This window comes from Taudactylus pleione, unplaced genomic scaffold (genome assembly GCF_031769625.1).
Source record: "Taudactylus pleione unplaced genomic scaffold, aTauple2 ptg000007l, whole genome shotgun sequence".
NCBI lineage: Eukaryota > Metazoa > Chordata > Amphibia > Anura > Myobatrachidae > Taudactylus > Taudactylus pleione.
In genome coordinates this window covers 24,724,373-24,796,461 of record NW_028284410.1, presented here as the reverse complement: position 1 = coordinate 24,796,461, position 72,089 = coordinate 24,724,373, and the positions used below count along the sequence as shown (strand labels likewise).

At 45.6% G+C, this 72,089-nt stretch overlaps 1 pseudogene; it reads left to right on the top strand.

Annotated features, from left to right (window-relative positions):
- The first annotated feature begins 22,352 nt into the window (after positions 1–22,352).
- On the top strand, positions 22,353–40,626 carry LOC148542989 (protein kinase C delta type-like; annotated as a pseudogene).
- The last annotated feature ends 31,463 nt before the right edge of the window (positions 40,627–72,089 follow it).

Here is a 72,089-nt window from a genome sequence, read left to right as displayed (position 1 = left end):
GAAATTTTCCTGGAATAAATTGTAGGACCCCCCTAAAGCTGTAAAACATGGGGGATCACTATGGGTACCCCCGTTTTAGCCTGCAAATGAAAGTTGGGGTTTTAAATAGCGGCTGCAGGTGTTTTTCTACTTCAGGGTCCATAGGGTATCCACAGGATACCTTGGGGTATAGGTGATGACGTCAGGCATCGGGCACCATAGAGTTAAGTTTTCAGCCTCCCAGGATGCACTAGGGTCCCCCTCCTATACCCCGGGCCCCGAGCCAAGGCATCTTAGTTTAGTTTGGTGCCCGGCCGGAGTCGGATGCACCTGTTAGAGGGGAGCCAAGAAGAGCCCCTGAAGTTTTCTTCTATGCAGCTGTGGCTGCACATCTGGAAGTACAGCATGGACAGTCAGTCCTGACGTCCATGCTGTCTTCCCTACACCCCCGCTGGTACCAGAACGCCGGTACCGATCCGGGGATGCTGGTAGGCATCTGGGGTCACTGCTAGCGGTGACCCCAGATGTTCAGGACCATGGCGGGATCTAAGGGGGACAGCAGGTAAGCAGCGGGGTCCCGCGTTGGGTCCCCGCTGAAACATGGTCCAGAGTCCCCAAGCAGGGGGCTCCCTGGGGACTGGCTGCAGCGTGGAGCCAGGTACTAACCTGCGCTTCCACTACCTCCCTGGGACAGCGGACCGCGGCAGAGCGGTAGCGCTGCGGTGTCCCAGGGGTTAAATGCATGTCAGGGGAGCCTTCCCTGTCTCACAGCCGGCGCCTCCCCCACTGCACACAGCCCTCTCTGCATGTGCTGACTGGCCTTGTGGCAGCGCTCCTCCCCTAGGCCGACCTCCTCTATGCTCCTCGGTGGCCATCTTTACAAGCGCATGGTGAACGCTGCTGGAAGCTTGGAAGCGGTGGCATTGCGGTCTGGGTTCCCCCGGCATACCTCTCCTCCGTCTGGTTCAGGTCTGTGTATGCAGCGCTGTGTCCTACCAGGCTCTGTGTCTGTGTAGTTGATTATCAGCGCTGGTAGTGCAGGAATTGAATTTCTTTGCATTGTATGTGACTTCTGCTAGCGCTGCTGCCTGTACTTTCATTTCTACTGTCAGCTTTTTCACTGTCCCTGATCCTTTTCTACTAAAGCCCTTGCGGTGCGGTGATTGCAGGGTGGTCTCACACTATACTACGAGTATCAGTGAGAGGGGTCACATACTTACCACACACTTACCATCATGTCTGAAAGTGATTTTCCTCTCCAGCTTTTATGTACTACATGCAAGGTACCTATAGCGGAGGGGGACGGTAGCGGGGAGGGGCTATCTCGGTAGTGTTATTTATTGACGCGGCGGATTACTGTCACGGCTCTGGTACAGGAACCGCCCTGGGCCTGTTTCGCCAAAGCGCTTACAACCCTCGTGGGCCAGTTAGCTCCGCAGCCTGCCTTCCCTCAGATGGGATTGTCCCAGAAGTCAGTGGTGTCGTCACCCATGCAGGGTTTCCCAAGACAATTGGGGGTACCCCACAGTCCCTCTTTCCCCTCCTCAGGTCTCTCATGAGCCTGCGTGGGTTAATTCGTTAACAAGCTCTGTACAGCATTTGTCAGACGTGTTGCAAGGGGAGTCTGTGTTGCGGCCTCACAAACGGCCGGTGGCGTCTCTGTCTGCTCTTTATGAGGATGACAACGGGACGTCCGATGATGGGGAGATTCTGGATCTTTCTGACCAGGAACCTCCCCATGCTAAAGAGTCTGACGCTAAGTCTAAGGTGTATATACCTGGCCTTATTCGTGCAGTCCGTACTGCTTTAGTTATTGAGGATGAGGAGCCTCTGGTTTCAAAATCCAAATACGCCTTTTTCAAGGATGTTAAGGGCGTTGCCACAGTGTTTCCTCTTTCGGGGCAATTAGTGGACCATCTAGAGGAAGCGTGGAAACATCCAGGCAAACGGTATCAGCCTCAAAGGCGTTTAGCAGTGGCGTATCCGTTTGCGGACAATTATTTTGCTAAGTGGGAATCTCCGCCACAGGTGGATTCCCATGTAACACGCCTGGTCCGAGGTGCCACGTTGCCCATGCCCTCCATGTCCTCCTTAAAGGATGCCACTGACCGTAAGGTGGAAAGCTGCCTAAAGTCCGTTTATTCCCTTGCGGGGGGGGGCAGCTAGGCCGCTATGGCCATTTGTTGGGTAGCCAGAGCTATGGAGCACTGGGCAGATACTTTAGAGGCGTCCTTTGATTCCGACTGTTCGGCTGAACAGACCAAGTTGATAGGCAATCTCAGAGATTCAGCCACTTACATTAATGAAGCGGCTTTGGATATCAGTACCCCGACCTCACGGATTTCTTCGGCTGCTGTGGCGGCTCGTCGTACGTTATGGTTGCGATCTTGGAAGGGTGGACGCTGATTCCAAAAAGGGCCTGGAAGCCTTGCCCTTTAACGGAGAAGTCCTATTTGGTCCGGATCTGGACAAAATTGTGGCCACACTGGCGGCAGCCAAATCGGCATGTCTCCCGTCTGCTGCAGTTCCGTCCAGCTCAGGTGCGTCGTCCTTTCGGCCTTACAGGGCCCAGGGTAGGCCTAAAGCACAATCTTTTCCCCGACAGGCTGGCCCCAAATAATCAGCCAAGCCCCGGAAGCAGGCCTGGAGTACCAGGCGTCCGGCTCCTAAGCCAGATGACAAGCCTGCGGCCTGACGGTCCGGGCCTCCCTTTGGGGGATCCCAAAGTGGGAGGCCGCCTGCTGCAGTTTGCCCGGTGTTGGTCAGTCTCCACGACAGACACTTGGGTTCTCGAGGTGGTTTCTCACGGGTACGCCCTCTCCTTCCGGCACAGACCCCCGGCTCGATTCTTCACCACGGGTCTGCCATCAGACCGGAACAAAGCCTTGGAACTGCGGAAAGTTTTGCACACTATGCTCCGGGCTGGAGTTATAGTGCCTGTTCCATTCTCCCAGAGGGGCCAGGGTTTCTATTCCAATCTTTTTTTGGTGCAGAAACCCAATGGGTCGTATCGTCCAATACTCAACCTCAAAGCTCTCAACAAGTCTTTGCGGGTGCCGAAGTTTCGGATGGAGACCCTGCGGTCCATCATTCTGGCGCTGGAACCTGGGGACTATATGGTGTCGTGGGGACATACAGGACGCTTACCTGCATGTCCCTATTCTTTTGCGCCATCAGCAGTTCCTCAGGTTTGCAATCCGCAACGACCACTTTCAGTTCCGGGCGTTGCCTTTTGGCCTGGCGACAGCACCACGTGTTTTCACCAAGGTGATGGCGGTCATGGCGACTTCCCTGCAGCTGCAGGGAGTCCGCATGTTACCGTACTTGGACGACCTTCTCTTGGTGGCAGGATCTCCAGAGCTCCTTCTGCGCCACTTGGACCTGACCATTGTGGTACTGCAACGGCACAGCTGGTTGATAAACTGGCAGAAGTCCACACTGATCCCGTCTCAGCGGATTCTGCACCTCGGAGCCTTATTGGACTCCGGACAGCAGAGGATCTTTGTGACGGGGAAAAGATCTCTGCCTTGCAGTCGAGGGTGCGCAGTTGTCTGCAGAGCCGCCGGGTGTCTCTGCACTCGGCGATGAGGTTACTGGGCTCCATGGTGTCGGTATTCGACATGGTGGAATATGCCCAGTTTCACTCCAGACCTCTGCAACACCTGATTCTGTCCAAATGGGATGGACTGCCTCAGTCTCTAAAATCCCAGATGATGGTGCTCACTCCGGAGGTTCGCCTGTCCCTAGCCTGGTGGTTGCAGACGACCCATCTCAACAAGGGTCATCCATTCTGGGTGGCGAATTGGGTCCTGTTGACAACGGACGCCAGTCTTCGGGGCTGGGGAGCAGTTTCGGGTCCACACTTGTTCCAGGGCAGGAGGACTCCGCGCGGTGTTCAATGCTCTCCAGCAGGCACATCTGGTTCTCCGAGGTCACCCAGTGCAGGTCCAGTCGGACAACGCTACCACCGTGGCCTACATAAATCGGCAAGGAGGAACCCGACGTCGGGCGGCTCTCGTAGAGGTGTCCCGAATCCTGGTATGTGGGCGGAACGCAATCTTCCGGCCATATCAGCAGTCTTCATCCCGGGAGTGCTAAACTGGGAGGCGGACTTTCTCAGTCGCCAGAACGTTCATCCGGGGGAATGGTCCCTGCACCCGGACGTTTCTCAACTGCTGGTGGACAGGTGGGGTCTTCCAGAGATCGACCTCATGGCGTCCCGGCACAACAACAAGTTGCCGTTGTACGGGTCTCGCACAAGAGACGAAGAGGCGTCTCTGGTGGATGCTCTGTCCGTCCGGTGGACGTTCCGGTTTGCTTATCTGTTTCCTCCGTTTTCCCTTCTTCCGCGGGTAATCCGGAAATTCAAACAGGAAGGAGGGACGCTCCTGTTGATAGCTCCTGCATGGCCCAGACGGCACTGGTTCTCAGACCTTCAGGGTCTGTCCGTGGACAGTCCTCTGCGGTTACCGCTATGACCGGATCTTCTGTCACAGGGTCCTTGTCTTCACCCGGACCTGACTCGGCTGTCCTTGACGGCGTGGCTGTTGAGACGGCCATGTTGAGGTCCAGGGGGTTTTCCAGCTCTGTAGTGCGAACCATGCTAAGAGCTCGGAAACCGTCTTCTGCGAGAATATACCATCGCGTGTGGCATACGTTCTTCCAGTGGTGTCGACCGAGAGGTTATGCACCGCGGGAGTTTCGTCTGTCTAGAGTGCTAGCTTTCCTCCAAGTGGGACTAGACCATGGGCTTCGCCTTGCTTCTTTGAAGGTGCAGGTTTCTGCCCTGTCTGTCTGGTTTCATTGTAGGATTGCTACAATCCCTGATGTGCGCACCTTTATGCAAGGCGTTCTGCAAATTCAGCCGCCATTTGTTCCACCTGTGGCGCCTTGGGACTTGGCTGTGGTCCTGAGGGCTCTCCAAGGACCGCCGTTTGAACCACTGGGCTCAGTGGATCTTAAATGGCTAACAGCTAAGACTGTTTTCCTTCTGGCCATAGCTTCGGCCAGACGTGTTTCTGATTTAGGGGCTCTCTCTTGTAAACCCCCTTTCTTGAGTTTTCATGGGAACAGGGCAGTGCTACGCACTCGCCCTGAATTTCTTCACAAAGTTGTTTCCCAGTTTCATGTTAACGAGGAAATAGTTGTACCGGCTTTTAACTCACCTGGTCTTTCAGTGGGTGAGGCCACTTTGTATGTTGTGCGGGCCTTAAGGACTTATGTTGACCGCACTTCTTTGTTTAGGAAGTCGGACGCCTTGTTTGTCCTCTATGGCTTCCGTAAAAAGGGTTGGCCTGCTTCAAAGCAAGCTTTGGCAGCCTGGATCCGTATGGCGATTTCAGAAGCTTATCTTCATGAAGGCCTGCCGGTTCCTCCTTCTGTGAAGGCTCATTCCACTAGGTCTGTGGGTCCTTCGTGAGCAGCTCGACGTGGTGCCTCTGCAGTCCAGATCTGCAAGGCGGCCACGTGGTCCTCTGTCCATACCTTTGTGAGGTATTACACGTTTGACACCTTTGCCTCTCAGGATGCTTCCTTCGGGCGGCGGATTCTCCTTTCAGCACAGGAGCGTCCCCACCGTTGAAGGATACTGCTTTGGGACGTCCCCAAGGTATCCTGTGGATACCCTATGGACCCTGAAGTAGAAAATATGAGATATGGTAAGAACTTACCCTTGTTATCTCTATTTCTACGAAGTCCATAGGGTTCCACAGGACTCCTGCCCTGTCGCACCTGTGCTGCAGATGGGCTTTACTCTGGTCACCGGTTTTTCCGTCTCCCTCTGGTGAGAATGTGATTGTTGTGTGTGTCCAGATCTTTTTTCTCTCTCTTCCTTCTCCTCCTCCGGCCTATGGCTTGGTACGTAACTGAGATGCCTTGGCTCGGGGGCGGGGTATAGGAGGGGGACCCTAGTGCATCCTGGGAAGCTGAAAACTTAACTCTATGGTGTCCGATGCCTGACGTCATCACCTATACCCCAAGGTATCCTGTGGAACCTTATGGACTTCGTAGAAATAGAGATAACAAGGGTAAGTTCTTACCATATCTCATATTTTTTCCCAACATTGAAGAAGTGTTGCAGAAGAGCACTTAGGTTATTTTTTTCGTTTTTTTTTAGTGGTACATGAAAATGGGTACTAGCATATTTTTAAGTCCCTAAAGTCTTTTTTTTTTAATTCTGCAAATATGCACCTGCCGCTAATAACCTTTTCTCGAAAACACCTGCCGCATATTTGCAGAATAGCCCTGAACCTATTTCCCTATTTTTAAACACTTTTTTCCCTTTTTTTTTTTTCACCCCAAATTTAAAATCATTTTTTTGGGGTGTCCCTATTTTTATTCTTTACTTTTTTTGACACAGTTTATTTTAAAATGACATTCCCAGGGATGCAGGCTATTTTTTTTAAGCCTGCACCCCTAAACCCCAATTCTGCACTTTTTTTCGCCACCTATTCAGTGGTGAAAATTTATCCTCGTTTTTTTTTAAGACTTTTCGAACCTGCGAAAAGTCTTTGAAATTGAATACGGTGTAAAACCAAAACCAGCGAAAATGACGTCATCGGTGCGAAATGATCACAAAAACTGACTTTTCGCTCCAAATTTCAATGCCCTGAAAGTGTCGAGTGACGGGTTGGTCACTTGTCTTGCCCTCAATAGCTAACCTAATAGCTGACCTATGTTGAGCAGCTGTCTCTCTCAAAGTACAAACAGTTTTTCCCACATATGCAACCCCACAAGGGCACTTAATCACATAAATTACGCATTTACTGGTACAAGTCAAAACGTGTTTAATCAGGATTTTGGAACCAGAATGTGGATGCGTGATGTAAGTACCCACATCTAAATGGCGACAGGTTACACAACCTGTACATCTATAACAATCCAAGGGTCTAGACAAGAAATGTTTTGATTGTAAGGCCCCATTGCCCGTGACATCATTCTTGACGAGCCAGTCTTTAAAATTTCTGCCTCGTTTGTGACAATTAATAATGTGAGTACTATTAAGTGAGGGCATATTATTGTCAGTGCTAATCAGTGGCCAAAACCTTCCAGAGGATTTGCTGACCACTGAACTTGCTGGAGAGAAAGTGTTAACAAATGGAAAGATGGCTAGTGCTGAGTCTGTTTTCTTCTTATTCAGACATACATCACGAGGAATAGAAAAAACTCTACATTTATCAGCCTCTAGATCACATCTAGAATATCCTCTGTTCAAAAATGTCTCAAGCATAACTTTAATATCTGCCTTGGCCTTGCTCTCCTCATGAGTAATCCTCCATACCCTAAGGAACTGTGGAAAAGGTAAACCCTTTTTCAGGGCCAAGGGGTAATAACTGCGAGCCTGCAACAGCGTATTCATATCTGTAGGTTTAGAAAACAAGCAAGTGCTCAACCAAGAATCTGACGTAGAGATTTTCACATCAAGATAATTTACTGACGCAACGTCACAATTAAACGTAAATTTGATTGTGTTGTCCATGGTGTTGATGGCATTCATAATGGCAACAAAATCATCTCTCTGTCTTGCCCACAAAGCAAGGATATCATCTATATATTGAATATAGAAAATTAACCTTTCTAAAAATGCCTGATTGGTCAAAAACAGCTTTCATTCAACCGCATACATGTAGGCATTGGCAAACGCAGGGGCCATATTCGACCCCATAGCGCATCCCTGCCTCTGCAAAAAATAACCACTATTGAAATAAAAATAGTTCATGGTGAGTGTTTTCTCCAATAATTCCAGAAAAAAAGAAATCTCTGGACTCTTATATAACGGATTATTTTCAAGAAGCAATCAAACAGCCTCTAAGCCTAAAACATGTGGTATACTCGTGTATAAGCTAACTACGTCTATAGAACATAGTAGAAACTTTTCCGGTAAGTTAGGCAAACCTTGCACTTTCAAGAGTAAATCGGAAGTGTCCCTTAAATAAGTTGATTCCGCTTGAATAACAGGCTGTACAAAAAGTCCAAATACTTAGAGATGATGGAGAAAAGTGAATCACGTGCGGCAATAATTGTCCGTCCAGGCGAGTCGACGAGACTTTTATGAATCTTGGGCAATGAGTAAATGAGTGGTACTTTAGGATAATCAACACAAAGTGCCTTCATAGTGATGATGTCAATGATGGACCATTCATAGGCAGATGTTAATATGGAGTCAATTTCCTTTTTAAAGGACAAGGTTGGATCTCTTGGCAATTTTGTATATACACCAACATCAAGGAGTTGCCTGTAAATCTCCTTTTTATATAACCTTGTGTCTTGTAACACAATCGCACTGCCTTTGTCGGCGCTCCTTATTGTGATCGCATCATTAGCGCTTAATTCTTTTAAAGCAAGGAACTCCTCCTTAGAGAGGTTGGAATGTTTAGACAAATCCTTCTTAACAAAATTCGTCACTGCCGTGTCAAGGACACGAACATAATTTTTGATGGCAGTGTTCTGTGAAGTTGGTTCAAATGTAGATCTGGCTCTAAATGGATGCGAAGGGGGAGTGCTGTCATTGGTGATAGGATTGTTGTCAAAGTAATCTCTCAATTGAGATTGTGTTGATGCTTGTGCAACTCAATTTTCCAGGTTAATTCATTAAATTTAGACACTGGAACAAAGGATAATCCCTTATTTAAAAGTGACTTTCCAAATCTGTCAGGATGTGAGATGACAGATTCACAACTAGGTTAGTTGTTTGTATGCCCGTCTCCCTCTGCCTGTTCCTCTGCCTCTGACCGCCATGGCGCATTCGGGTTCTAATTCTCCCGCACCTTTGGCGCAGGTACACACTCCTAAAGGGGGTTTCAAAGTAGATGGCGTACTGTTGGTATCACTTTCGCTCTGTAACATACTGTCTCCAGTAGAGGAATCAAATTCTTTAGGAGTGGCCCTAGGTCTTCTATGTCTCATGTTACATGGCTTATTTAAAGGTTGCTTGCCTGTTGCCCAAGCATACACCATGTGCTCCTGGTAATCTCGATTCACAGTTTTTAATTTGTTTTTCTTAAAGGCAATAAGATCTTTTTTGTAGGCATCAACTTTGCTGTTCAATTTTTCAATCCAATTGATGGATGTATCATTGAGCAAGACTTGTTTAGAGGAGGCTTCCAAATCTGCTATTTTCTTTCTAATCTCCACTAATTCCCTTGTAGATTCCTCATCCACTAATAAAATTAAATCAAAAGAACATTTGTTGAGAATCGCCACCCAACAGCAGCAAAACTCAACACTGGTCCTCCCAATTGTGGGGATATTTCTGATCCGAAAGCCCCTTGGGATCTTACGGTCCCTATAGTAGTTGGAAAGAATAATTCTATGGAGATAATAATCCATCTCTCTCTTCCTAAGTTTAAGGAATGAGTGAAAATTCTCCTCTGAAGTATCAACACCTGCTGCGTCTTTCAGGGTGTTTTTAATCAGAACTGTATCTGCGTCAGAATCTGAAAGACTGAATACATCGCCTAGTGGTAATACAATAGGAACAAAACCACTTGCTGCATTTATTTCTGCCATGAGTAACTTTATATGCAAAAATAAGATTATTTTTAACAGCAATATGGAGGAGATTGATGCAAAAAAGTGGCCACTATACACTGTAACGATAATGCAAACACTATTCTTAAAACATGAGGGTACCATGCAAGATGCAGATGTTTGAAAAATGCCACACACACAACAATGCTAAGGTGCAGAGAAGATGGATGAACTAACACTACATACAGTAATTGTCCAGATCAGATGTAGTCAAAGTGCCATAGTGCTTTGCTGTAAAGTGTCCATAGTGCAAATATGTGCAAATTGCGCAAAAAAGTGCAACAAGTAATCCATAAAAAGTGCAAAGTGATGTTAAAATCAGAAAACAATGTCCGCCATGATGTTTAAGTATAAACAGGAAACATAATGGTTGCCATATCTTGTGTACTACTAGAGCCACTCCATACATACAGTTAGATGAGATCGGCACTCTATATAATCAGACCAACAACTGGGGTGCAAATTCCAAGAGTCAGACTTACAGCCAGGACCCCATAGACAATGTAGATAAAGGCAGCACTAACACGGATTAATGACACGAGAGAACGAGCTTCACATGCAACATTTCAGATGATTTATTTAATCTTTCATCAAGGTATAAACAGTATAATAACTATCTTATCTTTATACCCCTGTGTCAACTCACACCAAGCAGACAAACCTGTGCCACCGGGAGGCGCACGCCACGACTTCACGCAGCGACGTGCCTGATGACATCACACATCAGCACACGCGACAGCGTAACCCACACCCACCCGGAGGCAAACAACCAATGGTAACAGTGCAACACTAGTTACCTAAGTTACATGTAAACAAAACAAACGTGCGTGATCCAAATCTCAGTGGTCACAACGCTAGACTAAGAATGTGCAGCAGCGTAATTACACTAATATATCATTAACTGGACTTAAAACATAGCCAGACAGGGAAGTGGAGAAGCTCTGGAATCAGAAATGCACATGCCTGGATCACATTAAGAAAGGTAAAGGGACCCTGTGTGGTTTAAATGTCATTATGTGCTGCAGTGTGCATATGGGGCTATGTGTGATATGCTGCATTAAGATGCTGTGCTACACAAGGGGTGGGCTCACTGATGAACTGCAACGTTTAAGCAAGATACAGTGAACAATGAAAAAGTTTACTCACATATACCCGGCACCACACCACCCAGCATCCGGGTCCAACCATGGAACGCCCACTGATGATGTCACAGACGTAACCCGTTGCCATGACACCAACAGTGAATCTAAAACAAACACAATCTACATGGAGGCATGTAAATACTAATACAAACATTGACAAATATAGTCAATAAATACCAGTGATGACTCTGCCTAGTATACTTAATTAAAAGGACACAAATTTTTCAGATAGCATCCGTGGTGTGGTATCGGGTATATGTGAGTAAACTTTTTCATTGTTCATTGTATCTTGAGGACGATGCATTAAAGCATCGAAACGTTGACTTTATTCCTGCTTTAGCCTTTTATTTACCAGAGTGCCGCCGATTCGGTGTCTACATTTGGAGGCTTATCTGGCTGTCCACGGAGGGCACCCGGGCTTGTTCATCTGTGACATGGGAGTGCCATCCACACTGTCTGTATGTATTTAGGAGAACTGGCTGCAGGACCCAGTACTCTTTGGAAATAGGCACCCATAACTTTGTATTTACCCTTTTTGCTGCACCTGTCGTTTTCTTGATTACATTGCTGAGGGAGGCCTGGACATCATGGATGACATGTATGATGCTATTAATATAGTTATACAGACCCAAGGTCAGATTTTATCCTTTTCAGAATCAAAAGCAGAGTGTATTTTGTTTAAGGAACCCTTTGATGATACAGGCACCAAATCTACTGAACAGCTATACCATGACTTGTTGAAACTAAAGCAAAGGGAACTTGATTACTATTACCACGGCATCACACTTAGTGACTATTACAAAGAGAAACGCATACCTCGCGGTTTCCATATCCGCAATTGTCCCACCATTGGTCGACATAGTGCATCATTTTGCAAAAGGTGGATTTCTGTTTTAAATAAATGCAGTTATGATTTGATGCTCCTAGTTTTTGAGGAAGCGACACGAGAGTTAAACTCCACTAAAGAAAAAATCAGCACTTTTGAAATTGAGCACAAGGACACTCTGTCTGCAGATCCACAAGTTGATTGGCTAGAAAAACTAAATTCACCACTTGCAATGTACAAAAGGGACTTAGGGCCTGATTCAGAGCCGTTCGCTATTTGCGCTCGCTCGTTCAAAAACAAGGGGTGGCTATTCAAATGATCAGTTCGCAAATTGCAGTCTGTTCCCACCTCTAAGTTTGAATGAGCGAGCAAAACATACGCTCGTTTATTTGTTAAAAACGCCCCCTGGCCGCACGCACCATACGTCATGTCCGCTATTTATTAGATTAATCGAGTACATCGACCAGCGTATGAACTGCTCGCTATTCTTGTGGTTGGTTTTTGCTACCACAATTTTGCGAGCAGTTCTGGCTAGAAAATAACCCAGTGACGTGGTCAATGATGCTGCTGTATTAATTATGCACACCCATAAAACGCCCGTTTTGACCTTAAGCACGCCTGCGTTCGGATCTCCACTCCCCATTTTCAAGCACCTTCCCCTGTTACCACCCACATACGCCTCATTCTGTCACTCAAAATAGCAGGCATTCGCTATTTTGCGAGCACATGAATTTCGGCCACACTGACTGGTTCGCGCATGCGTATAACGATCCGTACGCATGCGCAGATGTGCGAACATCGCTCGGAACGAGCGTACTGCCGCTAGCGAGTGGCTCTGAATGAGGGCCTTAATCCAATTTAAAAAACTGAAACTCGCGAAAGTAACCAGTGATTACGACTACAACAGATTGTATAGGTGGATCAGTGGTGGTCAATCAGATCAGTATAAACCGCAGCGCAAAGGCTTCCGCAGGCCCTATGGTGATTTGGATGTTATTACCACAAGTGACTCCGACAATTGTGATAATACCCAAAGTGCTTTTCTCAGGTCCCTTAAGGGACACGCACCCGGAGATGAGCCGCAGGACAAGGAGACGGTACACTAGGTGTGGAGGGCAGGAAGACCACCACTGCCCAGGAGACGCTAGTATTCAACTTGTCAAAAAGGACCCTGATGAAATTGGAGTCACGGGTACTGTCTAAAGGGTTATCTTTTGTACCCTCTGTCGCTTTTGATGGTATGAGCTGGGAGATCGAAAAATATAAATTAAATAGATAGCTCAAGTTACACTAAATGTTTAATGGTACTAAGGCTAAACCAGTGGCCCCCCAAAAAGTTATGAATGTTCCTCCTTCATTATCAAAATTGACTGCCAAATCCTATTTTGATCCTGTATCGAATAATCATTCCATCAAGACTTTTATTAATATGCTGGACAGGGATGTATATGACATCCAGAAAAACACCTCTATGGGTAGTAATAATTCAACAAGAGATGAATTTGATGAATTATGATCACAGTCGACCTATTCTGATATTGTTATATGACCCGCAGAAGGGCGGGTCAATTGTTGTGCAAGACCTTATTGAGTATAAATCTGAGATAATGAGACAACTCAGTGATGCTAATGTTTATATGCCTCTGAAGTATGATCCCACTTTACACTTTAATGAGGAATTATAGGAGTGTTTGGAGGGCGCAGTGATGGACGACATGATCTCTCAAGATTTATGTGATGCATTGGTACCTCGCCATCCCATCAATCCTGTTCTATATACGCTCCCCAAAATACACAAGGGGCTGGACAACCCCCTGGGACGTCCGATAATTTTGGTGAGGGGGTCGTTGTTCCAGCCTCTGGCTGTGTATCTTGACTCTTTGTTACAACCATGCGTAGTTGGGCATGCAGATTATTTAATGGATACTACATCTTTTTTTAACAAACTTATTGAGTTGGGTAATATTCCCCCTGATAGCCTCCTATGCAGTGTCGATGTTTCTAATCTTTACACTATTATCCCAAACCTTGATGGCATAGGGGCTGTATGTAGTCTGATTAAAGATAATCCTTTGTACAATGGTCCAGATGTAATGCTTGTGGCTAGGTTACTTCGTATGATCCTTATGCATCATTTCTTTCTATTTGATGGGAAATTGTACCTACAGTGCAGCGGATGTGCGATGGGGTCCAATGTGGCCCCATCGTACGCCAACGCGTACATGTTTCAAGCAGAAAAGGAAATTTTCTTTCAAAACTCTGATGTGTCGGGATGTATACGATTTTACACCCAATACATAGATGACATTTTCATCATTTGGTCTGGAACTAGAGATAAATTTGCGAACATGATTGATAAACATAATTTGTCTGATAGCCCCATCAAATTTACCTACACGATAGATGACACTAGTGTGACATTCTTGGATATTGAGATCCGGAAAAATAGTGGTAAACTTAGCACCTTGTTGTATAGTAAACCTACCGACTGCAATTTTCTATTACATGCAAGGAGCTTCCACCCGAAACCAACCAAATATGGATTGCCTTATTCCCAGTTCTTACGGGTGAGAAGAATTTGCAGTGACACAAAAACAGCATCAGATAAGATTGATCAAATGATACAGGGTTTTCTTATTAGAGGTTATAATAGGCACACACTGTTGACTGCAAAGGATAGGGCTATGTCAAAACCTTGCGAAGACCTTCTGCACCACAACAGGCACACACACTCAGAAACACTTGTCTTGGGTAAACCACTATAATATATTGAGTGATAAGATCAATTCTATTGCAAAGCATCATTGGCCAGTTGTGCAGAGAGATGGTGACTTGAACAGACTAATGTCATGTTACACCCATGGAAGAAATATCCGTGACTGGGTTGTGAAATCAGATATCAGCGGACTAGGTAGGAGTGATGAGGATAGTTTTCTTAAATTAAAGCTGGGTTTTCTTAAATTAAATTAAAGCTGGGTTGCTACAAGTGTCTCAATTGCCTGACTTGTAGGTATATAACCATAGGAGATTATTTTCATCATCCACATAGTGGTAAGCGGTACAGCATAAGACACAGGGTGACTTGTACGACTAAATTTATCATCTATATGATCACATGCCCCTGTGGGCAAGTTATGAGGGCAAAACTGCCCGAACATTGTGCGAGCGGATGGCGCTACATAGGTCCGCCATTAGGGCGGCCATTAAATCCGGTACAAGTGAACAACCTATGGCCCGACATTTCTTTGAAGCAAATCATAACCTGGTCACACTTAGGTATATCATCATTGACCATGTTCCAGCACTGACACTCAGAAATTACTTCAATGTGAATCCCACTGGATTCACAGATTAGGGACATTACACCCCAAAGGTCTCAATGAGAATTTAGGTCTGCACTGCTTTTTGTAATATTCTGACAATAAGGTGCCTGATCTGGAGAGTTTTTTGTTTCTATATGTAGTCTTTAGATGATTTAGGGTTTGTATACACTTATGTGGATATCATGATTGCTTATGTACACATTACGGACGTCGGTCGGGGTCTTTACTTTGCAACATGATTATTAATGGAATTGCCATATATTTGTCCACACTCTGGGCCTGATTCAAACCCGGTCGCAAGCGCTGAGCACTCGCAACCGGGTCGATGGTGGCCCAGAGCGCATGCGCACGACGGAGCCGGCTCCGCCGTGTGCATGCGCGAGTCCCGGATACTGACGGGCAATCCGTCACTACGGGTCTCATACCAAAGGGGGCGTGCTGTCGATGTTGAGTGACAGCACGCCCCCTTTGGTGGGCGGGTCAGGGGGTGGCTGCCCAAATGGAGGCGTTCCCAGGTGAACGCCTCCGTTTGGAGGCGGCCCCACTGACATCACTCGTTAGAGCCGAAATCTCTCTGGGGCTTGCGGAAACGAGATCCTACCACAAGGGTCTCGTCGCAAGCCCGATGGTCGTGATGGTCTTGACCATCGCGACCATCTTCCTGGCCGCTCGCTATAGCTGTGGGTGGTCACCCACAGCTATGCGAGCGGCCAGGAGGCCGTTCTAAAAAAAAAATAGCCCGGCCCTGATTCAGAGCAAGCACTCTGTCAGAGCGTCTGGCTCTGAATCAGGGCCTCTGTATTAATTAGGTTTATGTACATGTACTTACATGACTTATCAAAATAGTTGCGATTCTTGAATGCTATCTGAAAAATTTGTGTCCTTTTAATTAAGTATACTAGGCTGAGTCATCACTGGTATTTATTGACTATATTTGTCAATGTTTGTACTAGTATTTACATGTCTTCATGTATATTGTTTGTTTTCAGATTCACTGTTGGTGCCATGGCAACGGGTCGTGGCCCCGTTGGCCCCGGATGCTGCGGCGTTTCACGTGGCGTGGTGTCGGGTATATGTGAGTAAACTTTTTCATTGTTCATTGTATCTTAAGAACGATGCACTAAAGCATCGACTATATTCCTGCTTTAGCCTTTTATTTACCAGAGTGCCGTCGTTTCGGTGATTTTATATATATATATATATAAAGAAGCTGAATAACTGCTGCACTCGGAGACTCTTTTGGTTGTAGTAAATCATCTCTATTAAGAGACAAGACCTCTTCTTTTTGTTGTTTCAGTGAAGATGGGTCATAACCCCGTTGTAGTAATTTCTCCACTACTTTATTCAACTCCCTGTCCAATGATCCTGGATCACTGTTGATCCTGGCTATACGGATCATTTGGGACTTGGGTAGCCCTTTGATCAAGGATTTCGGATGATGACTGCTTGCTCTAAGAAGGGTGTTTTTGTCAGTGGGTTTAGAGTACGGAAGAGTGCTCAGTTTATTCTCTCTTAAGGTGATCTGCACGTCCAAGAAACTGATTACTGTAGGGCTGTGCTGATAGGTAAACATGAACGGTGAGTTTCGCTTATTGATGTTGTCCATGAAGATGATTTTTGGTCTTCAGTACCTTATCTTCTGACAATTATCCTAGAGACGTTTTTTATGCTGTACTTTTCAAAAGATATTTTCCCAAAATAATTTTTTTCATTATATTTTTTAATTCATTCTTTTTTCTTTTTATTATAATAGGCCATTGACTTGTTTACATGACAATCTATTTCTTTTTTCTTTATCTCTTTTCTTCATTTTCTTCTGTTTCCTTTTCTTCTGTTCTTCTGACTATCATTCTCCAATATTTCACATTTTAATATCACACACACTCTTTCTTTTTTCATTTGAATTTCCACACCCTATCATAATTTTTTGTTTGTTTTGTTTTATTCACTCAGCTCATTCTATTACCTCACTTTTTCACACACATGCTCTTATTTCATTCAATTGTTTTGTTCAGTCCTCTATCGCAGCTCCTGCACACATAATTTCTAATCACTTTTACTTTTTCTTTTCATTTTAGCTTCTGTTCTTTATCATTTACTTCAGAGTTGTCACTATTCCTGAATTGTATCCCCTTTAAAGGTTGTCTCCATGTATTCACTCATTATTGATCTACTTACATGCAGCTCTGTCCCTCTGTGTACTACGATGTTTATTGCTTAACATGTGGGCTTTTTTAGGTTTTCCATTTTTTTGTTACTTATTTTCCTTCTTAGTTGTCCCTCTGGAGGTATACACTATCTATTTTTTCACGTTATTCTATAGTAAATGGGTCTTTCTCACTTTATTTTTACTTTGCTTACAGACTTGGCCGCACGGCGTTGAGCGGCGTCCTAGGTAGCTATGGCAACCTGGAGCCTGACACGCGTGACGTCATCAGTCCGCGACCCCGGAAGTGCCGAAGCACGGACGGAGACGGAGAGGCTGGTCTGTTCCTTCTGCACGTGGTGGGTGGTCGTCTCCCGACTTGATATAAGGTATGTTTTCACTTTACTTCACTTGTACACACCTTGACAAAGGGGCCCAGGAGTTCCGAAACGTTTGTATTTTCTTGTGACCATTTTCTAATACACTTGTTTTCATTTCAGTCTCTGAGTGCCGCAGTTATTCAGCTTCTTTATTATTTCTTAAATTCTGAGGGCACCGGAGCAAACCGGTTTTGCAGCAGAGGAGTGCCGGTCCGTTCACAGTATTTAATTTTTTTTTAATTTTTTTTTGTGTGTGAAATAATGTGAACTGTATTGTCTACATTTCCTTAAATACTTAAATAGTTTAGGCTATTATAAAAGAAAAACATTTTCATAGATTATTGCCATATTTCTTTACATCCCACATCACTAGCACAATAGATACATTAATTATAATACCTTCTTGCTGTAGCCATTAAACATAATACAAAATAATAGATGCAATTGCAATACTGGACGAGAGCTAGAAGAGTTACCTTACTGCTTTGTAGAGGTGCACATGTGAGCTGGCTTGGGCTCTCAGTTTTACAATTTTATTAAAAAATAATACAAATAAAGTTCAAAATAAAAAGTCTGCAAAACAATCGGTAACATCGAGTACCAACGGAGCCTCACGTACACTTGCACAAGGTCTGACCTTACTCAGGAGTTGCTAACCTCATCATACATAGTGAGAGCCCAAGCTGCGTATAGCATAGCAGTGACTAATTTATGCGTGCCTCTGTAATGGCGGTCAAACGCACTAGAACACCTGCGTTTCGCCAACCACCTCCTGTCACCACCCCCAAATGGTCACTTCCTGTCAACCACTCTGTGATGGGTCTGCGTAGTCACGGCGCACTGCGATGCATGTGCAGAACGCAACAATCACCATTACGTTTGGTAATGAATCAGGCCCTAGATACATAGATGAATAGATAGATAGATAGATACATGTATAGTTAGCTTGAGAAAGGAGGAGGATTTCTCTGAAACGTCACTGCTGAGCCCTTTATTCATAAAAGATTTATTAGATGAGTCTAAGTAGCCAATTTATCAAGCTGGTTTTCATAAAATTATGGAGAAACTGCAGTTTCTGCATAATTGTATGTATCCCGGCTATGTACTAACAGCGTAGTGCAGGAGATTTTTACAGAAATTGGCTAACTATTGCTACAGACCACAGTCTCCATTAATGTAATGTAATGAAAACTGAAGCATTTGTTTATGCCATCAGGGTTGGCAACTTTTTGGCTGCCCCTTCTGGGAAGAGGAAGCCAGATCAGCATCGCAGGTGGGCGTGGTCGGTATTGAGGGGCGGAGCGAGGGGGTGACCACGAGATTGTGTCATTTTGGCTCTGCCCCCGCTACACAATGCTGAGATTACCGGCATTGTAAGGCAGGGGGCGTGGGCAAAATTACGCAATTCAGCATGAATTGCCACCCCTCCAGCTGCGGTGGGTTCTATTGTAATCGCTGGGAGGTGGGGCTTGTCTGGCTTTCCGGGGGGCCACATTGGGAGGGCAGGCAAGTATGCTATGGAGGCATATCCACAATAAGGGGATCTCATGATCCATCTCTCACAGCCTCTGTCTGGTTTCCAAATCTGACACTTTTGTCCCTGGTGCTTATGTTGCAGTATGTCATTTGCACGGCATTCTGGGACGCTATACCGGCAGCGATGTTGGTGGTCACAGACTGCCACATCACTGCAGGGGGCAGTGGCGTAACTAACGTGGGTGCGGGGGGTGCGGCTGCTATGGGGCCCGGACCAACCCGGGACCCGGCCTTCCCCCTGCACCTACGGTGCCAGGCCGCTGTCCGCTGCCCTTCCCTCCGCACCCTCCTCAAACCCCTCTACTGCACTTACCTGCTCCGGGAGCTGCATGGAGAAGGAGCGCCGCTGATCGGCGCTCCACCTCCATTGGCGTAACTACGGAGGGTGCAAGGGGTGCTGTCGCACCCCTGCACCCTCCATTTGCCGGGCGCCCGCTGAGTGCGTTACCAGCGGGCGCCCGGCTCCTATCCTCCTCGCGGTAGCCAGAGGACGGAGCTCCCTCCGTCTTCCGGGTCTCGCAGTGCACTATGGGAGTGACGTAATGACGTCACTCCCATAGTGCCGAGGAGCGGACGCCGGGGATGGACGGCAGCAGCACTGGAGCGGGGATAAGGTAAGTTGTTTGTTTTGTTTTGTGTGTGTGCGCGCGCGGTGGGGGCCATCACTACTGGGGGCAACTACAGGGGCTCACTACCGGGGGCAACTACAGGGGTCTACTACTGGGGGCAACTACAGGGGCTAACTACAGGGGCCTACTACTGGGGGTAACTACAGGGGCCTCACTACTGGGGGCAACTACAGGGGCCTACTACTGGGGGCAACTACAGGGGCCTACTACTGGGGGTAACTACAGGGGCCTACTACTGGGGGTAACTACAGGGGCCTCACTACTGGGGGCAACTACAGGGGCCTACTACTAGGGGTAACTACAGGGGGCCTCACTACTGGGGGTAACTACAGGGGCTCACTACTGGGGGCAACTACAGGGGCCTACTACTGGGGGCAACTACAGGGGCTCACTACTGGGGGCAACTACAGGGGCCTCACTACTGGGGGCAACTACAGGGGCCTACTACTAGGGGTAACTACAGGGGCCTCACTACTGGGGGTAACTACAGGGTGCTCACTACTGGGGGCAACTACAGGGTGCTCACTACTGGGGGTAACTACAGGGGCCTCAGTACTGGAGGCAACTACAAGGTTGCTCACTACTGGGGCAACTACAGGGGCCTCACTACTGGGGGCAACTACAGGGGACTCACTACTGGGGGCAACTACAAGGGGCCTCACTACTGGATGTACTGCATAGGGGGACCATTACTGGGGAGCACTACATTAAATAAAAGGAACTGCATAAGGGGGGCGGCAGCAGCTGGGGCTGGCATAGGTGCTGGGGGGTGGTACATTTTAGTTTGGGGGGGCACCAACATTTAACTTGCCTCCGGGCACCTGGGATGAAGTTACGCCACTGGCGGGGGGGCCTCAGACCGGGGGGGGGGGGCAAGAGCGGGACGAGATTGGGGGCCGCGGGCTGAGAGGGGGCCCATAAAAAATTTTGCTATGGGGCCCCTGTAGGTATAGTTACGCCCCTGGCAGGGGGAATAGAAATGTGTGAGAAAATCCATTCTGCACATGTGCAGAATGAATTTCTTATTGAAATACCAGGGGTAACAGCAGGATGGCACAGTTGCATGGCATGCAACAGTATCAGCTGAAGCCATGCGATGGCACCAGATAAGTATTTTTTTTTATTTGCCTTTTCTCTCCTCCAGCCTCCCTCTATATAGATTTTCTTTAAGATTATATACATACAGTAATACAGCATCAGTGTGTTTTTCGGGAATTTCTGCTCGTCTATGAAATCTGGCAACCCAAAACAATTGAATTCTAACCAAACTTTTTTATTACACTCCTCTCTCCCCCTAATATCTCCCCCACACACCATAAGATCACCCAAACCCCACTAGGTAGGAGCATAGAGATTAAAGACCATTCACTATACTGTACCTCCACATAACCACAAGACACATAGAATAACAAAAAAAAGTGCAGCCCTATACTCACCCAATCTTTAGCTATTAAAAAAAGGCAGATCCTTTCAGATTCTAGAAGCTACAAAAAACTGACTGCTACCACAGAGAGCAGGAACACCGTCCATTGCGCAAAATGTATGAGGAGATAAACTGCCGGGTACCAAGGATGCCAATCTTTACTAGTACTAGTTCCACTTCAGGTCACAAGGCTCCGCTGGCAGCTCTACATTTGCTTTACAGCTGGGGGCGTGGCTTTGGCCCGGGCATCCAAAGTGAATGGTTTGGGCCTTGTGTAGCTGGGGGCGGAGCTTCAGGTCAGGTGAATGGGCAGAGTTTCGGTGGGCTAGAGTAAGTGAGCATGGCTTTTGTGGCTGGGGGCATGGCTCCAAACAGCCATGTGTGAGTGGATCTTTGATTGACTGGGGGCAGGGTTTCAGACATCCGGCAGGGTGGTTAAGCTTTGAATTGTCCAGGGGGTGAAATGAATGTGCTCGGGTTTGGACTGCATGGTGACAGGAGCATTTTTTTTTTCTGTCAACAATCTCTGTAGTGATTATGTGGGCCTATTTTCGTTGGGGGCCTGGAGTTGCAACTACACCAATCCCATTGTTAATCCAGCTGCGTTTAAGAGGGCTATATGATGTAGAGTAGTGGTGCTGTGTTATACTACAGAATGTTTTAATATGACTTTATATTGATGCTGCAGTAGATGTATTTGGTGTTTAACAGTTTGGTGCAGGTGCACAGGTAGTGTGGGCTTTCCATTGCAAATTCCTGCTTCCAATCTTCGGAAACAGTGGCAGATTTCCAGTATTATCACACTGTCCGCCTGGAGGCATCTGATTTGGACGAGCCGGCCATTTCATGTAGGGATGGAGCCAGGAGTTATGTGATCATTATGTTTTTAAATAGAAAAAAAGGACAGCGCAAATTTAGATTTTGGAGGGGGGCACCAGACACCCCAGCACCAGCCCTGTGTGTACTTACACTAAATTGCTGCATTAGGTTTGCCTCCCTCCCCTGTGCAGAAAATGTGGCAGTGCCCTCTGCCAATTCTCCTACCTATGCTCAGATTACTCTTCAGAGAAACCCTCAGGATGTGCACAAGTGTCACAAATCTACATGCATATGGCGTTAATAAATTCCACTATGCATTCGGTAAGTGTGCGGGATGTATCACAATCAAAATGTGGTGCTTGATACATCCTGCCCTAAATGCCATAGAAACACAATTACAGCCAGTACAGGGAGCAGGTGGCTGGTCTCACGGCCACTGACATCACAGGGTTCCATGAGTGACAGTTGGTGGTGAGTGACTGGAGCTGAGCAGCCAGAAGATGGAGCCCAATCACAGAGAGCGAGGAGACCAACCAGAGGAGGAGAAGGAGGTGATGAGAGGTGAGAAGAGGAGGAGAGATCCTGTGGCATCCAGCCAGCTCATGTATCCCATTGCAGAAGATGTCACAGAGCTGAACATTGTTACCATCAATGAGCTTGGCGAGTATGAAGAGGTTACACCTGGTGGAGCAGAGGACAGGAGCAATGTCACCCCAGAGGGTCACCAGCACAAAAGGGAGAAGACGAGTTCCCATCAGGCCATGTCTGGCAAGAAGAAGAGAAAGGGTCAGAGGAATGGAGAGACAGGACAGCGGAAGAAGAAGAAGGAGAAACATCATGAGGAGGATGCGCATGGGAAGAGGAAGAGATTACACCAAGATGTGGCCGAGGTCGGAGAGAAGAAGAAGGTCAGGAAGGATGGCGATTCCCCCCATGCATTGGACACACCAGGTAATGAGGGATTTGTGGTTTTGACAGAAAAAGGTTCCTCCTTAACTTAGAACCTGATTTCCTACTGCTACTAGTTATAGATCACACTGTGTGCCCTAGTGCGCATGCGCAGGACGGAGGGAGATCCGCTCCACACGACGGAGGGAGGTATCATGGCCACCATAACTTGGATGAGGGATTGAAGCAGATTGATTTAATGTGATTCAATGTCCCAATCAAATGGGCCTTAGAGGCCTGTAAGCTCTAAAAGAGACATTTAACTTATTAAACTAAATCCAGTACTAATTCTACATTTTTGGAAGGTCATATTTATATCTTAAAATTAACATAACCCATTTTAATGTTAATTTGTAAGTATGATGTCCCTTTACTAACAGGCAGGTTCTCGTGTACCTTATCACTGATAGCTCCTCATCATAATTTTACTACAGAGTTGAAGTCCTAAAATTATTGTTTATACTATAGCGTTATATACAGTAACTTATATCACTCAGGTAGATGAAACTGACATTTCTTGTTTTACTCTGCATGATAAAACCCAGCAATACCAGTAATAATATATTGGGTAACAGCAGAATATCAGTGAACAACATGGAGTAAGAGACTCTGGGATGTATTATATGTATATTAGCACCCTGATTATTTGAATTAATTGGGAGCACGTTGCACATCACAATGACAATGTATATGTTGCTGTAAGTTACTGCGAAATGGGGAGTTTTGTTTTTAGCTGTAATATTATAGCACCACTAAACCTAAAATACAAAGAACTACTAATAGCTTTAACATATGTATATATGAATGATACACGTAGAGCTTTTAGAAAAGAAACAAATCGTATTTAAGGAGAGATTTATCAAACATTGGAGAGAAACAAAATACCAACCAATCAGACCCTAACTGTCACTTTGCAGGCTGTTTTAAAAAAAAATGACAGGAGCTGATTGGTCGGTACTTTATCTCTCTCCACTTTATCTGTCTCCAAGGTTTGATATATCTTCCCCTTCCCCTTCTTTACAATGGGTCCTAAAATACAAGATCCCATAGGGCCCCTATGCCACAGTTGGTTACTGATTTGTATGATATTAACTATCTGACTTTTTATTTTTATAAAGAAAAAAATAATAACCTATTGTTATGTTACCCCATTAGGAGGAAGCGGAGTCTCCTCATCCTGCCCTGGCAACAGAACCCCATTATCCATCAGGAGGTTCATTTTCCACAAAGAGCTCGGCCAGGGCAGCTTTGGGAAGGTAAGATTTGTGGCTTCTGTCTGGTTTATCTTTATGTAACCATTATGCCTAACTGTGTATATATATATATATATATATATATACTCATATACACACAGCTATATTTACATATAACAGTACATTAGGAGAATGCGATTTAGTTGATGAAGGAGTAGTAGGTAGACCACTGCTGGACCACCCTGCCGGGGGCAGCATCATCACCTTACCGGGTGGGTAGTCAAGATAGAAGGCTTGAGCGTATTGTGTTATGGTTGGAGTGTTTGTAGTGTTAGGCTTGGGCTGTTGTTAGCCGTTCTTTCTTAGCCACCATATTTAAATTAATTTAATTAATATAGTAACTAATTCATCATATGTTTTTAAATAAATAGCTAACAAATTCTGCCAAATACAAGTCTCCGTGTATTTATTTCAATTGAGTATGTTATTGTCACTGATTCACACGCGGGTCAATCCTCAGACGATGGGAGGTTTAATTACATTCCATTATCTCCTAACACAGTATATTATCATTACTCATTGTATGATCCCTACCTCATATGAGAGTGTTTGTCATATATATCAGACTGATTCTCTAATCCCTCTCTGTCCTGCACAGGTGATACTGGCATCTGACACCGCGACCAAGAGACAGCTTGCAGTGAAGGTCATCAGGAAGAGGGAGGTGCTGCAAGAGGACGTGGTGAGAGAGGTGCTGGTGGAGCGAGAGGCCCTGCACGACGTCTCTGGATCGGCCTTTGTCATTCGAGGGCTTTTTGCCTTCCAGACTGAGGTACTTTGAATATTTCTATTAACCTCTTGGTCTGGAAAATGTTGATGCTAAAATCACAGAATTTATTTTTCTTTTGTTCCTATGCTATTATTAACCTCAATAACATTCGTTTCCACTCATTTCCAGTCTATTCTAAACACCTCACACCTCACAATATTGTTTTTAGGCCAAAAGGTTGCACCAAGGTAGCTGGATAACTATGGTAAGCGATACGAGTGGGCGGCACAAACACGTGGCCCAACTAGGAGTGGCACTGCAGTGGCAGACAGGATGGCAGTTTGAAAAATTAGGCCCCAGAGAGTACATAATGCAAAGAAAAAAAAGAGGTGCAAGATGGAATTGTCCTTGGGCCCTCCCACCCACCCTTATGTTGTATAAACAGGACATGCACACTTTAACAAACCAATCATTTCGGCGCCACGGTCTGCCACACGACTATGGCTGAAATGATTGGTTTGTTTGGGCCCCTACGAAAACAAGCTGGCAATTAATCTGTCCCTGCACAAACTGGCTTTACAGAGGCAAGATGTTGTTCTCATCCTTATCCACCGATTCCTCACCCTCTTCAGTGTTGTGTACATCCTCATCCTCACAGAGTATTAATTCGTCCCCGCTGGAATCCACCACCACAGGTCCCTCTGTACTTTCTGGAGGCTGGTCTTCCCGGAAGAATTGATAATTCATTTTGATGAACATCATCTTCTCCACATTTTGAGGACGCAACCTCCTACACCTCTCGCTGACAAGGTTTCCTGCTGCACTAAAAATTCTTTTGGTGTACACACTGGAGGGGGTAAAAATTATTTGGATGAATTCAATTACCCTTTTTTATTTGGAGTGAATATACACAGGGCACAGGGCAGCGTACCCCTACACCACACACGGGAAGGCCCTGTAAATATTATTTGTATGAATTAAATCACCCCTTTTTATTTGGAGTGAATATACACAGGGCACAGGTCAGCGTAGCCCTACAATATACATGGGAACGCCCTGTAAAAATTATTTGGATTAATTAAAGAACCCCTGTAAAAATATTTGGATGAATTAAATCACTCCTTTTTATTTATAGACTGGAGTGAGTACACAGCACAGGGCACTGTAGCCCTACAATACACACGGGAAGGCCCTGTATATTTTTGGATTAGTTAAATAACCCCTGTAAAAATTATTTGGATGAATTAAATCACCCCTTTTTATTTGGAGACTGAAGTGAATACACAGCACAGGGCACCGTAGCCCTACACCACACAGGGCAGCCCCTGTAAAAATTATTTGGACTTAATATAAAGCACAGGACAGCACCACTGGACTGGACTGATACAGCAGAGCAGGTACCCCCAGACTGATACAGCAACACAGCACCACTGGACTGGACTGATACAGCAGAGCAGGTCACCCCCAGACTGATATAGCAGAGCAGGTCACCCCCAGACTGATACAGCAGCACAGCACCACTGGACTGGACTGATACATCAGAGCAGGTAACCCCCAGACTGATACAGCAGCACAACACCACTGGACTGGACTGATACAGCAGGGCAGGTACCCCCAGACTGATACAGCAGAGCCAGTCGCCACCCCACGTCACGCCACTTTTCCACAGACACTAGAGAGACACGTCCTCTCACTACCCTCTCCAGGACTGTAGTGAAGATGGCGGGGCGGGAGGAGCGAAATGTGCAAAGTCCGGGTCTTGCGAGAATCCAACACCAGGATGATGACGTTTTGCCTCGTTCTGGGAACTGAGGGCCTGATTCAGAGCCGGACGCTATTTGCGGACGGTGGTTCCAAAAAAGGGGCTGGCTATTTAAATTGAGCGCTCGCTCTTTGCGGTTTGTTGATGCCTCTATGTCTGAGCGAGCGAACGAAAAATACGTTCGCTATTTTGTAAAGACGCCCCTTTGCCGTTCGCATCACACGTCATCTCCGGTATTTATTAGATTAATCGGGAACATCAAAAGGCATCAGAACTGCTCGCAGTGGTTGTGGTAGGATTTTCCTACCGCTATCACTACGAGCAGTTCAGGCTAAAAGACAACCAAGTGACGTGGTCGATGACGCTCCTTTACTAATTATGCACTCCCATTAAACGCCCTTTTGACCGTTAGGCATGCCTGCGTTTGGATCTCCACTGCCCCGTTTTCAAGCACCTTCCCCTGTTACCATCCACAAACGGTACATTCTGTCAATCAAATTAGCAGCCCTTCGCTGTTTTGCGAGTGCACGATTTCCGACCGCAATGACTGGTTTGCGCATGCGCATTACGACCCATACGCATGCGCACTTGTGCAAACATTGCTCAGAGGGAACGAGCTTCCGCTTATGAGCGGCTCTGAATCAGGCCCTGAGTCTGGTGGGAAAAACCGAGCCAGACTCTGTTCCTGGCTCGGATTGGGGTGGCTCAGGGGGGGGTCGGATTTTGAAAATCCGAACCCGCTCATCCCTAATAATAAACTGGTGACGTTTATGTGCAAAACAATGTTATGTAGTACTTTTACAATGGTATCATGCCACTACTATCTTACATACTGCATGAGCAATAATTTGCTAGCCCTAATAAAACATCCAAGCCTGTTTTTAAGTTAGATTTGATGCACACAATACACAACCCACAGAAAATTTATATAATCTGCCTCTATCCATCTCATCAAGTGATTTACTCATTAATTGTCATATCCAGTCATTACAGGTTGAGTCTCCCATATCCAAAATGCTTGGGACCAGGGGTATTTTGTATACCGGAATATTCCGTATTTTGGAATAATTACATACCATAATGAGATATCTTGGGAATGAGACCCAAATGTAAACATAGAATGCATTTATGTTCTACTGTATATGTATATACACCTTATACACACAGCCTGCAAGTCATTTTATACAATATTTTTAATAATTTTGACCATCAAAAAAGTTTGTGTACATACATGAAATTCATTTATGTTTCATATAAACCTTATACACACAGCCTGAAGGTTATTGTATACTGTATTTTAAGAATTTTGAGCTTTAAAAAAAGTTTGTGTACATTGAACCATCAGAAAGCAAAGGTTTCACTTTCTCAGTCATGCTAAAAATATTCCGTATTTCGGAATATTCCGTATTTCGGAATATTTGGATATAGGAGACTCAACCTGTATTACTGTGACACTGAGCTATGTGCTATCTGTAGATGCCGATAAGTGGGAACATTAATATATTGTATTATATTGGACTTGTGTCTGTCTACTGACAGGAGCTTCTCTTCCTGGGGATGGAGTTCGCCTATGGAGGAGACCTGTTTGACCTTCTGGAGAGAAGAGGGTCCTTGGACCTACACACGGCAACGTAAGAGCTGTAAATGGGGTGAAAGAAGACTGAATAGATGAGGGTCTGACTCACATAATGATATATAGAAGCTCCAGGGTTACAGGGCTTGGTGGATGCAATTTCTGATGTGTCCTTGGCAGCTGGGTCAGTTATCACCCACCCTGGAACATTGGGCCTGACTCAGAGGTGTTGGGAGTTGCATTTGTTATTGTGATTTGTGGTCTGGGTACGTGGCTGTGATAATATGCAAATTCTATTTTCTGCCTTCCCCTTGTGCACCAGCGTGTGACAGAGAGTAAATGTGCTGAGACGCCCACTTATAGTGTTTGTGGACAGTGTACCTGCATCAGTAGTTCTGAGCCTTCTACCATCGCATTCACCATCGCACTCACCATCGCACTCACCATCGACACTTGCAGCAGCCTATGGCCTACTCAATGTTTTCGTCTCATATTTCCTACACATGGCCCCTGTGGCTGTGGATGTACATTTGGGAACACAGCTGTGGTCACTGACATGCCCGTGTCACTCCCATATCACACCATAAGATGCTTTTATTATTTTTACAAACACTTCAGGCCGTCTCCCATTAACTGGCCAGGAACCCCCATGGTTATGCTCCACCGGCTCTACTGCAAGCATCTCCATACACAACAGCGGTCTCTGTGAACGCATGCGCAGTAAGGCTTTTTTAGGACTTTCTGCACAAGTTCAGTAGCAAATAATCGCTCATCTACGCAAACATCAGCATGTGTCCACCTCTGAAGTAGGATATACGCCAGTGTGGTAACATAATATACATAAAATGTACACATCACATTCTTCTCATAGTCATGCATGAGAGGCCCAACTGGCAGTGGTGTGTGCCCTGATATCCTCATGTCAGCATTACCACTCTGCACTGACTGTTACATAAGCCTATTCTTCCTTCTGATGGTCAGACACAACCAGGTGAGTCTGACCATCAGACCCCCCCCCCCAGAAAAGATCTGCCACCACCAGTGAGCCCCCAGTGCCTGCAGTAGCTTCCTATTGGAACCAGTATCTGCTAATCACATGCTGGAAGGCAATCTGGACAGCAATTGGCAGATAGTGCTTCCAATGGGAAGTCACTTCTCAGCCTTTATGCCAGGTCTGGTGTTTCCATGGGCTGCAGCTGATGCAATCACTGGAAGCCGGGGGCTTCTGCACATGCCTCTTTTTTTTCTCCCCCTACGGTGCTGCTCAGGTGGGCAGGGGAGTGACAGTCCCCCTCAAGACAACTGGTAGGAGCCACCACTGGTTACCAGTGTTTTATGTGTTTATGTAGTGAGTCTAGTTACATAAGAAAAGATACAGGTGTAATTCTGTAAGTAAATGCTTTCTGAGGTTGTTACATATGTTCCCTTTCTTTCTCTACAAGTTTCTATGCGGCTGAAATGGCTTGCGGATTGGAACATCTTCACTTTAAGGGCTTCATCCATCGGTAAGTACATTTCTTTGAAATTGTAGCCATTATTGTTCTCAGTTCTGCCATTTATTATATTTCCTTGTACACTTATATCACATTTACAATGGTGAGTACAGTATACTAACCATACACGGATAGGGCCTGGTGCTGAGTTGGATGAAAATCTCCCATACAGATGTGTCCTCATACACCTAGCCTCCTTGCATGTTGACGCACCTTCCCTGAGCTTTGTCAGTATGAGAGCACCAGCTACAGCCACTTGCAGCTCTTCAGTCATAAGTGTAGATGCGATGGGAATGCGTAGACTCTGCACTGCATGTACTTATGTATGCTCAGTTTTGGAACATGCACAGTGCAAACCCATGTAAGATGTATTCTCCACCAACAAGTGCTTATTCTTCTCTGTATCAGCCCAATAACCCCTTTTATTCCTCTGATATGTTATATTAGTTTCAAATAAACCTACGCGACTAACACTGAGCATTAAAATAAACCAATAAAGCAGAAGGGAGGAGAGGGAACGGGTTGGAGAAGAGAGGAGAGAGAAAGGAGACAGTAATGGAGGGGTGGGCAAAGAAAGGGTTGCTACTAATTGGTGGCTGGTCTCACAGGAGGGGCCAATCACTATGAAGCACATACATGGCAGTGACAGCCACAGCACCAATAATCCTGGAACAAGGTGACCAGGTCCCTGTTCTCCTATAGGTGCAGCTCTCCCTACAGCTCCAAAACTGGGGCCCCACTTGAAACAAGTGAGGGCCTTAACAGATTATAAAAATAGAAGAAATCACTAATGGGTGATCTAGCCTTGTGCTGCACAGAGGTTTCACCTGCCCCCGGTCAGTCTGACGCTGCATCCGACACACTCTCTCTAATTCCAAGCCACAGAGGCACCTGTCAGAAGTCCTCCACATCGGTGAGACTTCCAGGGAATGGATTCCCACTAAAGCAGTGTTTTACTAACTTAAGGTGCTTTATTGTACATTGAAAGATGTAACTGCAAGTTATGTAATGTGATGGTTCATTTACCAGCTTATTTTACTTAGAGAATCAATACATAGGGCTCTATTTATTAACATTAATTTTACTAAAATAAAGTGATAAAGGGTGTTTTCACACCCTTTTCACATTATTTGAGTTTCACCTAAATTTACTAAAGGGAAATTGGAGTAGAATTCGTAAAAATTCGACTCCAAGCCCTAATTATCACATATTTTTAGTAAGCAGATCGCATTTCCCATAATTTAATGGGAAATGTGATCTGCCTGAGATTTACTAAAAATACCAGGGGAAGCTTTCCCCAGTTACCGGACTCCTGCTTTGCTCTAACAGGCAGAGCAGAGCCCGGGGCCGGTCCCAGTGATCAGCTGTGTGGTCAAAACAGACCACACGCTGATCACTGCTAAAAAAAATACTTACCTGAGTCCAGGGCCGGTGATCGGTGTTCCGTGATGTTCTCCCTTCATTCAGCTGATCTGCTGGCTCCTGCACTGTGACCCTTATTAGCTGCTGCATTAAATAGCTGACTGGGTCATAGTGCAGGATGGGAGACCAGCTGACCGGGGCTCCGGAGGGAGGATATCACCGGAGCAGTGATGACCTGACCGGATGTAAGTAAAAGTAAGGGAGGAGGTCGTGGGGGGACGGCCGTGAAGGGGGCACATGCGTGGAACCTTGTCACTGTATTTTTTGCAAAAAATACAGTGATAAGGCTCCAGAACGGAGTCACAGGGACAGAGGGCCTGATTCAGACCCGCTCGCGAGCGCTGAGCTCGATGGTTGTGATGGTCAAGACTCTGAATCAGGCCCAGAGCTTTATCGCTCTGAATCAGGGCCCTCCTACCTAAAGTTGGAGCGGCCTCCTGGCCGCTCGCATAGCTGTGGGTGACCACCCACAGCATATGCGAGCGACCGAAAAGATGGTCGCGATGGTCTTGACCATCACGACCATCGGGCTTGCGACGAGACCCTGCAGTAGGGTCTCGATGACCGCAAGCCCTGGAGTGATTTTGGTTCTATCAGAGCCAAAATTACTTCCACTGACATCACTAGTGATGTCAGTGGGGCCGGACCCAGACGGTAGGCGTTCCCATGGGAACGCCTCCGTCTGGCAGCCACGCCCCCGGCATGCCCACCAAAGGGGGCGTGCTGTCAATCAACATCGACAGCACGCCCCTTTTGGTGCTTCCCCGTCGCTAGCCGGGTCTCGCGCATGCGCACGATGCATGCGCACTAGGGCGCCATCGAGCCGCTTGCGAGTGCTCAGAGCTCGCGAGCGGGTCTGAATCAGGCCCTCTGACCGTGCAAGGGATTTTTAATAAATCCCTGTGATATTTCCTGAATTCGCAATGTGAATTCAGTCAGAAATATCACACTACAATCTGCATTTTATTTCGGATTGTAGTATATAGAGCCCTAAATGTTGATAGAAATAGTTATAGAGCAGAAATAAAATGTAGAATCTTCCTTTTTACAGAGACATCAAACCAGAGAACATCCTCATCGATGGCGCAGGCCATATTAAAATTGCAGATCTGGGCCTTGCACTAAACAACATGCATGGAGGTCTGGTCGCCTTTGGCTATGCAGGGACACCAGGCTATATTGCCCCCGAGGTGAGTTATAGAGGATGTCTTATATGGTAATATTTATGCTAAATAGCAAGTAACGGAACCGAGTAGAACCGAGCCTGCACATCCCTACAGACAGTAATCATGTCTTACTCTGGGTGACCTAACCACAGTTATAATGTATCAATGCAACATATCTTGCTAATATATACACAATAATGTAACACAAAATTGGGGTGCAATTTACTTCTTTATTATTTTATATAATGATAGAGAGAAAGAGAGACAGAGGGAGCGTCAGACTTTTTGGTTTTCAAGTGACCAGAAAAAAGCTGTGTAACATTTGGTATTGTATAATGTAAAAGGGCTGTAGGTAATTCATCACCATGGAGAATATCGCTGATCAGAATATGAGCAGTGTAATGACATCATAGATGTAATGTTATGTCACATGTTCTGACTATGGGTATTCTCGCTATGGATGAATCAAACATAACCCATGTAATATAAAAAGGTCTAATAATTTTCCAAACTTACAATAAAATATGGAGGGGGTGACACCAAACTGCAGCTCCTCTGCAGTGACTTCAGCTGGGTGCTGCAGTGTGACATTCTCCGCAGCACCCGGCTCCTGTCATAAAAGAGGAGCCAACAGTACTAACAGCCCAGTCTTTGGGGGCAGCCAGCATCTCCGGCAATGCTGGGCTGTCCCCGGTGTGAAGTTATCGGGATCCCCTATGAGTATGGGAGAGAGTGATGCATCAACACCAATAATGTGGTCAAATAGAATGGTGCATATGGGGAACGCAGTTTGACCTCATTCACCATATGCACCAAGTTCCACAAAGCAAAACTTTGCGGAGTATGTGCCCGATAAGTAACGCCATCTATAGTATGAACTTGGTATGAACTTACACACCTGTATCTGAGATCAGTAAAATATAAAGTGAAAGTTAATGCTATTACTTTACTTCTGGGTTCTGACTGTCCAGTCACGCAAAGCAAAATACAGTAGTTGTGATATGCACTGGGCAAAGGTCCAGCCCACCAAGGAGGGATCAGATGTTTCTTCTCCCATAGGGGAGGGTGGGCTATCACCATCTTTAGAAGGTCTTAGTTAATGGATACAAGGTGTAAAAAGATGGGATTGTTAATTAGCCCCTTAATGCTGTCCCCATAGAAAACTATCAGGATGCCTGATTCAATTTCTCCTTCTTTACAGCCTTGTTCAAAAGGGATGATATTAAATTCTGGCCTAAATACAATATGTGTAAACAGTAATTTCTGTGTGTTTTAAGGACAGAGGGCCTGATTCAGAGGTGGATGCAATCTCATTGGCGACTGTGTCTTTGTAGTTGTACCCAGTGCTACTGTACCATTAGACGCCACTATCGGTTGCTCCATTGAAACTTGCACCAGCCCTATGCTAGGTGCAGATCATCTGCCTGAGTATGGCCTCCAATGTGAATGATTAGGCATTTATGTATGCAGCCACTCTCAGCAACACACTCATATCACTCCAATAACACACTCATACTCTACCTCTCCTAACAGAGATAGATCCCAGGTGAAGGTTGGAAGTTGCACCTCTGGCAGTCTGCTAGGTCTGAGTGCTCGGCAGCTGTCTTGCTCTGATACAGGCCAGGGTGCAGATCATTTTGGTGATCTGATCGGCAATATGGGCAACCCCCTTTCCTATGAGAAAGGGAGGACTGGGGCACATCCAAGCTGCCCGGCCCACCAGGAACTATCCCATGTGAAAATACACTCTTGGATGCCACCAGGGAAATATTACTCTTACACCAATGTATGGGATTTTGATACAGTATTTACTATTCAGACTTAAATTTACATTATAGAGAATAACCTATAGTATGAAGTAAATTAAGTCTTTATTTTGGCAGATGGAAGATTTCCTTGGGTACAACAGTGCGGCAGACTGGTTTTCCTTTGGAATCGTACTGTTCCAAATGCTAACTGGAGAATCCCCGTTCCTGTGCAGGCTGCTTGACCTCCCGAGCTTTTCATTACATCCTGATGCGCAAGACATCATTGAAAAGGTGAGTGTGAGTAAGTGCTGAGTATGCTGCTCAGGTTACAAGATCACTCATTTAATATGAGAAACAGGAAATGTAAGTGATAAATATAATAAGAAACCTTTACAAAGAGTAACACGCTAAGTTAGCAAAACACAAATACAGAAGGGACATATATTTGTATAATACACCATAACAAACGGGAAGCAATCGGGAAGCCGACTGCCTAAATACCGGCAGCCGGCTTCCCGACTGTCATATCCCGGCAAGGGTGAAATACCTGGCGTCTAGATGTAGACGCCCGCATTTCCCCGACACTGGGAGACCGGCGCCCGGCATCCCGATCGTAGGGATGCCGCGGGGGGAGGGTTAGGTTTAGGGCTCCCGGGGGGGACGTAGGGTTAGGCACCCCCCCGGGAGGGTTAGGGATAGGCTAGGGGGAGGGAGGGTTAGGGTTAGGCACCCCCAGGAGGGACTTAGGGTTAGGCACCCCCCCGGGGGACTTAGGTTTAGGCAGCGGGGAAGGGGGTGGTTAGGGTTAGGCACTTAGAGGGGGGATTAGTGTTAGGCACTTGGGGGGGAAGTTAGGCACCCCTAAGGAGAGTTAGGGTTAGGGGGGTTAGGTTAGCAGATACTTACCTATCCACGATCGGGATTTCCAGCGCTGTTGGGCTTCCGCTGCTTCTAACTCTGCTCTTGTCGGGCTGCCGCTGACGGGAATCGAACCGCCGGCCATGCGGCCAGCGGTATTTCATACCCCTTCCTAACAAACCTACAAATAATTATAAATTCCAACTAAAACAAATTTACTGAGCACATATTAAATCACAACAATGGATTATGTTAGTGTGACAGCATAAAAGGGGGACAGTAATGGCAGGGTGACACGCTACATACCTGTGTATTCAGCATCATGGACCTAGCGTTTATACACCTGCACATAGTAAGCAGAGTAAACAGGTGCCCACTGTACCAGTGCTGGTTTTACATGGATGCTGCACTTGTAAACACACAAAACATAGAGTCACTCACCAGACGCAGTCTTGTCTCTTCGCTGGAGGAAGGATTGTGATCTCAGTACCTGCTAATCAGCCCTCGTACCACAGGGCGGTAAATCTCGCTGACCAGGTGAACAACAATCCAGGCTGGATGTAATGCTCTCCTTAACATCCATTACCCCTATACTCCCAAACAAGGTATTTACACCAATAATGCAGTAATAGTTACAAAGCAAAGTAATAAGGGTGAAAACAATATTATAAGCTGTGAGTTCTTCTAAATTAGGGATGTGCCCTGGACCATTTTTGCTGGATTTAGATTTGGCTCTAATTCGACGTCCAGCTTTGGATTTGGATTTGCCAGCAACAGGGACTGCCACTTTTGTGGGAGTCAAGGTGCTTATAGCCTATTGCCCAAGGAGTCACGGTGCTTATACACACAGAGGGCTAATGCCCAAGTGGTCACGGTGCTTGTATACAGTAACAGTACACTGCACAGTGGGATACATCATAAAAAAAATATATATATAATATATTAATTTATTTTTTCTTTTTATTATACTTTTTTTTTTTACACTGGAGCAGATGGGCAACAGCACTTAACAGCACAGCCTGGAGCCTGGACACAGGCTACTACAGCCACTGTAATAACTCTTCCCCCTACCCTGCCTACGGTCACTAACAGCACTGCCACTTAACAGCACAGCCTGGAGTCTGGACACAGGCTACTACAGCCACTGTAATAACTCTTACCCCCACCCTGCCTACAGTCACTAACAGCACAGAGCCAACAGAGTTTATGCAGCCGAATTTACAGAGCTCCATGCAGCATGCGTGCTTAAAGACAAATGGCGCCGAGTCCCGGTGCCTTATATAGAACCAAGTCTTGCGAAAATCCGACGTCGGGAAGATGATGTTCAGCCTCGCAGCAGATCCCTGCTGTGCAGAGCGGTTCGGATTCTAATGAATTCGGACCGCTCATCCCTAATTATCATTAGCCTACCTTTAATGTGTACCTAACTGTGGGAGATGCAATGACTAGGTGACAAGGTTACTTAACATGCGGCATGTCCTCTTTATGGGGTACACACTCCTATACATGGACAAACGACAATTGTTACAGGGCCTAGTACCCTTCAGTGATGCTGGCCTAGTGTTTGCCTATCAATGGGACTGAACAATACCTGTCTTCAGGCCTGTTGCCTCCCTAACAGGGCCAATACTAATACGATACAGGGCCTAATGACATAGGTTGCTCTGACCTATTGCCTGCCTTTTCAGGAGCCAGATATATGTTTCCTACAGGGCTTAATGCCCTCTGCATATCTGGCTTACTGCCAGCCTAGCAAGGGCCTTCAATAATGCTACTGGGCCCCTACTGTCCCCTTATGCCTAGCCTATTACACTCCAGTACTAGTGCCTGATGGGGCCCACGGGCCTTGTGGCCAAACCCTGGATGCAACACAATTGGACTTACCAGTCCTGTGGTCTTTGGCTGAGCCACACCTGGCTCCTGCCATGGTTACCTACCCTGTGTTCGCCTGAGGCAGGCTACTCCCCACTGCCTCAGGGCTTCCAGTGGTCTTTAACTGAGGGGCAGTGGCCACTGCTTCCTCAGGAGTTTTGCAGCCATTGGACTCACACCGTATTTGGCAGTGACACCTGGATATCAATGGTATAAAGGGATTGGTACCCCTTCATCATCATACGGGACAAATCAGATTTGTCATACCACTTCCCCATGAGGCGACACTCTTTTTTTGGGTGCTCGTCTTATGTACCTATTTGAAAAATCGGAGGGGGGGGCAGTGATCTTTCTGGCCGAGGGCACCAAAATGTCTATTTATGGCTCTGCACATACCTGAGGCTGCCACTGGTCCCCGGCACTTTGGCAGCCGGGATCTTTCCAGATCAAGGGCTGCGACTGCACCCGGGACACCAGCCTTACCCCTTTACAATGACATATAGATGTCTTCCCATACATCTAGCCTCATTACAACATACAGCGCAAGTTGCCCATTGCTAAGGAGCAAAGTACAAAAGAACTTTGCGTGACAAAATGCGCATAGAGAGTCAAACTCATTCATACACAGATATACAAATGTTACATATCAAACTGATCAGTGTAATCTAGGAAAGTAGTTTTGCAGTTTCCAGTTGATTTATTTGTGAGAATAAGATGCACATTTTGAGGGAAAAAGACGCTGAGAGAGGCTGTTTGGCATGTCTGAGGCCACAGTGTATGACAACACATCTGTATATTGTATAAAACACAGACATCATATACATATTTTTGACAATTTATGTCACATCTGAAAAATTATTTGGTGCAGACACCTATTACCTGTCATATATTTATTCTTGAACTCATATGATGTGGCTAAATGCTGCTTGTCTCATCTTGCAAGTTAATAATAATTACTATAACAATTTATCTAGATATATGGATCACATTTTAATTTGCAGCTCAGCTGTTACATAGTGTAACCCTCCTTTTACCCTCTCTAAGGTCACCAGGTTACTAACGCCCTTGTTATCTAATGTACCCACCCTTAACATTCCTCTAAGTGGTGTACATCCTTTTATCAATGCCTCCACCCCAGTATTTGTTGACGGTATGGGCCTACTTGGGAAAACCCAAATGCTAATAAGGATTAAGTAATATGGTATAGACAACCCAGTATATAAAGTATATTAGTAGTCCTATGCAAATCCTGTCCCCCTAAGGTTAAGTGTTCACCAATAACTCTCATCACTCCTCTAGGTAAGTAACACACTTAGATTATAATATACTGTAGCTTTGTTCTTTATATTTGAATACATACTTGACTAATAACAGTAAGCATTTTACTACTATCAAAACATTTCAGTATACGGTGGTGTACATACAATTGCATAGATTAACTGAACATATGAATGTTATAAAAATTGTGAAAGCAATTTTGATGGTTCCTGACAAATGCTACAAACAGTTACTTAATATATAATCCATTAAGAAGCATCACTGAATTTTATATACATGTTTCTACTTCTGCGACTATTCAGTATCAGTTCTCAGCAGTAGCTGTATAGTTACATTTGAGTAAGATAAAAGAGTCACGTAAGCAATCTTCTTGCGCTTGTAAATTGTTGTTTTATGTCTCTGGTATAAGCATAATCTCCCCCAGCTGTGTTCTCTAAAAGAGATATATATGTATATATAAATATACACAGTTAAGTTACTGAAAGCCATCTTTGGACCTATACTCTTTGAAAAAATAAGTCCTCCCAAGATAATATGGACCTTATTCAGACCCGCTCGCAAGCGGGTCGATGTTCAGCCCCGGAGCGAGAGAGAAATTCTCTCACTCCGAGGCTCGCTACCAATGGGGCGGCTGTCGATGTTGATCGACAGCTCGCCCCGTTTAGTAGGCGGGAGGGGTGGTGGTTTCACAAACAGAGGCGTTCCTTAAGGAACGCCTGCCGTTTTGTGGGCGGCCGCACTGACATCAGCAGAGATGTCAGTGGGGAGCTTCTTGCTTGATCAGAGCAGGAAGCTACCTGGGTCTTGCGGTTGCCGAGACCCAACCTCAGGGTCTCATTGCAAGACCAAATGGTCGCGATGGTCTTGACCATCGCGACCATCAACCTGGTCGGTCGCTAAAGCTGCTAGCGACCAGGAGGCCACACTTCAAAACACAAGCGGCCGCCCACATTCAGAGCGACCGCTTGCATTTTGCGAGCGCCTCTGAAAGAGGGCCTATATCTCTTGCAGTTCGTTCCTCTGCCAGATGAGGGGGTCCCTTGAACTCCAGGGATCACCTGCTGCTAGTTTCCTGATATAGAATTCCTGTACTCCAATTATTGGTTGTCTATTGCCTAACTATCAATGTGGGCTGCAGGTCAAATATTACCCCATTCCTATCCAATGCAGAGAAAAAGAGACCTACTATGCAATGGGCATACTGTATACTGTAGCCTATTTTATAGTCTCTATAGGTTTGCTGCCTGTATTTTCAGTTTCTTTAGCACCTCTGTGTGTGTGGGCTTAATTATAGCGCTCACTGCCGATCACCAAACTCCTGCTCCAACTGCAGTCGCACAGATAAGTGTGCTTCCCAGTCTCTCCTGTCATTACTGCCAATCACCACCTCTGACAGCACTCTAGGCCTTCTAGATCCCAGAAGATAGGGGGGGGGCACTGCTGCCAACAGGCGGTGCTACCGCTGATTTCACCCACCACTTAAGCAGTCAAGCCCACCTCACTTGTACAACACCTCTTTAGCGGTAACATCCATCCTCAGCCTCCTTAGCCAGAGGGATGCCTCCTGTCTGCTTAGCCAGGACCTCCACTGACAGCCCACTCCACACTGAGACAGACTGCCCCTTCCGGGCACTTCCACCATTACCATCACTGAACACTGCTGCTGATGATGCTGCAGGTAACCAACTCTCTGGCACAGCTACTGCTGTGACAGCTTCCCTATTCCCTCTCCATCTTCACCTCCCTGGCTGCTGGTCAGGACACAGGGGGGGAGGGTTGAAGGAAGGAAGGTAATCTCCACACTAACTGACAGTCTACTGGCAGCACCTTTTTATACCTGTCTCTGTGCCTGCCCTCTTTCCCTGACAGGAACCCAACCACTCCCAGTCATATCACTCCGCCCCTACCACAGAGAAAAAAGTTCCATATAAACTGTCATATAAGAATACATGAAACATGTATGCTTTTTTCTCTCTCATATATTGTACATACATATCTTTTACTAAAACCTATCTCTAAAAGAATGAACAAATTAAGCATGTTTTACCTCAGAATATTTATGTCTATTAATACTGTATTTCATTTAACCCTTAACCAGGGTTACAATAGTAATGGTCTTGTTGCTCTTTTCCAGCTTGTGTGTGAAGATCCTGATGAACGTTTAGGTGCGGATGGTGTAATAAGATACCATCCCTTCTTCTGGAGTACGGATTGGGAGGGGCTGGAAGCCCTTCAGATACCACCCCCATTTGTACCCAGCAAAGTAAGTGCACAGATTTTGGGCCCCGGTTCACCCTATGGTTTGCATACAGCTCCGATGGCGGGTAAAATACACATGTGCAGAACAGGTCCTACATCATTGCATGCAGTGCACCCTAAGCTGCAGCCTGATTGAGAGTTCATTTGGAGGTGAGAGTTACTCAGATGGCCGATGTTCTTGCAAGTAATCCGATGCTGTATTCTCAGAGGCAGTAGCGGATCACAGAAGCCAGCAGGAGGTCTATTTGCACAAGTCACCTCCTGCAGCGTCCAAAGATGCAGCTGCTGTGTGTCCTGCGTACACCTGTGCATCAGTCCCATTGTGTATAATGTCAGAGATTCTTGTATTGTTTGTGTCTGACATATAAAGGTGTTTTCTCTGACTCTTTATATGAATACATGTCTCATATTTCTTCTCTCTGCAGCCATCTGAGAAGTCACTGCCGCACCTGACGTTAGAACATCTCCTGTCAAGTGTAACATCAGCCTGTGACCCAATAAGTTCTTTCCACCAGGAACTATTCCGGGGATTTTCTTTTGACACCTGCATATAGCTGCCCTGCTGCCATATACCACCTGGCACCCCTTCATGGCCCTGCTGCAATTAGGTATGGCATAACATTGCCCATGGGTTCTCTGAGGCCCCCCGCAAACCAGAATGTTTACCATCTAACATTCCCCCACAATGAAGGTAAGATCTTCTGTCCTGTCACTGTCCTAATAACACCAAATTCAACATCTGTTCTCTATCACCCTGTGGGGACACTGGATCAGGGACATCCCAATAATACCCCTATTGGTGGGTGCATTTGCAATTACTTTGCAAACACACAGACTTTCATGTTTTGGGTATATATAAATGTGTTAATCCCATGCTTGCCCCAGCTCTAATAATGTAGTAATAGTGTAGGAATATCATAGTAATAGTGTAGGCATAGTGTAGTTATACTTTAGATTTCATATAGGTTAGTAATAGTATAGGGATAGCATAGTAATAGTATAAGAATAGCACAGTGACAGTGTAGGGATAGTGTAGTAATAGTATAGGGATACTATAGCAAAATCATAAGGATAGCATAGTAATAGTGCAAGGATAGCATAATAACAGTGTAGTGATAGTGTAGTAATAGTATAGGGACAGTATAGTAATAGTGCAATGATAGTATAATAAGTGTAGGAATAGTATAGGGATAGTATAGTAATAGTGCAAAGATAGCATAATAACAGTGTAGTGATAGTGTAGTAATAATATAGGAATAGTATAATAATAGTACAAGGATAGTATAGTAAGTGTCGGAATAGTATAGTTATACTGTAGTTTAAGGATAGGTTAGTAATAGTGTAAGGATAAGAATAGACTTTTGTGACCAATCTTGTCAACCTGGTGGATTTTCCTCCAACAATGATGAGGAACAATGCCTGACCAAACCCACCATCTCGCTGATTAACCCAAATCCATTTCAGTCTCCCTAAGTCACTCCAAAATGAGTAAATACATAAAAAATCCCAGGAAACACAAAGATACTAGCTTTACCCTCTACCAACTGCATGAAACATTCCCAACACAAACCACCACCCCACCTTGCCAAAAGAGCTATTTAATGGAGGGCATTTTTAAGCCATCACACAACATGCCATGCCATGCCAGCCCCAACCTTATTTAAGCACTCTAGTACTTCCCTGCAGGGTGGTTGCAGAAGAAATGCACCTAGATCTGCATATTTAAGGTGTGTGATTGGCCGGCTATTGAGGGGCTAGGTGGAGGCCGGAATTTTAATTAAATATATAATTGAAATATTTTTCTGGAACTTCTCTGCAGGAAAGATTCAAGATATGCCAATGGATGTGCATGTTTGAGTGTCTGTATAATATTCAGGGTAAAGCACCACCTGGTAGAACAGCCTCCTGTGGCCAGACTGTGCTTAGTTTGCAGCTGCTTTAGCCGACAGCTAGATTGAATAAAACTGCAGGCTCCCCACTCCCAGTCTAGAGGGAAATCACTCTCCTAAATATGGGCCTCAGGTGCGTGTTACAGTGCTGTGGCCCAATGGCAGGTTAGTAGTGCAGGGTCTTTCTGTTACTGCGTGCAAAGGCAGTGACTGCATGCTCCCGAGACACACTCAGTATATGGAGCGAAGGGGCCAGTGGGATGTCCTGGGATTACAATTCCTAGGCCTACCCCTGGCACCCTGTATTCAGTGTACGATGTGTAGATACCCGTGACCATTGTTGGAAATGTCCCAAACAAAATTAAAATAAAACAACACACTACCAGATGCATCTCAGTGCCCTTGTGCACTACTGAATTTTCTGCAGGGTGGGTTATGGAAATGGGAGGAGTTTGAAACACAGGACCTGATTCAGACCCGCTCACTAGGATGCGTTCGCATGCAGCCAGCCGATTGTTTGCATTCTACACATGCGTACGCATCGCAATGCGTGTACGCGAATCAGTGCGAGTGTTTGGGAAGTGTTCGCTCGCTGCGCATAGATTGCCCAGCAGAATGAGTGACAAGAGAAGCTGTCTGTGGGTGGTGACAGGGACTGGCCGCTAGAAACGGGCGATGCGTTTCTCCCTACACGGGAGATGCGAATGCTGGTGTGCCTGAGCATCTTAACGCCCTTTCAGAGGCATGCATAATTAAGAGGCAGCATCATAGTACACGTTACTTGTTTTTCACACTGAAGCTCTCGCAGTGCTTGCGGCTTAGCATGGTCACCCACAAGTGCTGCGATCGCATCCACTGGTACTCGATGTTACCGATGGTTGCATGCACTTCCTGGAGAAGACGTGCGCAAGTGGGCGTCTTAAGACAGGCTGGTGGGCATCTGCATACACAATGCAATCGCACATTAAGACATAGTGGGCGTGCTAATGCCTTGATGTATGATCGCCTGCCTTGCCGAATTTGCCTACGCATCTAGCATGCAAACCATACTTGCCTACTTTTGAAAAAGCATTTCAGGGAGATTGTGAAAGCAGCACCTTTGAGTGCGCATGAAAGTGGGCGTGTCCTGCTACATCTTGGAGGCGTGTCATAAAATTGATTTACATCCAAATGTAAATGAGCCCAAAAGCAGTTAGTAAGATGTATTTTTTTATGAAAACACACTGATACATTGCAGAAAATGCATGTAGCCATAAGGATCACTGTGCCTTATAACCAATACAGGGCAATTATACTAATAATCTCATTTGAATGTAAATATCTCTGTTTATTTTTATATATTACATCTTCATATTGGGGGCAAAGTTGAATCAGGGAGATTGCTCGGCCCTTCAGGGAGACAGGGAGATTGCTACTGTTTCAGGGAGTCTCCCTGACAATCAGGGAGAGTTGGCAAGTATGATGCAAACGCATCTAGCGAGCGGGTCTGAATCAGGTCCACAGTTCCAAACTCCTGGCTGAGCCCCTATTTCTCCAAGTTAGAGTGTCCCTAGAGGATGATAGCTAAATAATAACTGAGGCATGTGATTGGCCGGCTATTGAGGGGCTAGGAGGAGGCCGGAATTTTAATTAAAATATTTTTTGTGGACCTTCCCTGCTGGAAAGATTCAAGAAATGCACCTGGATCTGCATGTTTGAGGGTCTGTGTACCATAGCAGACTTTTTTCTGAAAAAAACGCACTAAGAAGCAGGTACCAAACTGCTCAGGGTTAAGCACCTCCCCTGGGGCCCAGTACATATATGGTTACCACCCAGGAGAACAGCCGGGAATGGCCTCATAATGGCCAGATTATGCTTAGGGCCTGATTCAGTAAGGATCGCTATTGCGAATTCAATAGAGATTAAGCACGCAGTTCAACTATGATAGTATGCTAATCCATTGTGATCTCTATGCCATCACAGCACAACATAAGGACGCCCACTTTACCTTATACACATATGTAATGTTTAGCAAGACTGCAAAACCATCAGTACAATCGAGTACCATCGTAGCCTCACGTACACTTGCACAAAGTCAGACAACTCAGAATTTGCTAACTTCAGCGCACGTTATGAGGTTTCAAGCTGCGTACGGCATCACAGTGGACAATTTATGCACGACCATGCAACGGCATTCAAACGCACTGGCATGCCTGCGTTTCACCCTCCCAAACGATACTTCCTGTCAATCGCTCTGCGATGGGTCTGCGTAGTCACTGCGATCCCAGTTCCAATCACAGTGGCCAGTTCGGGCATGCGCACTGCGATGCATGCGCGTGCGCAGTACGCAACAATCGGCTGATTGCGTGCGTATTAGCAGTTGTGATCCAAGCTGAATCAGGCCCTTAGTTTGTAGCTGCTTTAGCGAACAGCTCCAACCTTATCTGCTTCACAAATACTTTTTGTGTAAGTCGTGGTCATCAGAGAGTGACTAAAACTACAGGCTCCGCACTCCCAGGCAAGAGGGAAGTCTCTCTCCTGAAGCAGGGTCTTAGGTGCGTAGTCCAGTGCTGTGGCCCAGTGGCAGGATACTAGCATAGGGTCTTTCTGTTACTGCCTTCAAATGCAATGACTGCATGCTCCCAGGATCTATGTATGGAGCAAAGGTAGCAGTGGAATGTCCTGGGATTACACTCCCTAGGTCTGCCCCTGACACCCTGCATTCAGGATACGCTGTGTAGATGCCCGTGAGCAATGTTAGAAATGTCTCAAACAAAATGAAAATAAAACAACACAATACCAGAGGCATCTCAGTGCCAAAGTGCTGTAACAGGGTTTCCGAGCTTCCTGTTCTGCCCCAGCCCCCTGAGTGCATAACATCTTGATGTCTCGCAGAGGATAATGGGCTGCTAGCTCTGGAAAGAGAAGCACTGCCCAGAGCATTCTCAGGATGCTTCATGCTGCTGTACTTACAGACAGCAGGGTGCATGGCATGCTAGGAGAGTCCAAAGGATCCTCTGTGTGGCACTACCACAGTGATACACTGTGCTCTGTGTGACGGCACAAGTCGCACACTAGTAGTTATGGCCTTGAAGTGCAATACTGCGTTCTCTGCAGGGTGTATTATGGAAAGGGGAGGAGTTTCAAACATAGGGCCTGATTTAGACCCGGACGCTAAACCGCGAACGCTCGCTATGGGCGATTGTCGCCCGTCCGTGCATGCGTATAAGTCGTAATGCGCGTGCACAGGCCAGTCATTGCGATCGGGAAACGTGCGCTAGTTGAACACAGACTGAGAGCTACTTTGAGTGACAGATTGTGCTGTTTGTGGGTGGTAACAGGGGAAGGTGCTTGTGAATGGGGGAGTGGTGGTGCGAACGCAGGCGTGTCTGGGCGTCAAAATGGAGTTTAAAGGGCGGCCATAATTTGCATGGAGGCCCCATTGTACACGTCACTTGGTTGTATTTCAGCCTGTCGTGATCGCAGTGCTTGCGGTGGGATAGGGTCTACCTCAAGCGCTGCGTGCAGCTCCGATAGCTCTCGATGTTACTGATTAATCATACACTTCCTGGAGATGACGTGTGCTAAGAAATAAAAGTGGGCATCATTACACCGGCATGCGCTCACTCTGCCATCGCTCTTTAAAACATAGAGGGCGTCCTTAAGCGATCGGCCCCTGACGGTTGCGAGAGAGTTCAGCTTAGCGTCCAGGTCTGAATCGCCCCCATAGTTCTAAACTTCTGCCTGAGCCTCTATATCTCCAAGTTCCAGTGTCCCTAGAGGATGATAGTGAAATAATAACTAAGGCGTGTGATTGGCCGGCTATTGAGGGGTAGGTGGAGGCCGGAATTTTAATTAAAATATTTAATGTAAAACAGAATGCTATTTATTTTGCACACCTGTACAATAGTGAAGCAATCAACCACCAGCTCCGTCTCTGTTCTAGTAGCACAGACCACCAATCATTCAACACATTGTTTCTCCTTGGGCCACTAGGAAACACTGGGGGCTTCAAGACAGTGGGGTATAGACTTTAAATGTTTGAAGTGTGACTAGCTCCTCCCCCTCTATACCCCCTGCAAGCTGAATCTTAGTTTGTGTCTGAGGGGAGCTGGTTGTGTTTTCACATTCTCCTCAGGGTATTTAAATAGTAGGAGCGCTGCTGCGCTGAAACAAAGAATATCTATATGAGGAACAGACAGGCAGCAGCTGCACTGCCTGTCTGCATCAATGGAGCTGCCGGGGGGACCCGCTCGCAACTGCATGCAGTTCGCCTGGGATCCCCGACTACAGAGACAACTGTATTTATATAGGAGGTTCCACATGCCGCTGCTTGCAGCGCGCATAGTGGTCCTCCATTACTCATACCGCCACGCCACTTGCAGCGGAGCAGCGGTGTGAGTATTCCCTGGCTCCCCATCTAGTGGGGTAGCCAGGTTAACACAACAATGGCGGTATATTCAGCAACAGGCTTCTCCGATTAGCAGGGCAGCCAAGCAGCACATAGCGCACTTATAGTCCAAATTAAGCACCATAGCAGGGGGATGGAGCCCAGCTCCGGAGTCTTGCACCTTCTTCCCAACAGCCTTAGAGCTTCTCTCGAAGTCTGCTGGCGGCCATTACACGGAGGGACACTGCTGCATAAGACAAAACGCTGTTGCATGAAACTTTTAGCCTAACCTGGACTGTAAGTAAACAGTGGCATTTAGGCTGGTCAGGAGAGCATTTAGGACAGGTAATTACTACCTTATTACAGAGGTTACTTCTATGCCTAGCATTTTGGCAAGTGTGACTCTCTCCTGCCTCTCTATCTCAGTTTCTACCTTTAACCTTTTTCACTACACTTTACTATTGTTTGTGTGGGGTCTGTATGTATCTTGACTGGAAGGCGCTCTAAGGCATCTTAAAAGTCATTTACCTGCAAAAAGTGTGCTGAAAAGTTTACACTGGGGCAGTCTCGATGACTCCCTATTGTGTGACAATTGTTATCCTGAACAACAAGCTTCAGGGATGTCAGATCCACCGTCTTGCATTGCCCAGTTTGCATCTGTTATGTCCCATCTCTCTGCTGAGCTTGGAGGCTTCTCGGAAAGAGAGAGAGGCTTCCAGCTCTGCTGCTCTAGAAGACCAGCATGGGCACAATCCTTAGCTATATCTATGAATGAGATTACAAAAGCCATGGGCTCTTCCCGTGCCACCGCAACACCACAGGTCTCAAAAAAGAGACTGTTACCCTTAGTCCTCCAATCAGACGACTCGGAGGAGGAAGATATGCCAGTTTTAGAAGAGGGCGAATATGCTCCAGATTTGCCTAAAGAGCTCGAGGAGGAGCCTGAGCCTGTGTCCGAAGGAATAGAGGCATTCATTTCTGCAATCCGCCAGGTATTGCAGATAAAGGAAGAGGACAAGGGTCCTGCAAAGCAGTCTTTCTTTTTAAAGAAACAAAGACAGGTTGTTACTTTTCCAATTTCAGAAGAAATCCGGATACAATATTTCAGATGTCATGGCGGTTATCATCCATTTATCCTTTTCCTGCAGATAACAGAAAATCTTGTGAGACTCCTACAGTAGATCCGTCGATGTCACGTCTGTCTAAGAAGACTACGCTACCAGTTCCTGGGGCCACATCTTTGAAGGAGACATCGGACAGGAGATTGGAGAATACTCTCAAGTCCATTTATACAGTGGCAGGTGTAACTATGTATCCTGTGATTGTAAGTTGCTGGACTAACAAAGCTATTGAGCTTTGGGCAAACAATTGGCTGACAGAGAGATCAGCTGCCGGTGGAGAAGCTTATTCCATTAGCAGAGCATATAGGTGAGGCTGCGACTTACCTTACAGAGGCGTCCAAAGATGTTTGCAATATCGCCTCCAGGACTTTATATTTGTTCTTCTTGAGGCTATTTTGCCCTATTCTATACTAGTTTTTTATTTATTTACATTATTTTTGGCCATATTAAGTGGTTTTATTACATGTAAGGTGTAAAATATACTCTGACAATTATGCTATATTAAATGAATTGTAACTTTATTATAGCACTCCCTTGTGTGTATTTCTTCTATTTATTCATGAAGGTCATGGCTATGATGATGAGTCTCCTTCGGAAACAAGGGATCACAATTATCCCTTACCTGGACGATCTCCTGCTGAAGGCTCATTCCAGGGAAAATACTGCAGAACATCGCAGTGACTCACCGTCTGCTCATTTGTCACGGGTGGATCCTCAATTTTCCCAAGTCTCATCTGCAACCGACGCAGAGGCTACAGTTTCTAGGAATGATCTTGGACACATTATGTCAGCGGGTGTTCCTCCCTCAGGAAAAGGCAACATCCATCAGGAGATGGTGAGGATGGTCCTTCAATATCGTCAGATATTGGTGCATGTCTGCATTTGTCTTCTGGGGAAGATGGTTGCGGCATTCGAGGCCATTCCTTACGGACGTTTTCACTCCAGGACATTTCAGATAGACCTTCTCTCACAAATGTAAGGTTAAGTACCAGAACTTGGATATCCTTTCTCTGGTGGTTGAACTCAACATACCTAATGGAGGGAAAGAGATTCGGAGTGTGGGATTGGACTCTCCTCACCACAGACGCAAGTCTAAGAGGTTGAGGGGCAGTGATTCAGGAACACCACTTTCAAGGCCGCTGGACATTACAGGAAGTGAGTCTGCCGATAAACATATTGGAATTAAGGGCAGTGTTCTACGCTCTTCAGACAGCAGATCACCTGTTGCGGGACCGAGCAGTCAGAGACCAGTCGGACAATGCCACGACTGTGGCATACATAAACAGGCAAAGCAGCACCAGAAGTAGGGTGGCTATGAAAGAAGTAAGACAAATTCTAATCTGGGCAGAAATGTTCATGGTGGCAATTTCAGCAATCTTCATTCCGGGCATCGAAAATTGGGAGGCAGACTACCTCACCAGGCAAGACGTGCATCCAGGGGATTGGGCACTACATCCTCAGGTTTTTCTACAGCTTGTCCAATGGTGGGGTCTTCTGCAGGTCGACCTCCATGACATCCAGACAAAATCATCAACTGCCTCTCTACTGTACTCAGATGAAAGACCCAGAGGCAGTGGCAGTGGATTCACTGTCAACGCCATGGCAGTTCCAATTTGTCTATCTGTTCCCACCATTTCCTCTTCTCCCTCGGATTCTACAACACATCAAAAGGGAGAGGGCCAAGGTTCTATTAGTGGCTCTGGATTGGCCTCGCAGAACTTGGTATTCCAACCTTCAACTCTGCTGATCGACGATCCGTGGCTCTTACCTCTGAGAGAAGATCTCTTACTACAGGGTCCTTTAATCTATTCAGACTTAAAGTGGCTACATTTGATGGCATGGCTGTTGAAAGGGCCATCTTAAGACGTAGTGGGATCCCATTCAGGGTAATCCCTACTATGCTTCAATCCCGGAAGGAGGTTACTTCGAAACATTACCACCCTATTTGGAAGGCTTATGTTTCATGGTGTGAACGGCGAGGATCTCCTCCTACAGAATTCAAACTAGCCAGATTTCTGCTTTTTCTGCAAGCAGGTTTCTTGGCCGGACTGCGTCTGGGTTCTCTGAAAGTTCAAATCTCAGCTCTTTCGGTTTTCTTCCAGAAGAAGCTGGCCTTGATACCGGAAGTGCAGACATTTCTGCAAGGTGTTATATGGTTACAACCACCCTTTGTTCCTCCAACGGCTACATGGGATTTGGATCTCGTCCTTTCCTTCTTACAGTCTTCTCTGTTCGAACCTTTGGAGTCTGTGCAGTTAAAATACCTTTCGTAGAAGGTAACACTTCTCGCGCTGGCCTCAGCCAGGAGGGTGTCAGACCTGGAAGCTCTATCCTGTCGTCCTCCATTCCTGGTATTTCTTGCTGATAGAGAGGAACTCTGTACAAGAATGGATTTCCTTCCAAAGGTAGTTTCGGCTTTCCACATCAACCAACCTATTGTGTTACCGGTTCTTCCACAGGATTCAACTTCTTCAAGATCCTCGTTGTTAGGGCTCTTCGGATCTATGTGGAGAGGATTGCAGCCATACGTAAAACAGATGCTCTTTTTGTTTTGTTTGATGCTGCTTGTCCTGGTGGGCCAGCTTCCAAACAGTCGCTGGCCCACTGAATTCGTCTGACCATCAGACAGGTGTATGTTGCCTCATCTAGGGAGCCTCCTTCTTCTATTATAGTGCATTCCACTCGCTCAATGGGTTCCTCATTGGCGGCTGCTCGCAGGGTTTCCATGGAGTTACTTTGCCGGGTGGCCACTTGGACTGGACGGCATACCTTTATCCATTCTTATAGATTTGACACGTTTGCGGCATCTGCAGCGCAGTATGGCCAGTCTGTTTTGCAGGGTTCTCAGTGCTCTCCCGTCCATGATGGGAGCTCTGGGACATCCCCACTGTCTTGAAGCCTCCAGTGTCCCCTAGTGGATGAAGGAGAAAACAGGATTTTGGTAGTTACCGATAAATCCCTTTCTCCGATTCCATAGGGGACATTGAATGCACACCCTGCACAGGGCCGCCAACAGCTGCTCCGGGCCCAGGTGACAGGGGAAGTGGCCTAACCGTGGGAGGCATGGCCACGCCCCCTTAGAAAAAAGAAAAAAAACTTTATTACGGGGGATGGGGGCACTGTGTGCCCCTCAGCCCGGTGCTCAGTGTGATCACTCCCCCTATAGGCATAGAAGACTGCTCCGGCTGCTGCTTTAGCAGCCACAAGCAGTCTCGCTGGGCTGCTGTGACGTAAGAGGGAGGGGGAGCGGTGTGGTAATTAATACCCACTCCTCCCCCTGACCCTGCGCTGTTCCTTCTTGCTATGGTTGTGGTCATTTTATGTTATGACTGTTAGAGGACTGTTTGATGTCTCTTGTGGTGTTAATGTTATTTCAAACTTCTAATTGTTCTGTGTACTTGTTTTGCCTCCTCTTCCATTTGTTTTTTCCCAGCTCTCCACGGGCACAGTTTCCTAAGACTGGGCTTGGAGGGTGGTATAGAGGGGGAGGAGTTAGTCACACTTTAAAATTTATGTGCCAGCTCCCATTTAGCACACGTCTATACCCCACTGTCTGTAAGCCCGAAGACTGACATTTAAGCATGAGGGACATTAAACCACAAGTGTTTTGAGTGTTGCCAGTTTAATAACATGTTGGCTATTGCCCCTTTAAGTTTAGCTGTTTTTATGCAGCCAATGAATGTTCATGGGGAGTGGTCTAGGGGTATTTAATGTAGTGATGTATGTCAATCTGTCTCTTTGTTCCAGTTTTTTCCAGGACAGGGAAGTGCATTTTGTCAGTTGTCATTTTCCTTAACAAAACTCTCTTAGGGCTCTATTTACTACAATCCGCATATTGAATGCAGATTGTAGTGTGATATTATCGACTGAATTCGCATTGCGAATTCAGGCAATATCACAGGGATTTACTACAAGTCCCTTGTAGGGACAGAGCTTGCTATAAAGCTCTGTCCCTGCGAATCCCCTCCGCACACTAGTCACGGTATTTTCGCAAAGTGCCCAAGCGTGCGCCGACCGGCCGTCGCTGCTACCCCCCCGGTGCTAAGCTCCGCCCCCCGGTGCTAAGCCCAGCCCCCCGCGATGGCGGACCCCCCGCGACCCCCCCTCTCCCTTAATTACATTTACCTGCATGATCCGGGTCTCCGGTGATGTTCTCCATACCTCTGATCAGGTGATCTCCCATACTGCACTGGGACCGATCACCTGATGACCGCGCCGCAGTGCACTATGGGAGACCAGCTGACCGGAGGGGAGACATCACCGTAGGCCAGATCACCGGTCCCTGGAGTCAGGTAAGTAAAAAAAATTTTGACAATTTTTTTTCTTCTTTTTTTTACAGTAATCAGCTTGCGGTTTAGACCACACAACTGATTACTGGGACCGACTCCTGGCTCTGCTCTCCCCGTTAGAGCAGAGTAGGAGGCTGGTAACCGGGGGAGACCCTGGATAACGCCACCTCCAGGTGGCGTTATTATCACAGGGCTTTCCACAGTATTTTTTTACAATTTATTTTTAGTAACTCTGGTCGGATCACATTTCCCATTACAATTATGGGAAATGCGATCTGCTTACTAAAAATAAGTGATACTTAGGGGTTGGAGTAGAATTTTATGAATTCTACTCCAATTGCCCTGTAGTAACTTTAGGTGATACTAAAATAACGTGAAAAGGGTGTGAAAAGACCCTTTTTCACTTTATTTTAGTAAAATTAATGTTAATAAATAGAGCCCTTAGTGCTTTCCTTCTCCTTCTCTTTCTCTCCTCCTGTTCTATATTATTTTTAGTCATTCTTTTCATTTGCTTACTTCCTGGCGCTGGCGCGTGCCTTTGAGCAGATGCATGGCGATGGGATGGGGCATGGTTGATGCACAAGGAACTGTTTCCCAGTTACAAAATACCAGTTTTGTCATGTTTTTTGCAGCGTTGTTTGGCTTTTTCAGAGCTCGAGCCAGGAAAGTTCTGTACTCACTCATTTAGAATAGGAGCTGCTTTATCTGCGGCTTCTGCTGGCTTATCCAACGGGGATATCGAATCCCTTGGTCTGTGTCATTCTGCTGCGTTCCGACGTTATATTCATCCGGGGTTAAGCTATTTTTGCTCCAATGTAGCTCACCGGAGGCCTAACCACTCGCTGACCTACTGCGGGAGTCTATGAGAAATTTTTTATTTTCCCCCGGGGGCCCAATTGGCTTCTGAATTATATGATATGGCGTGATGGTTAGTTTACTCTGGGGTTTTTTTTTTATGTTTTTTTGCCTCAAGTCTGGTTAGCTACGTTGTTCCCCTCCCCCTTCCCCCCTCTTTGTTACGTTTTTCATGTCTTGTCGGTATGGTGTGTCTGTGGTTCAACTGCTTTGTTTGTGTGTTTTCCTTCCGTATTATAAGGTGCTGCATCTGTGTGGGACAGAACGTATCTACTTATACTTATACGTATACTTATTTATTGCAATAGATTAAGTAAACAATAATATATAGATATCCAGGATACTACCATATATTTCAGAAAAATATTAACAACACACCTGTATTGGTACCGAGAATCTATTTTAATTACACTTTTTCTTACCTATACAACACTTTAATTTCTTTCTTTTCATATTTCACGAACTGTATCATTGATATACATATTTTAAAGACTAATAAAAACTATATTTTAATTCTGTGCATCAATAGCAGACAACTCTTTCCCTCTCTACCCATCATTGGGAATGATTTGGTCAGTGAACTGCATTGGATTTGCGTTCTATTGTCATTAGATCCATTTGATAGCAGAAGCTCTGCCTTCCTGCAAGTTGTTGTGGTCTTTCATTGTCCACAGGAGTGTTTGGAGGTGTGCTTGTTCTGGTGCCCGGTTGGATGTGTCTAGGTGGAAGGTCAATACTCAGTGGTGTGGTACATGTTGGAGAATGGTGGCGGTGTAGTGGAGCATGTGTTTATTTAATTCCGCGATGCATATTTGTTTCGTGGAGATGGCGTGCATTTTAGTCCTGCAGGATTGGCTAATTTTTTCTGCTGGTTGAGGTGTTTCTTGTTACAGGGTTGAGTTATGGTGGCGGCGCATCGGTGTAGGCCTCGCTTGGTGGAAAAGAACGACACTTGGAGTTAGTTTATGTTAATAGGCTTAGTGGGTGCGCTCTCATTGAAGTGGAGTAAGGCGACAGCCAATTGTCCTGGACGGGAAATGACTATACCACCTGGACCAATGGTTGAAGGTAAAGGAGAGTTGATCACCAATGCTTGGATTGTGTGTGTGTGTGTGTGTGTGTGTTTGTATTGAGCTGTTTGGTGGTTGTTGTCCTGTGCGTTCTTTTTGTGCCGTCACCATTATTAGTATTAACTTATAGTCTAAAAAATTGAATGACTTGTCAAAAATAAATTTGACAAAATATTTAAACGCCAACACTGTTGTCTGTGTCTTTATTTTAGAAGTTAAGTTACATTGTATTTAAGAAGTATTATATGGTTACATGATAATACACATTAGTGAGTTTATGAAACCTCCAGTGTCCCCTATGGAATCGGAGAAAGGGATTTATTGATAAGTACCAAAATCCTGTTTTTTCAAAAGGGACACTGAGAAATCACTTATTCTGTATTTCCACACTGAGAAAAAAATAAAAATATACAGTACTGTGCAAAAGTTTTAGGCAGGGGTGGAGGAAATGCTACAAAGTAAGAATTCTTTCAAGAATAGAAATGTTAATAGTTTATTTTATCAATTAACAAAATTCAAAGTGAATGAACAGAAGAGAAATCTAATGGCCCCCATACACGGTACGTTTTTTTACACGATTTGGCCATTTTCGATCAATTAGAACGAACAGTCGTTTAAAAGTGGCGTGTGTGGGGATATTCACGATGCCGATGCGCGTTCCTGCTGATGCTGATCATGGTCCAGGGGCTTTTCTAGAGAGGAGGGGGCCTGTGTGCAGTCTCCGTCACAGGCCCCCTCCTCTTTATCCGGCGGCCGGCTGCGCACTGAGCGGTGCGAGGCCAGCGCCGCACTTATAGACTCTGGGCACTAGAGTGTGCCTGGAGTCTATAGCATATGCGTAGGTCACTGGGAAAATGGCTACAGCGGGCATTTTCCCTGTACTGCGCCTGCGCAAACAACAGGAAAATGGCAGCGGCGGCCATTTTCCAGCCTTTTTTTTACAGGTGCAGACACCTGAGCCGACGTGGGACTCTGGAGAGGTAAGTCTTATGGCTGCAGGGTGTGTGGTGTGGGCCCCCCTCATTTCGTGTGTATGCACGATGAACGATGCGTTGGATGATGAACGATATGTTTTCACTTTTCTTGGCCACTCCCCTTCTCCATTTTGTACCAGCCAACGGAGAGACAGAAGATGCATTGTGCGGTTGTTTGCTGCCAAACGATATATTGTTAACGATTTGCAGATGTTAACGAATCATCTATATCGTTTGGTGGTTTGTACAATCGTTCCATATGTAGGCACAATATCGTTTTATTCAGGAGTTCAAGGGAAATCGCAAACGATTGCATATCGTAACGTGTGTAGGCCCCTTAAATCCAATCAATATTTGGTGTGACCATCATTTGCCTTCAAAACAGCATTAATTCTTCTAGATTAGGGATGAGCGGGTTCGGATTTCTGAAATCCGAGTCCCCTCGATCCGAGTCGTATCCGAGTTAGGCTCGACTTTTCCCGCCTGACTTGGATCTGGAATTGAGGCAAAACGTCATCATCCCGCCTTCCGGATTTCGCGGGTTTTGGATTCTAGAAAAGGTCTCCGCGTCAGCGCCATTTCTCACTCCGGCTGTGGACAGTGAAGAGGGAGGGTGGGAGCTAGGGCTGGCTGGGCTGTGTTGTGCTGCTGTTGTCCATATGGGCTGTGACCACTCAGTCCATAGGGGCTCACTGGGCTGTGTTGTGCTGCTGTTGTCCATAGGGGCTGGCTGGGCTGTGTTGTGCTGCTGTCATAGGGGCTGGCTGGGCTGTGTTGTGCAGTCAGTTGCAGTCGTAGGGGCTGTGTCCACTCCAAAGTCTATTGGGGCTGGCTGGACTGTGTTGTGCAGTGTCCCATAAAGGCTGTAGTCCTAGAGGGGTGCTGTAGTGTTGTCCAGGGGGTGATCTGTGCATCAGGGGTGCTCCCCAAAGTGCACTCCAAAAAAAAATTATTTTTTTTTCTGTGTTTTGAATTGTGTGCGCAGTAGCCGCACGTGCATCAACAAAGTAACGCCAACCGTGCGCCTGTGTCTTAAGTAAAGGGCCAGCTGGCTTGACCGTTAAAGGGTGCTGTAACCCCCAAAGTGCACTCCAAAAAAAATAAAAATATATATTTATTTGTGTTTGTGAATTGTGTGCACAGTAGCTGCACGTGCATCAACAAAGTAGTGTCAAGCGTGTGCCTGTGTCATAAGTAAAGGGCCGGCTGGCTTGACCGTTAAAGGGTGCTGTAACCCCCAAAGTGCACTCCAAACAGAATAAAAAATTATTTTCTGTTTGTGAATTGTGTGCACTGTGGCCGCACGTGCATCAACAAAGTAGCGCCAAGCGTGTGCCTGTGTCCCATAAGTAAAGGGCCGGCTGGCTGATCTGTTAAAGGGTGCTGTAACCCCCAAAGTGCACTCCAAAAAAAATTTAAAATATATTTTTTTGTGTTTGTGAATTGTGTGCACAGTAGCCGCACGTTCATAAACAAAGTAGCATCAAGCGTGCGCCTGTGTCATAAGTAAAGGGCCAGCTGGCTCATCTGTTAAAGGGTGGTGTAACCCCCAAAGTGCACTCCAAACAAAATAAAAAAAATATTTTCTGTGTTTGTGAATTGTGTGCACTGTAGCTGCACGTGCATCAACAAAGGAGCAGCGCCAAGCATGCGCCTGTGTCCCATAAGTCTGTTAAAGGGTGGTGTCACCCCCAAAGTGCACTCCACAAAAAATAAACAATTCTTTTTTTTCTGTGTTTGTGTGCGAAATGTATGCGCAGTAGCCGCACGTGCATCAACACAGCAGCAGTGCCAAGCGTGCGCCTGTGTCATAAGTCAAAGAGCGGTTTGGACATCTGGTCCGGACTGAAGGACGTGCCAACAATGTCAATTTCTGACATGTCTACTGTCACTGCATATGATACTGTCACCACTGACAGAATGGTGGAGGAATTATTTTCTGTGTTTGTGAATTGTGTGCACTGTGGCTGCACGTGCATCAACAAAGGAGCAGCGGCAAGCATGCGCCTGTGTCATAAGTAAAGGGCCGGATGGCTTGTCCGTTAAAGGGTGCTGTACCCGCAAAGTGCACTCCAAACAAAATAAAAAATTCTTCTTTTTTTTCTGTCTTTGTGAATTGTGTGGGCTGTAGCCGCACCTGCATCCTCAAAGCAGCAGCGACAAGCATGCGTCTGTCTGTTAAAGGGTGGTGTAACCCCCAAAGTGCGCTCCAACCAAAATAAAATAATTTTCTTTTTTTCTGTGTTTGTGTGTGAAATGTATGCGCAGTAGCCGCACCTGCATCCTCAAAGCAACAGCGACAAGCATGCGTCTGTCTGTTAAAGGGTGGTGTAACCCTCAAAGTGCGCACCACAAAACATAAAAAATTCTTCCTTTTTTTTCTGTCTTTGTGAATTGTGTGGGCTGTAGCCGCACCTGCATCCTCACAGCAGCAGCGACAAGCGTGCGTCTGTCTGTTAAAGGATTACATCGGTGACAGCATCCAAGTAGGCATGTCAGACAGTCCATACCTGTACTGGCAGGAAAAAGAGGCAATTTGGAGGCCCCTGTACAAACTGGCTCTATTTTACCTGAGTTGCCCCCCCTCCAGTGTGTACTCCAAAAGAGTGTTTAGTGCAGCCGGGAACCTTGTCAGCGAAAGGCGTAGGAGGTTGCTTCCACAAAATGTGGAGATGATGTTCATAAAAATGAATTATCAACTCTTCCAGGGAGATCAGCCTCCAGAACGTACAGAGGGACCTGTGGTGGTGGATTCCAGCGGGGACGAATAATACTCTGTGAGGATGAGGATGTACACAACACTGAAGACGGTGAGGAATCGGTGGATGAGGAGGATGAGGTCAACATCTTGCCTCCGTAGAGCCAGTTTGTGCAGGGACAGATTAATTGCCAGCTTGTTTTGTGGGGGCCCAATAGAACCAATCATTTCAGCCACAGTCGTATGGCAGACCCTGGCGCTGAAATGATTGGTTTGTTAAAGTGTGCATGTCCTGTTTATACAACATAAGGGTGGGTGGAAGGGCCCAAGGATAATTCCGTCTTGCACCTCTTTTTTTTCTTTGCATTATGTACTGTTTGGGGCCTAGTTTTTCAAACTGCCATCCTGTCTGCCACTGCAGTGTCACTCCTAGATGGGCCACGTGTTTGTGCTGCCCACTCGTGTCGCTTAGCATAGTCATCCAGCTACCTCGGTGCAACCTTTTGGACATAAAAACACTATTGTGAGGTGTTCAGAATAGACTGGAAATGAGTGGAAATTAAGGTTATTGAGGTTAATAATAGCATAGGAGCAGAAAAACCCACAAATTCTGGATTTTAGCTGTTTTTATGCTTTTTTTTTTCAAAAAAATACAGATCCAAAACACAAAACCCAGAACCCAAAACACGGAAGGGTGGTTTTGGCAAAACCAATCCAGATCCAAAACACGAAGAAAGATCCAGATCCAAAACCAAAACACAAAACACGAAAAGTGGCCGGTGCACACCCCTATTCTAGATACACTTGTACAAAGTCAGGGATTTTGTAGGATTATAGTCAGGTGTTGGAAAACACTGCTATAGGTAAAAACGGCTAACGCCATCTGATGGATCTTTTCTACACAACATGAGCAGTAGCGCCAGCAGAGGGGGTTTCTGAGTACCCAGGAACCCCTCCCTGACAGACGGAAGAGCAGGCACCATGTTATTAAGCCTTGCCCCCTTGTAGCAAAATGCTGCGATATGTGGGTCAATCGGGAGGAAGCGTAGTCAATATGACCCGATTCCATTAGAAAGTAAACTACACCTACACACAAAAACCTAAGCGCTAACCAGTCAGAGACTTATTGTTGAATATCGGTGCAGCAGTAAATACAGAGGTGATTGCCAACCTCACTAGAAAATAAGGAAAAAAAAGGTTACTGCGCTCCAATATTAATTGCAGGGACACAGGGAAAACACAGATCACGTAAGTGTTCAAAATTTAATTGAAGATTTGTAATAAACACAGTAGCAATATAAAATAATAAAAATGTTGGATATGACAATACACTCCAATGGTTGATTATTATAAAATAGAAGTAGAAGTGGAAAATTATAAAGACAATATAAACCATAAATACACAAAAATGGGACAACAGAGGAGTTGATCAGGCTCCAATATTGTGTCACCAATATCACTTGTAAAAATAAAAATCCACATAAAATCAATTAATTAGCTGGAGAAACAATGCTGAAATGAAGTGTGTACTAGAAACCAGGTAAATACATTGAAAGACCTGATATATGTACACACTCTCCCTATGTATAGGAGGACCTCGATGTTGATGGCCCTTCACTGAAATGAGCCAACTAATATAACTACCTCATGTAGGTGCGAGGTAAAATCAGCGTGAGGCCGCCCTATTCGGCCTTGCGCGACAGGGTATTTCACACTGATTCCGCAGTTCTCGCGAAATCAGTGTGTTCTCGCGCGGGAGTCCCGGTCTAATGACGCAGGGAAATAACTATTTAATTGAATAGCTAAACCCCGCATCGCGGCACTTTAGCCTGTCAATTAGCCCCGGGTGAAATCCCGTGGCTAACTGAATATGCCCCTATGTGTCTAGTATATTTAGGAAAACATGTCATGCACATAAACACACTATATATAATGTATATGTCAAGTATACTAATAACTCACATAAATGTGTGTGCCGCGTTGAAGAGCTGTACTTGTCACATACACACCTGAAAGCTACTGTGTAATATGCTAATTGAGAATGCCACTGCAAAATGAAACGCCTGAAGAAATGCATGCAAAAAAATACATATGAAGAACAAAATTCATGCAGAGACAAAAAGATGATGCAAAACATCCTAGAGAATAGACTGTATGTGGTACGCCTATGTCCACATCAATGAGTGCAGACCCAGTTTACTACAAAAACACAGCATATGAAATTTGTTCATTTAACCCTCTGGGTCTCACAGTGTCCAAGCGATGTATCTATTGCGTCTCCCTCTGCAATAATTTCCTGTCTCGATCGCCACCTCTTAAATGCTCTGGTACATGATCAATGATGATGTACCGTAATGCGGCCAGGTTGTGTTTTGCTTCTACAAAATGCAGGTCTATAGTCCCTTGCCCTCTATACCCCACACCTGCAGGCACAGGCACCAAGAGGGGTGTGCGGGTACTAATGACCCAGGCCCGGGCTAGAAGGAGGGGCTCAGCACTGGCAAAAACTTTTTTACTTTTTTTATTTTAAAGAAGATGTGGCCCGCCATCTGCCATTAGGCCACACCCCAAAAAATAACCAGGGCCCGGCAATTTTCACTACAGCCCTGCCTCAACCAATCAGCAGCTGCTAACGGTAGAGCAGCCTGTGATTGGCTGGCCGGCCCGGTTAATGACAGAAACCACTCGATCTCTGTCATTTACTGGGGTAGAGATTGTATGTGTTATCACATACATCTCTACATATCAGAAGGGTCCGCATTTTTTTTTTATTTCCAAGTCCTGTGGAGTCTACTGGTCAAAGGGACAGATACTACACCAGGAGGTAGGGGAGTATTGGAGTTTTTTTTTATAGGAATACTGTGGGAACTCTACTGGAGAAGTGGATAGAACATCTGACAGAAGGTAAGTATGTGTGAGTGTGTTATGTATGTAATAAAATGTTACTTTCAACGATGTGTGAGTTCTAACATTAATTTACTATTTTTTTTTTTAGAGATGTGCGCCGACCCCCGTGTTTTGGATCTGGATCTCCCCTGGTTTTGGATCTGAGGGCCTGATTCAGAGCCGTACGCTATTTGCGCTCGCTCGTTTAGAAAAAGGGTCCGGCTATTTAAATTGAGTGCTCGCTCTTTGCGGTCTGTTGACGCCTCTATGTCTGAGCGAGCGAACGAAATATGCGCTCGCTATTTTGTAAAGACGCCCCCTGGCCGCTCGCATCCTACGTCATCTCCGCTATTTATTTGATTAATCGAGTACATCGAAAGGCGTCTGAACTGCTCGCAGTCCTTGTGTTTGGATTTTCCTACCGCAATCATTCGAACAGTTCAGGCTAAGAGACAACCAAGTGACGTGGTCGATGACGCTGCTTTGTTAATTATGCACACCCTTAAAATGCCCGTTTTGACCTTTTGGCACGCCTGCATTCGGATCTCCACTCCCCGTTTTCAAGCACCTTCCCCCGTTACCACCCACAAACGCCTCATTCTGTCACTCAAATTAGCAGGCATTCGCTATTTTGCGAGCACACAATTTCCGACCGCAATGACTGGTTCGCGCATGCGTATTACAACCCATACGCATGCGCAGTTGTGCGAACATCGCTCGGAGCGAACGAGCGGCAGCTTATGAACGCCTCTGAATCAGGCCCTGAATCTGGTTTTGGATTTTTTTCCTCAGTGCTTTGTTTTCATGTTTTGGTTTTGGATCTAGATTTCTTTGCAAAAAAATCATAAAAACAGCTAAAACCACCAAATTTGGGCCTGTTTTTGTTCCTACAGTATTATTAACCTTAATAACAATGTTTTTCAGGCATTTCTAGGCATGTTTAACCACCTCACAGCTCACAATATTGATTTCACTATTTTTCAAAATACAGGCCAAAGGCTGCAGCGAGCTAGCTGGCTAAAGTAAGCAACAGAGCAGCAGCACAAACGCACGGCAGTTTAAAAAAAATATCAGACATCTATGAAACATTGCCACACAGCAGTGGCAGACAGGATGGCAGTGTAATAAACTATAATAATGTCAGTCGGCAATGCCCCAAATTGTGCCAAATGTAAAGGAAAGAGGTGCAAGATGGAATTGTCCCTCCCACCCACTCAGTGGCGTAAATTCATCCCAGACGCCCAGAGGCAAGTTATAATTTGGTGCCCTCCACCTCCGTCATAGCCGCTGATACTGGAATGTAGCAGATTGTATTCATACAGGCTATAGATAGAAGAAGGTGGCAGCTGATGGTCTGACATGGAGCTCTCCACTAGTGTATCGTGGCTTCTCAGGTGCTGGGAAGGGGTGCCATATAATGGCCGTCCGTGACGGTACACTCCGGGTACATAATTACAGCCCTAAGTGGGGTAAATATGTTGTGGACAAAGGAGGAGGTGCCCCTTCAGAGCTGGAGCCCGGAGGCAGGCGCCTCCATTGTCTCCCATAGTTCTGCCCCTGCACCCACTCTTATGTAGGATATTAAAAGGACATGCACAGTTTAACAAACCAAGCACTTTAGCCACTAGAACTGACACTTTCGTGGCTGAACTCCTTGGTTTGTGTGGGCCCCCACAAAGCATTTTTTGGAAGGACTACCTTTAATTATTAAGGAGGAGGTTGATGATGAGGGTGTTGGTGGTGGAGATTGCATGTTATGGTCCAAACTGCTGGTAGCTGATACTGGACTGCTTGTTATTAATTTACAAATTATAATTTTGTTAAACAAATTGCATGAACTCGCTGCAAATGACGTAACAGGGAGGAGGTACCTAGATGGTTAACGTCCCTTCCTCTGCTAACTTTGGCTTTACAAATGGAACAGATGCCTTCACAACTGTTGTCAGAATTTAGATTAAAATAATTCCACACCCAAGACGTTGCTTTTCTTGCTTTCTTTTTATCATTCGCAAGAACTGCTGCCACTGGTGGCTGATTTACGCAAACCACATCCTTATCATCAACATCCACATTAGCGTCAGATAGGACACAAATTTCCCCCTCATCCTCCTTTTGCACTTCCACCACACTATCAGCCTCATTTTTTATTATTTCACCATCTAATACTAGCACAGCCGTCATGGCGTCAGTGATCCGCTGTGAAACTGGGTGACAGCTGTTATACTTACTTCCTCTATCAAAGGACTGTTTAATAGTCAATTGTTTTTTTTAAATTACTTCCGATCACGAATGAGGATGTAGATGATGATGCAAGTGTTGGTGTTGAAGATAGAAGGCGCTTGGATCTCACAGAGAGGGAGCAGGTAGGTGACACTGGACTTGTTACGTTTTGAGTTTTGGAACTTGGCGACGTACACTTTGATATTTGATGATTACGCTCCAAGTGACGTAACAAGGAGGAGGTTTCTAGGTGGTTTAGGTCCCTCCCTCTACTCACTCTTGCATGGCAACGGGCACATATGGCTTGACAACTGTTGCCTGGATCGGGATGGAAATAATTCCACATGTGAGAAGTAGATTTTTTTGTCTTTTGTCCTGGCATGACAACAGTGGGCTTTGGCTTTTTCAAACCATGGGCAACAGCTGTTGCCTTACTTACATAAAGGACATCCTCGGCATCAACATCTTCATCAACATCCTCATCATCCTTAGTGCCTTCATCCACCAAAATATCCTCCTCCTCCATGTGCAATTCCACAGAAGCATCCTCAATGACTACGTGTGCAAGATGTTGACTGCCCTTCCCCACATTTACAGAGGGCACACAAATGTTGGAACTTGGAGGATCCTCCAGTACACTAGTATTTAGGTCGGGCTCACACATGGCAACCGCCGACACACTTGCACTCTCCTCGGGGATTTGTGATTTCGATTTCTCAGGGCACACAGTTGGTTTTTCCAGAGCTGTCTTAACAACTTTCACATTTTTAATTGGACCACCACTACTACTACTACAAGCAGAAGGGCTATCAGAATCAGCAGTCTTCTTCATAAAGTAAGAAGGCCAAGGCCTTATACTTTCCTTGCCACTTCGTGTAGTGAATTGCTTATTGCCAATTTTGTTATTTATCTAAAGTCAAATATCCTTTCAATTTTTTTTTTAAATTTCAGTAAAACCTGCTTTACCATATCGATGGCGTGACTTAAGCCCTGGGGCATGGGCCTTCCTAGAGGTCGAGGAAGTTGATGGCCTTGCACTAGTGGCGGCAGCTAAAACATGTGGTTCTTGGCCTTGCTCTCCTGTCATGTGACAGCCCTCCATATTTTTTCTGCAGTCTACAAGCAGTGTCACAATCATCAATAGTGTAGCCAAGGTGCGGTTACAAAATTCACACACGTGCAGTCGTGTGCACACAAAAATATTAGAAAAAATGACAAATGATGATTTATATCTTGTCAGCTCCAGAAGAACTTGCCCCCAGAGTAACGATTGATCACGACTGTAGTCCGGCAGCACAAGGTTGCAACTTGCATTGCTGGCAGGCTCTTGTGTGCTACTGCGGTTAAGGCGAAAACCCACCCACACAAACAAGAAAAAAATCTGACATTTTTATTGTATTTTTTTTTTTAGAACTGGAGTCAGACAGCACAAGGTTGCAACGTGCGTTACTGGCTGGATCTTGTGCACTACTGCGGTTATGGCGAAAACCCACCCACACAAACAAGAAAAAAATATGACACTTTTATTGCATTTTCTTTTCGAGAACGACTGGAGTCAGGCAGCACAAGGTTGCAACATGCGTTACTGGCTGGATCTTGGCACTACTGCGGTTATGGAGAAAACCCACCCACACAAACAAGAAAAAAATATGACACTTTTATTGTATTTTTTTTGGAGAACGACTGGAGTCAGGCAGAACAAGGTTGCAACGTGCGTTACTGGCTGGATCTTGTGCACTACTGCGGTTATGGCGAAAACCCACCCACATGAACAAGAAAAAAATATGACACTTTTACTGTTTTTTTTTTTTTTTAAGAACGACTGTAGTCGGGCAGCACAAGGTTGCAACATGCGTTGCTGGCTGGCTCTTGTGTGCTACTGTGGTTAAGCCTGTTAACGGCGCATGCACACACAGAAAAATATAAAAAGACACTTTTATTTTTTATTTTTTTTTACTTTTTTTTTTGGAGTCCAGAACTTGGGCCCAGAGATGGACACAGCACAAGCCCAGGACACAGCAGACAGCCTAGATGGATCACCAGACAGCACAGTGACAGCACCGTGACCAGAGACCAGAATGGATCAGCACAGACATCACAGTGATAGTGACAGCACCGTGACCAGAGACCAGAATGGATCAGCACCAGCCCAGGACACAGCAGATAACACCAGCACCTCTCCCAGCTCTACACTACCCACCCTCCCTGTTCAGTCTCCACAGCCGGAGTGAAATGGCATTTGTCGCGTGGTCCCTATATACTACATTGACCATAGAGACGAAAGCTCGCGAACTGCGAGATTTCCGTCTCTATGGTATTGCCTCGGTTTCGAGAACCGAGTAAGACGGGAACCTCCGAGCCTGCCTGGATCCGACTTGGATATGCTAAATTCGGGTGGGTTCGGTTCTCTGGGAACCGAACCCGCTCATCTCTATTTTTTACAGTGGGGGTATGGGTGCCGGCCGCCTACTGGATTTTGTAGTTCCACAAGTGCCAAAGGGCAGGCACACTGGGACCTGTAGTTTCACTATAAAAAAACAAATAGTATAAATCTATTTTTCAAACTATTACCCCTGCACCCACCGGCCAGGGCAGCAGGGAAGAGCACCAGGCTTCAGCGTAAGCCTGAGGTGCTCGGGAGAGAGGGGACCCCTTTATTTGGGGGATCCCCACTTCCCCTGAGATTGCCGGCTTGGGCTGCCTAGCTTTGGGTGTTAATGCTTTTGGCCGGGGAGATCCGGTTAAAGGGTCCCCTGGCTGTGGCATTACACCCCGGGTAGGTTTGAGTCAAGTGCTGGTTTTAAAAACAGCCATTTTTTTCTCTCCTATTTTTAAAACCAGGACTGTCTCAGGGTGCCCAGAGCTGGTTCCTAAAATACGGGTGAACCCTTCACATATCCTACATGTATTTTTAGAACCAGGACTGGCTCAGAAGCCCGGGGCTGGTTATGCTTTTGGGGGGGGACCCCTACATAATTTTTTTTTAATTAACCCTTTAGAGAATAATTAGAGGCATAAACATGCTCAGATCACACTGATCTGTGCATGTTTCTGCCAAACATGAAGCTGAGGAAATAGTCTATTTAAAACTTCTATTTAGGACAGAGTTTGCTAAAATAACACCAGTGATTATAATCACGATTCTTGGTAAATTCCTGGGTTGTATATTTTCAACGGAAAGTACTTGCGAGTTTGGCTGATGGTGTATTTATTTCCATTTGTGTTTTCACCCGAGTTTTGCAGAGAGTTTCATGATTTCTCACCTGAGTTTGCCTGCGAGTTGTAAAAAATATCATAACACCCCCATGATTGACATCTCAACCAGACATGATTCTCAGTAAATTTACCCCTATTTGTGTAGACCTAGGGGTAAATTTACTAAGATTCGAGTTTGGTCAAGATGACAATCTCGGGTGAGTTAAGGCATGTTTTTCATCTCGCAAATTTACTAAAGACAAATAGGGGAATTCAATATGGAGCGATAAGTCAGTTTTTTGCGTTAATATCGCACCTATGACGTCATTATCGCAGGTTCTAGTTTTACACTGTATTCAATTTCAAAGACTTTTCGCAGGTTCGAAAAGTCTTTGAAAAAAAAGGGGATAACTTTTCACCACTGAATAGGTGGTGAAAAAAGGTGCAGAATTGGGGTTTAGGGGTGCAGGCTTAAAAAAAATAGCCTGCACCCCTGGGAATGACATTTTAAAAATAACTGTGTAAAAAAAAAAAATAGGGACCCCCCAAAAAATTAAATTAAAAATTGGGATGAAAAAAAAAAATGGGAAAAAATTGTTTAACAATAGGGAAATAGGTTCAGGGCTATTCTGCAAATATGCGGCAGGTGTATTCTAGAATAGATTAATAGCGGCAGGTGCACAGTTGCAGAATTTAAAAAAAATTACTTTAGGGACATAAAAATATGCTAGTACCCATTTTCATGTACCCCAAATTTGATGGGACCACTTAAAAAAACGAAAAAAAAAAACCTAAGTGCTCTTCTGCATCACTTCTTCACAATGTCGGGAAAAAAACACCTGCCGCAGCTATTTAAATCCCTGACTTTCATTTGCAGGCTAAAAACGGGGGTACCCATAGTGATCCCCCATGTTTTTACAGCTTTAGGAAGGTCCTACAATTTTTTTAAGGAAAAGTTTGTAATTAACCCGTTTTCGTAGGTTTCATATTGAAAACGGGGATAAGCGGGCGCGCACCCGATACTTTATCCCAGGTAAAAGCTCCGATATGAAACGTAAACTTCGACAGTGAAGTTTACGTTTCATATTGAATACCCCTCAAAGTCGGGTGAGTTTGGGAGAGATTTCTCTCTTTTCACTGGTAACACTCGGGTGAGATCGCAAACTCAAATCAACTCACCGGCGGCCAAACGCAGAAGTACTTTTCATGAATAAGATACAATTCGGGAATTTACCAAGAATCGAGATTACAATCTCAGGTGAGATTGTAGCAAACTCCCTGATAAATTGAAGTTTCAAACACTCCACCTCCTGAGCTGCGAGTTTGGCAGAAACATACACAGATCAGTGTGATTTGTGTACATTTTTGCATGTAAACACTATCTAAATGGTTAATATTTAATAAAAAAAGATGTAGGGTCCCCCCCAACAGCATAACCAGCCCCAGACTGCTCAGCCAGTCGTGGTTCCTAAAATTATGGGGAACAAAACATGTAGGATTCCCCATTATTATAGGAACCAGCACCTGGCTGCAGGGCCAGTGCTGGTTTTAAATTAGGGGGGAAAAATGCGTCGGGGTCCCCTGTATTTAAAACCAGCACCGGACCCTAACCAACCAGTGCATAATGCCACAGCCAGAAGACCCTGGCCCAAACCAGTCAGCCCAAGCCGGGGATCTCAGGGGAGGTGGGAACCCCCCAAGAAGGGGTCCCCATTCTCCCAAAACCCCAGGCTTAGTCTGAAGCCCGGGGCTCTTCCCCACACCATATCCATCCATCTATATATATATTGGACCTAATGCAGAGGTGTATGCTATTACAGCCGCGACTGTGTCTTTTGCTTTTGCTGCTGCATGACTGTGACATCTATGCTAATACCACAACCAATGTGCTTTCTACTCAGATGCCTATACCCAGCATTGCAAAATCCCACACTGACGTACAATTGGTCACAATAGCAGCTCTATGGAGGTGCAGAATGTCCATCAGAACATTGCCGCTGATGCCAGTGCAACTGCCTCTCTCAGCATCCAAAGTTTTTCTGCGTGTGCGCAGTGCGACTCAGACACGTGCAGATGTAAAACATTGGCCACTTGTGTCCGACATTAATGCTGAATCCACCTCTGAATCAGTATCATTATATGTGTATGGGAATGTAGTGCTGATAGCTCAGGTACTGTGGGGAAAGTATACATATCACCATCTGGTACAGAGGCCCATTATATGTGTATGGGAATGTAGTGCTGATAGCTCAGGTACTGAAGGGGAAAGTATACATATCACCATCTGGTATAGAGGCCCATTATATGTGTATGGGAATGTCTTGCAGTCAGTTAGGGTACTGAAGGGGAAAGTATACATAGCACCATCTGGTACAGAGGCCCATATATGTGTATGGGAATGTAGTGCTGACAGTTAGGGTACTGAAGGGGAAATAATACATATCACTATCTGGTACAGAGGCCCATTATATGTGTATGGGAATGTAGTGCTGACAGAGTACTGAATGGGAAAGTATACATATCACCATCTGGTACAGAGGCCATACGCGCACGCAGGGGGGGGTTTCTGAGTACCTAGAAACCCCCCCTAGCCGCCGCTCCATCGCCGAGCAGCTACACAACTTTTTTTTTTTTATTAAAAGAAGGAGCAGCCGGATTTCAGGCAACTGTGCCTGCTCTTAGTCTGGCTGGAGCTGTGCTGGCTCAGCTGGCTGACTGTAGGGGGAGCTGCTGCAGCAGTGCGCAGCTCCTCCTAGGAAGTTTTGATGGGGTATTGCAAGAGGGCCAGGCTGCGCTTTCTCCTGGACCTTCAGCCGCAGGTGAACTTATGTGGGGAGTGCCCAGTGGGGGAGGGGCTGCCGGCAGGGGGTTACTGCCAGTGCGGGGGATTACTGCCAGTGGGGGGTGTACATTAACAACTGATACTGTACTTGTTTGCCTGCGCTTATGTTTTTGTGTGAAAGCGGTGTGTGTATGTCAGTGTGTCTGTGTTGGTGCGTGTGTCTGTGTGTAGTGTTTGTGAGTGTCTGCCAAGGTGTCTGTTAGAGTGTGTCGTGTCAGTGTGTGTGTAATGCCGAACTGACTGTCCATCATCCAAGTGCTGATGGTGTATTTATTTCCATTTGTGTTTTCACCCGAGTTTTGCAGAGAGTTTCATGATTTCTCACCTGAGTTTGCCTGCGAGTTGTAAAAAATATCATAACACCCCCATGATTGACATCTCAACCAGACATGATTCTCAGTAAATTTACCCCTATTTGTGTAGACCTAGGGGTAAATTTACTAAGATTCGAGTTTGGTCAAGATGACAATCTCGGGTGAGTTAAGGCATGTTTTTCATCTCGCAAATTTACTAAAGACAAATAGGGGAATTCAATATGGAGCGATAAGTCCGTTTTTTGCGTTAATATCGCACCTATGACGTCATTATCGCAGGTTTTAGTTCTACACTGTATTCAATTTCAAAGACTTTTCGCAGGTTCGAAAAGTCTTTGAAAAAAAAGGGGATAACTTTTCACCACTGAATAGGTGGTGAAAAAAAGTGCAGAATTGGGGTTTAGGGGTGCAGGCTTAAAAAAAATAGCCTGCACCCCTGGGAATAACATTTTAAAAATAACTGTGTCAAAAAAAAAAAATAGGGACCCCCCAAAAAATTAAATTAAAAATTGGGATGAAAAAAAAAAATGGGAAAAAATTGTTTAACAATAGGGAAATAGGTTCAGGGCTATTCTGCAAATATGCGGCAGGTGTATTCTAGAATAGATTAATAGCGGCAGGTGCACAGTTGCAGAATTTAAAAAAAATTACTTTAGGGACATAAAAATATGCTAGTACCCATTTTCATGTACCCCAAATTTGATGGGACCACTTAAAAAAATGAAAAAAAAAAAACCTAAGTGCTCTTCTGCATCACTTCTTCAATGTCGGGAAAAAAACACCTGCCGCAGCTATTTAAATCCCTGACTTTCATTTGCAGGCTAAAAACGGGGTTACCCATAGTGATCCCCCATGTTTTTACAGCTTTAGGAAGGTCCTACAATTTCTTTAAGGAAAAGTTTGTAATTTAACACAAAGCCAACTTTGCAGGCTCCCGTTTTCGTAGGTTTCATATTGAAAACGGGGATAAGCGGGCGCGCGCCCGATACTTTATCCCAGGTAAAAGCTACGATATGAAACGTAAACTTCGACAGTGAAGTTTACGTTTCATATTGAATACCCCTTAAAGTCGGGTGAGTTTGGGAGAGATTTCTCTCTTTTCACTGGTAACACTCGGGTGAGATCGCAAACTCAAATCAACTCACCAGCGGCCAAACGCAGAAGTACTTTTCATGAATAAGATACAATTCGGGAATTTACCAAGAATCGAGATTACAATCTCAGGTGAGATTGTAGCAAACTCCCTGATAAATTGAAGTTTCAAACACTCCACCTCCTGAGCTGCGAGTTTGGCAGAAACATACACAGATCAGTGTGATTTGTGTACGTTTTTGCATGTAAACACTATCTAAATGGTTAATATTTAATAAAAAAAGATGTAGGGTCCCCCCCAACAGCATAACCAGCCCTGGACTGCTCAGCCAGTCGTGGTTCCTAAAATTATGGGGAACAAAACATGTAGGATTCCCCATTATTATAGGAACCAGCACCTGGCTGCAGGGCCAGTGCTGGTTTTAAATTAGGGGGGAAAAATGCGTCGGGGTCCCCTGTATTTAAAACCAGCACGGACCCTAACCAACCAGGGCATAATGCCACAGCCAGAAGACCCTGGCCCAAACCAGTCAGCCCAAGCCGGGGATCTCAGGGGAGGTGGGGACCCCCCCAAGAAGGGGTCCCCCTTCTCCCAAAACCCCAGGCTTAGTCTGAAGCCCGGGGCTCTTCCCCACACCATATCCATCCATCTATATATATATTGGACCTAATGCAGAGGTGTATGCTATTACAGCCGCGACTGTGTCTTTTGCTTTTGCTGCAGCATGACTGTGACATCTATGCTAATACCACAACCAATGTGCTTTCTACTCAGATGCCTATACCCAGCATTGCAAAATCCCACACTGACGTACAATTGGTCACAATAGCAGCTCTATGGAGGTGCAGAATGTCCATCAGAACATTGCCGCTGATGCCAGTGCAACTGCCTCTCTCAGCATCCAAAGTTTTTCTGCGTGTGCGCAGTGCGACTCAGACACGTGCAGATGTAAAACATTGGCCACTTGTGTCCGACATTAATGCTGAATCCACCTCTGAATCAGTATCAATATATGTGTATGGGAATGTAGTGCTGTAGCTCAGGTACTGTGGGGAAAGTATACATATCACCATCTGGTATAGAGGCCCATTATATGTGTATGGGAATGTCTTGCAGTCAGTTAGGGTACTGAAGGGGAAAGTATACATAGCACCATCTGGTATAGAGGCCCATTATATGTGTATGGGAATGTCTTGCAGTCAGTTAGGGTACTGAAGGGGAAAGTATACATAGCACCATCTGGTACAGAGGCCCATATATGTGTATGGGAATGTAGTGCTGACAGTTAGGGTACTGAAGGGGAAATAATACATATCACTATCTGGTACAGAGGCCCATTATATGTGTATGGGAATGTAGTGCTGACAGAGTACTGAATGGGAAAGTATACATATCACCATCTGGTACAGAGGCCATACGCGCACGCAGGGGGGGTGTTTCTCTGAGTACCTAGAAACCCCCCCTAGCCGCCGCTCCATCGCCGAGCAGCTACACAACTTTTTATTTTTTTATTAAGAGAAGGAGCAGCCGGATTTCAGGCAACTGTGCCTGCTCTTAGTCTGGCTGGAGCTGGGATGGCTCAGCTAGCTGACTGTAGGGGGAGCTGCTGCAGCAGCGCGTAGCTCCTCCCAGGAAGTTTTGATGGGGTATTGCAAGAGGACCTTCAGCCGCAGGTGAACTTATGTGGGAGTGCCCAGTGGGGGAGGGGCTGCCGGCAGGGGGTTACTGCCAGTGCGGGGGATTACTGCCAGTGGTTGGTGTACATTAACAACTGATACTGTACTTGTTTGCCTGCGCTTATGTTTTTGTGTGAAAGCGGTGTGTGTATGTCAGTGTGTCTGTGTTGGTGCGTGTGTCTGTGTGTAGTGTTTGTGAGTGTCTGCCAAGGTGTCTGTGTTAGAGTGTGTCGTGTCAGTGTGTGTGCAATGCCGAACTGACTGTCCATCATCCAAGTGCATATATATATATATATATATATATATATATATATAATATTTATTAAATATTTATTGTGGCTAGATTCTTTTTTGGTATGGAAACCCCCCTTTCAAATTCCTGCGTTTGCCACTGGAGGCCCATTATATGTGTATGGGAATGTAGTGCTGACAGTTAGGGTACTGAAGGGGAAAGTATACATATCACCATCTGGTACAGAGGCCCATTATATGTGTATGGGGATGTAGTGCTGACAGGGTACTGAAG